General features: G+C 38.3%; 2 protein-coding genes and 1 pseudogene across 2 annotated transcripts; 1 reads left to right on the forward strand and 2 right to left on the reverse strand.

Moving 5' to 3' along the window:
- Positions 1 to 6,624: 6,624 nt before the first annotated feature.
- Positions 6,625 to 18,202, reverse strand: LOC149847925 (uncharacterized). The gene is made up of 6 exons (XM_090002749.1): positions 17,918 to 18,202; positions 16,254 to 16,374; positions 15,588 to 15,702; positions 10,541 to 10,657; positions 7,589 to 7,758; positions 6,625 to 6,841 (listed from the first exon to the last, which is right to left on the reverse strand). The coding sequence occupies exons 1-6, from the start codon at positions 18,069 to 18,071 to the stop codon at positions 6,625 to 6,627; spliced, it is 894 nt and encodes a 297-aa protein (XP_089858875.1). The 5' UTR covers positions 18,072 to 18,202.
- Positions 18,203 to 22,192: 3,990 nt separating this feature from the next.
- On the reverse strand, positions 22,193 to 28,864 carry LOC149847926 (plastid division protein PDV2-like). Its single transcript, XM_090009161.1, has 2 exons — positions 28,532 to 28,864; positions 22,193 to 23,170 (listed from the first exon to the last, which is right to left on the reverse strand). The coding sequence occupies exons 1-2, from the start codon at positions 28,793 to 28,795 to the stop codon at positions 22,499 to 22,501; spliced, it is 936 nt and encodes a 311-aa protein (XP_089865287.1). The 5' UTR covers positions 28,796 to 28,864; the 3' UTR covers positions 22,193 to 22,498.
- Positions 28,865 to 38,628: 9,764 nt separating this feature from the next.
- On the forward strand, positions 38,629 to 45,834 carry LOC149847927 (pentatricopeptide repeat-containing protein At1g56690, mitochondrial pseudogene; annotated as a pseudogene).
- Positions 45,835 to 65,126: the final 19,292 nt, after the last annotated feature.

The following is a 65,126-nucleotide window of genomic DNA, read 5'->3' on the forward strand; positions in this document are numbered from 1 at the left end:
CATACTCGAAAATCAGGTCCAAGTCTGGTTCCACCTGGTCCTAACCAAACCCCACCCGTTGACACCCCTAATCATATGGTGCATCCATGAGAGAAAGCCACCCAATCTAGCTAACGTCACCCTTCTGTGAATGACCAAACTACCCTTCTTCTTATAAGCTTGAGTTATCCCTGTTGAATGGATAAAAGAGTACCCTTGATGAGGCAAGACTTAAAACCCCACCCATACCAAGCAACATCATCATTTTTCTTTTTCTTTTTTTGATAACAGGAGGAAAAAGCCCTTCACTTGCTGAAGTAATTTATATATGTTGGCTCTGGGCTTGGGTGTCGGTGACTCCACTCGGGATTATTGCCCAAGAGAGTGGACCGATTAAGTTACTCGATACTTTTTTTTTTAAAGGTATGTTGGGGTTAGGCAGACCTCTACCAGTTACACAACACAGCATTGGGTTTTGAACTTGCAACGTCACAACACATGGTGACCTGCACTATCAGCTCCTACCAAACAAGCGAGTGCAAAGATCGGGTGCAATATGATTGCACAAATATTTGTGCATTAAGCACCTGATCACCCTCCATCTTGGGGACAGGGAGTGTCAAATGTGGGACCCAAGACCTGATGGATGGTGATGGTGTGATTAATGGACAAAATTTTGTGCAATCATATTGCACTCGATCCCGACTCAACAAGCGGAGCCCCACCCCCCTTCTGTTGGTAAGTAACTCGATTCTTGGTGAAGGTTTCTCATCATAAAAAGTAGTATTTAGTCAACACCACTATGGAATACCAACTGCACAAATTAAACCAACACCAAGGCTGGCATTCATTCTCCAATGTTTTTACACAATAAGGATGAGAGCCAGATTCATTCAGGTAGATTCAACATGTCTTGTTTAACTTTTTTTTCTTTTTTCTTTTGGAAAGAAGGCAAATTCTACATGTTCAAGACAGAAAATAGATACTCATGTCTAACCTTGTTTAAAAACTCACATACCCAACATTTTGATTTTTTGTTTTTAGAAAGGCAAGCTGGGGTTAGGCGGACCCCTACCAATTACACAACTATACCGTTGGGTTTTGAACCTGGAACGTCCCAACACAAGGTCACTAGCTGTTCCTACCAGACAAGCAGAGCCCCCGTTGGTCCAACATTTTGATTTCTATGGAAGAGAGAGTTAAGTTGGACGTGGAATGCTCGTTCTGCTTGATACCTCAAAGAATGTCTTGTTTAATTGTGGACTTTGTGGGCTAGGTTGTGGACGGAGGGTGAATCAGGTGCATTCATATTGCACATTAAATGTTTGCTGATGCACTTGAGTTCTCATGACTAGGGGTGGCAATCGGGTTGGGTTGGCGGGTCAGCATACCTCAACCCGAACCCGACCCGTTTATTAAACGGGTAACCCGACACAACCCGCCAACCCGCTTAATAAACTGCTTGGGTCGGGTAAACGGGTTGGCGGGTTAGCGAGTCAGGTTGGCCGGTCGGGTTGGCTTGTTGGTGGGTTGACCTGCCCGCCTAACCCGTTTATTAAACGGGTCAGCCGGGTTGGCATACCCCTAACATGAACCCGACCCGTTTAATAAACGGGTTAGGCGGGTCGACCCGTTTATTAAACGGGTTCATTTTTGCCCAACCCGAACCCGCCTAAGAGGCGGGTTGGCGGGTCGTGTCAGGTTTTGCCACCCCTACTCATGACTGTTGGGCCCCACTGCTATCAGACTCCAGCTCAGAGATGGCGGGCACTCAGGTTCAGTGGCACACTTTTAATGTGCAATGTAATTGCACCTGATCCACCCCCTTGTCCACTCGGAGCATACTGCCGAAAGGGGGAAGTCTTGATGGAGCTCAGTTCGGGTCCACTTGCGAGCATGCCCAGGCGAATCTTCCCAAGACCAATGTGACACCTTGGTAGGTTCGTTGTCTTTTAAAAAAATGTTCACAGTAACCATAAACTAGTTCAATAATCTTATTATCATTCATTCATGATTCTCTTGAATAACTTAAATCTTGCTAGCGCATGAGGGCTGCCATTGCTTCATCACGGTCGGGGTACTAAAGGTTGGGTGGTGGTGCCCTCAACCCAAAGTTTTACCTTGCAGGAAGGCGGGCTTATTAAGTGACCCGGTTCTCAGCGAGGGTTTTTCTTTGTTATATTTATAAAAAAAAATTATGTGTTAAATGATACAGTTGGATGTAGAGGTGTCAACGGGTCGGGTTTACCCCGAACCAAACCCTATAGGGTCCGGTATGGTGACAAATAAGAAGACCCGAGTCCGGACCCAAAGGTCCTATTAATACATGGACCTAGGTATAGTTTGTAAAATTTTATACAGACTTGGACCTGACCCGAGTTTCGATTAAGACCTGCATTTTTTCAATGTAAAAATGATAAAAAATATTACTTTATCAGGTCCACGTATGGTATCTCTTATAGTAGACCTGATTAGACCCAGGTCCGTACTCATACCATACCCAAAAATCTGATCCAAGTCTGATTTCACCTGGGTTCTAACCAAACCCTATTCCTATCCGTTGACACCCCTAGTTGGATGGCAAAGTCGTACTATAGTGAAAGGTCATCCCTGCTTGTCTATCTACGAAACTTATTTTTGTCTAATTTTGAAATTAACGAAACTTCAATACCACCTTCAACCACGTTTCTATTTTTTGTGCAAACACAACTTAGGAACAGTGGGTCCTTACCATATGGGGCTCGGCTTGTCTGGTAGGAGCAGCTAGTGCACGTTACCTTTTGTTGGGATGTTGCAAGTTCAAATCCCAATTGGTATCGTTGTATGATTGGTAGGGTAGGGGTCTGCCTAACCCCAGCTTGCCTTTAAAATAAAATAAAATAGTGGATCCTTTTTTGAGAGTTTATTCAAAATTTTGCTTGTAATTAATTAAGTTTTTAGAAGAAAAGAGTGCATTTAAAATTTAGAAAACAGGTGGGTCCTGCATGTAATCTTTTATCTCCTTTTTCTTTCAAAAGAGGGAACCTGCCTTCATTATATGAGAAAGAAAAAGGATGCACCAACAAACAGCACTAGTCTCTCTCTCTCTCTCTCTCATACTAAACCATGGTACCTTTGCATATAATACTAAATTTTCTGCCGTTTTGGATGCCTTTCCAAGTCTAGAGAAGCTTAATATTTTCATTTCTGAATATTAGTTCGGTAGTTAGGTTCATTCATGGCAAACAAGCTACCACATGAAATAATTGACTTTAAGCATCAAATGAATTTAAATTATTGTAATGTCCATAGGGCTACAACCCTAGTCCGGCCGAACATATTCCCTACATGCTAGGTTAATAGATGCCCATATGACTCCAATCCTAGTCCATTGAACATATTATCTACAGTCTAGGGCCATAGATTCGAGCCTAACTCAAACCGAATCAGGGGCTGCCCGGTGCAGATGCATCACATGATTCATGGGAGGCTTTGACCAAGACCAACAAACTACACATCGCATAAGATGTGATAATGAAAAGGGAGACATATGAATAATGATGTCAATGTGATAAATCAGCAGATCCGGATTCATGACGACCCACCAAAAAGAAGGGGAAGGAAATTTTAGTGGATTATTGATGATCCAAGATTCATTTGGATCTAATTTGTTAAGATTTTATTTATTTATTGGTTTGAAATTATTTTTTAATCATGAGATCTATTTAAGATCTAAAAGTAAGATTGGGGTTTTCTTTCGTAATTATAAATAATTGTTATGTGGTGAAATTTAGGGTAGTTGAATGAAACCCTTTTTTTTAACTAATATTTTTTATTATTCCTTGCTTTCTTTCTAGGAGCAGGAGTAACTTAGTATTGTTATCTTAAATCCGTTCTCGATTTTAAATCAAAGTGGTATTAGAGCAAGAATTCAATAGCGTGTTTGCTATATATGTCTAACAGTTCGAGAAACAAGTGGCTGGAAAGCATAGAATCCGCCATGTATGAGTTGAACATAAAGCTAGATCAGCGATTAGATGTGATGAACCAAGAGCTTGGCGATATGAGACAAGATATCGCTTCACTGTTGGAGTTGATTCCAGGGCAGCTTGTGCTGCGTGCGGTGCAACATGTAGGCGAAACGAGCTAAAATACGTAAAGTCAAGCAGTATCGATGGTAGTTGATATCAATAATATTTCCCTGCATACCATTCATTTGATCGCCACATCCGAGTGTTCTTCCACCCTAAATAACATACCATCTACTCATGCTGGTACAAACCCCGGAGGCGACAACCTTGCCGAGAAAACGTCCTCCGGCTATGGAATTATGCAGCCCCAAGTCAGCGAAGCACAAGCTGTGGAGAGCTTATCCGGTTCGTGGCGCAGATCAACCCCCCTTCCACTTGACATGATAGGTATGAACGACGTCGGAATAGCCTCTTGGCGGCCCCCATTGACCGCCGGAATCCTCCACGGTTCCGCCAGTTTCTTCTCTAACGTGGAACGGCCGGTACTGGTCCCAACCGTCGGGCAAGGGCACACAACCAGACGGATTCCAACCGGTGACAACCCGCTGGCTGGATGGGGCAGGGTGGGATATGCCTTGCCGGCGGGAGGCACCCCCTCTGTTCTGCCATGGCAGGCGGTGGGAGCCCCTCCCACCATGGACGTTTCCAACACGAGTGGTGGGAGACCACCCGATGCAACATAGAACCAGTTTCCTGCTTTTGCAAATCGGTTCGTGTCCTTACGGACTGAATCAACCCTTTGAAGGGCAGGTTCAACCTGGTCCTTGGGTTCAAAATCTTGTTCCATCAGTTCTGGATCCATGCCAACCCCAACCATGGTCAAGTCCAACACGAATTGACCCATTTTCTACCCCAAAACCATCGGGATGGATCCAAAATCAACATTTGTACATGGTTTCTTCAAATCTGATCCAAAATGAGCCTTATTGGACCTGAACGAAGCCCCAACATATATTTGAACTGAGTCAAAATCAGATCCAAAATCATTTTGGTTATGGATAAAGCCTAAACCAAACCTTTTATCCCCAAAACCCAATTCATAACCTGCCCAAAACCAAATCTGGGTACAATGATGCATGTAAATCCCAATCTGGCTATGATCCAACCGAATCCAACCCAAGTTTCTTACTCGAGAATCGTATAAACTTAAACCACACTCAATACCCAAATCTGAACCACAACCAAACCCACTGCAAAACCAGCCTCAACCCAACCTAGTACAACCTAAGCACCCACTTAGGCCCACTTTAGAGAACTCAAACCCTCCTTATGTACCTCTGAAACCTAGGGTCTAGATGCACGATTGGATCCATGTCTAGTTCCTGGTGAGATCCACATTGTGCAATCAGTTGATCGTGTTTCTATTAGGAATGATCATGCACATCTAGAGCATCCAACATGTGATCCAGAGTGGCTACAAACTTATAATATCAAGTTAGACTTACCTGAGTTCACAGGTGATGTTGATGTATCTGAGAATACGATCAATAGCCTTGACATGGCATGGCTTTGGATCATGCATATAGTGGCTAATAACGCTGACAGCATAGGCAAGATCTGGTCTTGTCATAGTAAGATATGTAAGTTTTCCTACTAACCTCTGAAATGGTTCAACATTTCCTTTTGAAAGACTTTCTTCATCAATATCGAACTTAGCATTAGTCTTAATAGGAGTATCGGCAGGCTTAGATCCAATTTTACCTTTTTCTTTGAGAACGTCTAAGGCATATTTTCTTTGAGATAGAAAGATTTCCTTTTTTGAATAGGCAACTTCTATTCCAAGAAAGTACCTTAATTTCCTAAGTCTTTAATATCAAAGGCTTTATGAAGGTACTTCTTGGTATTGAGAATTTCATCATCATCATTTCCTGTTATTATAATATTATCAACATATACCAATACAACTAAGAACAAAGAGAGAATTATCTGAAATGCACCTTTTGAAACCTTTTTTCTCAAGAGCAAGACTGAGTTTAAGATACCAAGCTCGCGGAGATTGTTTTAACCCATAGATAGCCTTTTTTAATCTGCAAGCAAGTTCTGAATTTCCTTCTTGGGGGTGTCCAGGAGGTAAGTGCATATGAACTTCCTTTAGGTCTCCTTGAAGAAAAGCATTTTTAACATCAAGCTGGGACATTTTTCAATTATAATTGCAAGCCACAGACAAAAGAATTTGAAGACTATTCATTTTGGCTACTGGAGCAAACATTTCTTCATAATCAACACCATAGGTTTGAGTAAATCCCTTAGCTACTAGGCGAGCCTTAAAGCGCTCTACAGTACCATCACTCTTATATTTTGTTTTATTGACCCATCGGCATCCTACAACCTTTTTATCTTTAGGTAGCTTGCAGATTTCCCAAGTTTCATTTTTATTTAAGGCATATAATTCTTTCATCATAGCTTTAACCCAAACATCCTGACTTTTTGCCTCATTAAAAGTGACAGGTTCTTGCATAATTGAACTAAGAATATCAACATACCTTTTTGAGAGATTGTTGTAGCCAATGCATTTTTCAATAGGATGCTCAGTTGTCATGTAAGTGACAAAATCTCTAAGATAGCTCGGTGGCCTAATAGTCCTCTCTGATCTTCTTATAGATTGCTCTTCCGGCTGATTTAATGAGTCACTTGGCTAGGTGGCTTGGATATCACTTGACTGAGTATGAGTTATAGCTTCAGTGTTGCTAGCTTCAACATGTATCACACCATCAACATGTATCACATCATCAAAAGGGCTAACATTAGGATGCACAATAGAATCAAATATATTTTTCTCCCCCTGATGAAGATTTTTGGATTCATCAAAGTTTTCTGAAAAAAAGGGAGCAACTTCATCAAAACTAACATCTCTAGAGATATATAAACAACTATGAGTAACATCATAGCATTTATATCCTTTCTTGGATGAAGAATATCCTAAAAAAAGGCACTTAATAACGCGAGGAGTCAATTTATCCTTTTCATATGGGCTGGTAGATACAAACACAGAACAACCAAAAGTCTTAAGATGACTAAGGCTCAATTTCCTTCCTTTGAGAATTTTCATCGGAGATTTTCCATTAAGACGTTTACTAGGGAGCCTGTTGATTTGATAGCAAGTAGTAAGAACAACATCCCTCCAGAAGTATTTAGGAACGTTCATTTGAAAAAGTAAGGCCTGGGTTTTTTCCAACAAATGCCTATTTTTTCGTTCAGCGACTACATTTTGTTGAGGTGTCCTAACACAAGAAAATTGATGGTCAATGCCATTTTCTTTTGCAAAAAACTCAAAGAACTGATTTTTAAATTCAGTTCCATTATCAGACCGAATAGCTTTAATTTTGGCTCCATATTGAGTCTCAACAAACTTGTAAAACTCCATGAATTTAGAAAGCACTTTATTTTTTGTTTTCAACAAGAAAATCCAAGTAAGTTTGGAGAAATCATCTATAAAAGCGACATATTATCAAAAACCAGAATATGAGTCAATAGGGGTTGGTCCCCACACGTCAGAATGAATCAATTCAAACATGCAAGAAGAAACAATCTCTGAAGTAGAAAAAGGATGATGTGATAATTTTGCAAGTCTACAAATATCATAATTATTGCAATCAAACTTATGACCAAAAAATAAGGTTTCAAGAGCATAATTGGATGGATGTCCAAGACGAAGATGCCATAATTTACTTTCTTCTCCATCTGACATGAACATTCTACAGTTTTGCTCGAGAATATGAAGCCCATGAACTTTTTTTCCTTCACCAATCGTCCTCCTCGTCTTGCGGTCCTGAAATAATACATTAGTTGAAGAAAAGATGACAGTACAGTCGAAGTCTTCAACTATTCTAGCAACAGACAACAAGTTTGATGTAAATTGAGGAATGTAAAAAAACTTTGGAAACAGACTGATTGTTAAAGAAGCGGATTTTTCCAATCCCTTCCACTTGAACGACTTTTCCATTGGCAACAGTAACAAGTCTCTTTCCATGATCATAACTGAAATCTTCAAGAAGAGAAACATTTTTTGCAATATGTTCTGAAGCTCCACTATCAATTATCCAGGAGACATAAAAGTTAGAAGGTATACCTTTATTTGTAGAGGATATGGTAGAATGGGAGAAAGCAGTTCTGGTTTGACCATCTTTTAGAGATTGGAGAATATCAAAGATCTTGTCTAAAGTCTGAGTGTTATCGGATCTTTGTTCTATAGCAGCATGCATGCACCTGTTTTTGCTTTTAAGTGCCAGGTCGACCATGTAGAACCCAACATCTCTCACGAGAATGTCTCTCTTTTTTGCAATGAGTGCAAAACCATTTCTTATTTTTAGCCTTTCCACTGTCATCAAGAGTTTTCAAGGCTTCTGTTTTAACACCGAAGGCAATATTATCAGGAGTTTCAATCCTGCTGACATGGTTCATAACTTTCCTTTTTTATTCTTCTCTCATAAGAGTAGCAAAGATAGAGTTTAATGAAGGTAGCTCAGAATTCATAAGGATCTGGCTTCTCATTTGTTCAAAATCATATCCAAGACAATGAGTAATTAGAAAATGCATTCTTTCTCTTTGGCTTTATGGAGAAGTCGAAGATCGATGATAGTGGGGGAATAGGAGTCCAATTCATGCCACATCATACACATTTCACTAAGAGGAAGATCACCCTTTTTTAAATCATGTATGTCTTGAGGCAAATGATACATTCGGGCAATATTATATTGTTCTCCATACAGTTCCCTAGCTGACCGTCAAACATTTTCAGCATTATTAAGAAACAAAAAACCTTCAACAATTTTTGCTTCCATAGAGTTAAGTAACCATGACGTAACTAGGTCATTATTGGATTTTCAATCATCATATTTTGGATCTAATGTACCAGGATTAGCGATTTTCTCGTTTATAAAGCCAAGTTTAGATTTGCCACTCAAATAGAGTGAAACGACTTTAGACCAAGCAATGTAGTTTGTCCCATTTAACAATATGAAAGTGATTTTAGAGCTAGGGCTGACCTGTTCATGCACAAAGACAGTTGTACTGGATGAGGACTGGGTAGAATTTTCATAATGTCGATCTACCATGATGATCCAAAAAAATGACAACCCCTATAACTTATCTGAAAAACTTCAGGCAATATGAACCCACTGTTCGGACAACACTTGTAGCAGCAAAAAATGCACAGGAGACTATTGACTAATGTCCTCCAGAATGAATCTCTATTCTTGGATGTGCAGCAGCAAACAACGAAGAAGAACAAGCAACAGAAGAAGCGTCGTTTGCTGGGATCAATATGGGTTGCACAAACAAAAGAACAACGACAGAGCCTGAAAGATCTGCAAACTGCCCCAGCGGCTGCAGACTTAAATCTGCAATACGATAATTTACGAGACTGTAGACACAAACAGGCAACAGTTGCAGATTTGATAAAAATGGCAATATTGATCTCCAATGGGACAACGTTTGAAATATGCAAACTGGGAACAATAGCGTCTGAAATCTGCAGACTGGGAACAACTCTGAGCTTTGATACCATGTGAAATAAAGAAACACAACAAAGAAGCAATGGAGAAGACTTTACGTGGTTAGGCCAGTGTGGCCTACATCCACGGTACAACCAGACTGATCCTTTTTTATTATGATAAACCATCAATACAACGAGCTTAATATAGCCCAGCCATAAGAGGCGATAAACATAAAGAAAATGGAAAGCAAATCTTTCCAAAAAGGAGAGAAGGAAACCAGCTCAGGTTGCACAAAAAGGAAAGACAAACTTAACACTTTCTAAAGCAGATCTTCAAGTTCTCTAACCATGTTGAATAATGTTTCTTTTAGGCCATAGTCCTAGGACATGCATAAGTTAAAGCATCAAGTTTTCTGTTAACTCAAGATGTGCAGTAAAAAGGAGAGGCATGTAAAAATCTGTCAAGCCTTAATTTGATGCTGCAACCAACAGAGCAAGTGATGAATGAGAAACGCCAAAATGAGAAGCACGTCATTCATGAGATGGCCTCAATACTAAGAATGGTGCTGTTGGACTAATCAATAAGAAGAGTAAGGAAATACATCTCATGGCCACAATGATGTATCTTTTCAATATTTCATCAAACTCATATTGACAAATCCAGATCGACAAGTGAACGAGGGATTGATGTGAAGCATAGTCCAAAGTTTTGGGGAAGCTGAACTCTGTTGTGAATTGAATAGAACCAATTATACCTCAATATGACTCAAAAATAGAACAAAAAGGTACCAAGATATCCATATAACTGCAAAACCTAATGTTATACCATAAAGCAAAACATCTGAATTATGCAAAATGCCTTTGTATTAACTACAACATCTAATTTTCAGCCCATCAGGTCATATAAAAGAAGGAAAAGAAAATAGAACCAATAGCAAAGAGGAACACAGAACCTCTACCTTCAGGCAGGCAAAATCTACCAAATGTAATGGATAAAAATTCTAAGATGGATTATATGTCCTGCTCTTTTAAGGGATGAAATGGTAAAGACTGTCACACAGAAACAAAGGTAATTTGTAAGAAATAACTAACAAAGAGAAAGAAGTCTGAGTCCTACATCAAAGTGTTCATCAACAACTCCATATTTGAAATGTGTAGTACCAAGTTCCTTAAGACTCGATTCTCGCACTGTTACTTTCCCTGCTTTCCGTAGTTGCACTGCTGATTCGCATGTCTGCAAAAATATCGCCCTATGATCATTGGAACATTGTGTTTTTGAAAGCGTGTGTTGTGTGTGTGTGTGTGCTACAAACTATAGTAGCATGCTATCTAGTATCTCCATTGATTTTCTAACATTGCAGTGGTTGTTCTGTGGATATGACCATATAGATGTGATCACCATAGTTAATTTTCTTTTTCTTTTCTAAGAACCTGAACTAAATTAAGAGATTTTGGTTGTAATTGAGGGAAGTAAGTTATCTCCCCTCAGTTATCGAAACTCCCCATGAGGGGAGCAGTTGCCAGATGATTAGGGAGGTGGGAGGTTATCCCTTCCTTCCCTGATCATCGGAGTTGTGGGAGGGTTCTATTGGCGTATTCTCAAAATCAAAACTGAAATACAAATACGTACCAGTAGGCGCCATGATGCAACGTGTGGGTGCTCGACGTTCTCCTTTGCCTATCGATGCCGATGATGAGCCCAAGCCTTCAAGTCGATGGTGAGCAAGACCCTGAACCCAAACTGAAACTTCTAGAATGTGGGCAATAGGCTGTTGGCTGCGCTCATCACACAACTTAACCTTCCTTTTATAATGAGAGATAGGGGTGGTTACTGAATGCAGTCTATCCACATTTATGTAACTTACACCTCCCTAATACCCATTAACTTCTCACTAAGAGCCAACTAACCATAGTGTCAATCAGGGTCACCCTATGGGTTGAACCTAGACCCGAAATGTTCAACATTCTCACACTTGACCCATTGACACTAAAAGTATACTAAATCAAGTTTTATATTGTTATCTCGACTTAATTCTTCAAGTGGGTTCACATGCTATCGTGTATCACAAGAATGAATCATAAGAGTCATGGAGATAACACCTCTTTATGAAATATCATATTTTTGCTCTGTTCTTATCACAAGGCCCCCATCACCCTCCCCTCTCATCCTAAGATTTCCACTGTCTTTCCGGCTTCAAACATCCATGGAGAACCATGAACAAGCGTTCTCTCTCTCTCTCATGTTCGTTGCTATGTGCTCACAATGCCGGCAAATTAAACACTGAAGGAATTGAATGCTGGTCGATCAGCTCCATTCAATCTAACATAGTAAAGCATAAATAATTGAACTTCTGTTTATGTAACTTTCATTTCGTTTCAAAATTTAAGGCGTTACTGCTAAAGTAGCTTACCATACAATGAATTTCATTTTCATAAAAGAATTAGAAGTGCCAGAGAAATTGGAGCAAGTTTCCCACGCATGTGAGTAGTAGTATTCTCGTGTTTCCAATCTTGCTCTAGCTCATTTTTAGACTCACACTCCTAAAATTTCCTTTCGTTCTCTAGCATCGATTGCTGCTTAAAACAGAAACAAGGCAGCCATGTTGCTTCCTTTGGAAGTTTTTTTTTTCTGCGACACCTTTTTTTAGGGTCATTTCTGGACAGCTATACTGAACCCATTCTTTTATGATATGGCCTATTAACCTGTTTGGGACTAGTATCCAAAGGGTTGAAATATCGCAGATGCTGGGTAATTCAATTCCATTGGTCTCTTTGGGTTATTAATTTGTCCTTTTTTTAGAGAAAGCTGAAAAGAGCATTCAGGAATTATAAGAAATTCCATTCACATACAGATGCATTATGTAGTATATTTCAAACTAAAAATGTTTATGTTTAGGCTATGGCAAAGAGAATCAACAGGCATTTGATCATTTGGTACTGTACCACCATACCATAGCTTACCGTGGTACAAGCTTGATTTACATATATCTAAGCTCCAAAAGAAAATTTTAACCATTGAATCATGCTTAGCATATTCTATTGTTATTTTAATGTGTTAAAGTTGACTCAATTAGGATGTTTTATATCATTTTTAAACCACTCTTATTTTCATGAATTGTGAGCCGCTGATTTTCACCATCTTAGAAATAGAATCTTACGGTGTATTAAACATGATAAAACCTTTGAATATACTAAATAAATCGTGCTAAACACATCAGTATAGTCAGATTTACCGTTGGGGTGGCTAGATCTATGCAAACACGAGTGTCTACCACCGTAAGCTATCATGCTACCAAACCACCATATATATATATATATATATATATATATATATATATATATATATATATATATATATATATATAGAGAGAGAGAGAGAGAGAGAGAGAGAGAGACGAAAGTAATTCAACATTACCACTCATGAAGATCAACAAAATGTTGAACCCATGAACCGAACAAGAACAAAAGTCAAAACAAATAAAGAGAGCACAAGATAAAAGAACATTAGACAGATAAAATGGGCTCACGCCATAGCCGCGTGCCCAGATTGAGACAAAGGATAGGTAGCATCAGCAGGAGGGAGTGGAAGATCACTAAGATGCATACGCAAGATCGCATAAACATCTACCAAAATTTTATGCACCAGGTTTTGAATGTTAACTCGAATATGACGAAAATGAGCATCGTTACGCGTCATCCAAACAAACCACCAAGAGGTAAGCAACCACGTCCGCCAGATGAACCTCCACCTCTTGCTGCGCCTAATACATACCGGCCCCAAGATCAGATCTAGCGCAAAAGACTCCTCCTTAACAAATACTTCCGGATGCCTCCAGGTCCTACTAAAGATTTCCATAAATATTGGGCAAGACCAGAACAAGTGAAACATAGATTCTTCTGCAGCTTGACAAAGCACGCACCAACTCGGGAGTTGAATGCCCCACTTCTTTAAATTACTGTGGGTCTGGATCCTATCGTGCAAAATTAACCAAGCCAGGACTCGCGAACGGGGGGAAGGACCCTTCGCCCAAAGCACATCCTCGGGCAACCAATCAGCCCCTGGCGATAGCAACGATCTATAGACTTTTTTGGTGAGAAACTCTCCGCTTGGTGCCAACGCCCACTGCAGCCACTGACCAAAATTTCCGAAGACCTCAAAATGGTCTCTAAAGCAGGCTAAAGCCCTCAACCACGATTTACGCAAGTGCGAGAGCGCCAAACCTCGGGTTTCCAGACGAACCGGAATAAGAGTTGGATCCCCATATTTAGCAAGAAGAAAACTAGCACAAGGGTTATCCGGTTGGTGGGCCAACCAACATTGCTTGGCGACAAGAACAATGCTTCGCAGTCTGGGCACCGAGATGCCTAAACCACCCATACGCCGAGGTAGAACCACCGAACGCCAACCAATCAAGTGACGCTTACCTGTGAGTTTACACCCAGACCAAAGAAAGCCTGCCAGCAAGCGCGTCAGCTGCTTCTCTACTCCCACAGGCATCACAAACAGAGACATGAAAAATTCTGGAATAGTTGAAAGAACATGTCTGACTAAGGTTAGACGTCCAGCGCTAGAGAGATAAGACGACTGCCATGAAAGCAATTTGCGCTTCACTTTTTGAAGCGTCGGAGCCCAAGCCGCTGAAGATAGAGGCTTCACTTGTAACGGCAAGCCAAGGTACATAATAGGCAAGTCAGAAGTAGTGCAATTAAAAATTCTCTTTCCAGCTGCAAGCATATTGGCATTAACATTGAACATGGTAATAGAGCATTTGGTCTCATTTAGAGAAAGCCCAGACATGGAGAGAAAGAACTGAATGATAAGCTTGAACCTGAGCATCTGTTGAACATTTGCACGACCAAAAATGATCATATCATCAGCATAAGTAAGAATATGACCCGGGAAGTCGGAAACCTGCAAAGGATCAATGAAACCCGATACAACAGCCCGCTTTAGCAAGACCACAAGACCCTCAGCAACTGCATTGAACAACAAAGGTGATAGGGGGCACCCTTGCCGCAGATCCCGCCCAAGCTTGAACCGGTCTCCTCTAATACCATTGATATTTAACATGGAATGGGCATTTGAGACCAGCTCTCTCACCCAACCAGAAAAATGACGACCAATACCGAAATTTGCTAACATTTGAAATAAGAATGGCCAATGCACAGAGTCAAAAGCTTTATGAAAGTCTAATTTAAGGACAAAGAAAGGTTGACCGCTATGCTGCAAGGAATGGACCACCTCGGACGCCATGATGAACGAGTGTTGGACCCTATTCTTACGGATAAAGGCGAACTGAGAGTCTGAAAAAATCTGGTTAGCCACCGATTTCAACCTATTCGCCAAAACTTTGGCAAACATCCGATAGAGAGCACTCATAACTGAGATAGGTCGGAATCGAGAAATATCATTGGCCTCATCATCTTTCGGAATGAGTGAAATAATAGCAACATGCAAATGATAAGGCAGTCTGGAGTTACGATGAAACTCATCGAACATACTCACCACGTCTGATTTGACACAGTCCCAAAAGATTCTAAAAAAGTCGACATGAAACCCGTCAATGCCAGGCGCTTTCCAACCCGACAGATCCTTAATGGCCGAAAAAATCTCATCTTGAGAGAACCTTCTTTGCATATATCTGGCTTGCTCAAGCTGAATTGAGCCAACTAGGAAATTACCAAAGACACCCTCCGCAGTTAACGAAGCAGAATATAAGTCCTTAAAGTATAGCGAGACTGCCGGATTAACGTGTTGATTGAGATAAGAAACACCCTCAATGGAGATAGAAGGAACAACCTTCCTCCTATGACGATGGGAAGCATATGAGTGAAAAAATTTAGTGTTGCCATCACCAGCCGCAAGCCATTGCACCCTAGACCTTTGCTTCCAACGAATTTCCTCTTTGATCCTCCAGTTTTTCAAGAGCATGGTTAATTCTAAGGACCTGGACTGAAGATTGAGAAGTTGCAAATCAGAAAGAGAGTCAGGAGAAGACATAGTCTGATACAACTCAGAAATCTCTTGATCCCATGCGGCTATTTGCTGAAATTTCTCCACCTTACGACTATGAAGCCAAGCTTTGATATCCTTAGCTAGACGAGAAAGCTTATTTTGAACACGTAGCGCGGCCCAATGCACATCAACAGTTAGAGAGATGTACCATTGCAAAGACAGTCAGAGCATGGAATTTGAGCTTAAAATTCTTCTCAAGTGGCACGTCCGAGTCACGAAGGAACGAAAACAACGGTTTTGCAGATGGAGCGATCTCAAATATCCTGCATTTCCCATATCCATACCCGTTTTAGTTCTGGCTTCAAGCAAAGCCAAGTAGAGCTGGAACCAGGTGGAGCCTTTGTCAGAAACTTATTAGTCCCGAGTCAGAGGTTGTTGCACCAGACTGAGTTAGCCTCAGTACAGACACGAGTGATCAAAAGCAAGCCGAGACCATGTGACATCCAATTAGTCAAAGCCGACCCAGCTCACACGGACCCAGCCTTCCTGAATCATGCATGGCAAGAACAATCGGCGTCTAGCTAGAGTTAGCAATATGCAGAGACAAGGTTGAGTCAATGACCCAGTTTGAGTTTGACCAATAAACCCTTGGCTCACCCCTTACCCAGCTTCGGCTGAGAAAGGGATAAGCAAGAGCTTACCTGTCAGACTCTTATCCCTTGCCGTCATTAATGCAATGCAAGGAGGTTTGACACTTATGAGAATGAAACCATGACCACCCATCTAATGGCCAAGGCCCTTCTACTGCACCAAACTCAAACCCAGATGATATTTTATTGACAGTAACAAAGAAGAGGCAGTAAAGATGACCCACTTTGCGAAGAACTTCATGCCCAACTGAGCAGCGTCCTTCCTCATGACCTCCCATGACTTGACTACCAAAGCCTCTTGCTCCTCAGAAAATGCCACGATAACTGTAGGGATCACACTCCTCCCTGCCACCCACAACCATATGGCACATATATGATTAGCATGCAGAGCTCGACCATCCATCTTAACATCTCCCCAGATGAGCACCCCACCCAGCTCATATCTCGAGAAATGCTCAGATGGATGGCTGTGGATTCTTAACAAATATTGATTTTAAAACTACTTGAAGAGGAAAATGACATCAAAAAAAGCACCACCATTTCTGTGACGGTGCCCAAAATGCGACTCGAATCGCATTCTGAGCTGCATGAACCGGTCAAAACCTGCATGACTCATAAGGCAAGGAAGGAGGCCAAGATGTATAGACGGACTCGGTCAATACCATTCCCGAGTCTCTCGAGCCTTGACCAAGTCTTCTCTTAGCTTAACAATGCTTGGTGAGCTCGTGAAAGGGTCTAGCGACTATGCCAGGGTTCTTGGGCTTGTGGGGCACCCAAAGTTAAGCCACGAAAGATGTAAACCAGATCGAGTAGACCGAGTCGGTGGCGTCCCAGCAGAATTTTGAGACCCGGGGGAGTCACCCAACTTCCGAGACAATTTACTAATTCCCCACTGTTCTTTCTTCTTCTCAAGACCTTAACAGTGAAAAAAAAATGTGCTCCAAAGGAACGATCAAAAGGACATCTTAAGGGTAATTTGTGTTGGATCATTTTTCGGATCACACAGTTTCACAGTCGTCATCATGATATAAAACATGATATAAATCAGGAAATACAACAAAGTATAAATCATGATCAATAGAAGACCGAAACAATGACAGGGTGCAGGCATGTCGGTTTCCGCAAGCAACCAAAATCCAGACCACAGCAAATAGACAAACAGTTGCATAAAACACAATGAAAACAACGAAAGCATGTTAATACTGTGCAAAAGGCTAAGGCGTACGAAAGTACTCTCCTTAGAGAAGATTCGCCCCCACATACTGTGCAGATCAGGGTTCGGCGTCCTTCCCCCAGAATACAATAGCCACGACAAACCTAACGGTGCACTCCAGCGGGTCGTCCTTCGAAAACAACCTCCACGAACCAAATGTTGCAGAACCACCCTTTCGGGAAAACTCAGGAAAGAGAGAGAGAGAGCAACAGAGGAGATGAGAAATCGCAGAGCCAGAAATTCGTCTGTCTCAGTCTGTGCGTAACCCCAGCCCTCACCACGCTTTTATAACTCACGAACGGTTATGAAACGTGGAAGGACCCGTTACGGATTCCAAATAACCGAAGAAACTTTGGGTAAAAAGATACTTTGACTTGATTGCTCGACACAGCACGGCGGGCGAGCGCACACATGTGTGTGTGGTGATCGTCCCACTCCCTTGTTCTCAGGAACAAGTGTATGAGTTCACTAGTTGCTTATAAAGCCCTCAGAAAACTCAAGCAAAAGCAATATGAGACTATTCCACCTCATCAAGACCACTATCTCTAAACAACCCATTTTCTTCTTTGAATTTTCTCTCCCTTCCTTCTTACACCTAACAATTTGGTCATAAAAAAAACAACGGCTTGGTTGAGAGGAAGCTAGGCAGCAAAACAACAGAGTGGCTCTCCATACTTGTTAGAGGCCTGCAGGCGATCGTTTGTTTGAAAGCTTCCAAATTTGCCCCCGAGAAGCTAGAAAAAGAGGAGCGCAGCTTCACACCAGAAGGTAACGACGTTGGTCTCCTTTGATCGCACGTTCGAATCCCAGCCTCCCCAAAAACCCACATCAAACTCGTCAAAATAATATGAAGAGAGAGAGAGAGAGCTATGATGCTTACCACAGGTGTGAGTAGCAGAGACGGCGGAGCTTCGAGTCGGTAGGTCCATGGCTGTTTTGCAGGAGAGAGACAGAAGGGAGAGGAAGATAGTAGACGCCCCTTGGAGCTTCTGAAGGGACACTCTTGATGATAGCGGTAGAGATACTTTGCTCTTGGGAAGGTCTGTCCGACTCTTTATGATTTAAATATACTGTAGGACTGACCTGTAGGATATTTCTTTCTTTTTACACTGTGTCACGGTTCTGCTGTTATCTGGCACAAGGGCTGAGCCACTTTATAACGAGGGTGGCCCAAGGGGACCGACCCCATTCTTTCACGGTCGAATTGCGTTTTTTTAGGGTCATTGGTTGATCGTTTTTTCTGTATGGATTTTTTAATTCCATTGGTTTCTTCTTATTTCACGTTTTCGTTGCAGGAACTGGGGTTTCGTTTTGGTTTTGATTGGAAGAAAGAGTTGATCTTTTATGAACTATGAACGCATGATTAGCTTTCTCTTGAGCTTTTTGTATTCTATTTTTTATAAGGTATGCTCCACAATACCCACAAGGCGCGTACCCTTCTTTTTAATGTGGTCATGGTTATTAGAGCTTTTTTGCTCATGCCAACATCGTGGCCGTCCGTTTTGTATTTTGAAAAGGTTAGAACGTCAACGGAACAGTAATAACTACGTGGCATTCATCCTTCTTTTAGAGTGATGGTGGGTGGTTTTACCAAATTTTGTTTCCCTTCATTTTTGCCCCTTAAAAAATCTATGTATATCAGTGGTCATTTTGCTTGTACGATTGAATGTATTGAGCTTAACATTTGGATTGATAGTTTTTGTCCTTGATGAGAATCATAATTAAGCTCTCATTGATTATTTTATCTTTTAATTGCTAAAATCTCTGTTCGTGCTTTCTGGTAATAGGATTGGGAGAGCAAATTGGATGGATTGAAACTAATTGAACTTTTAATAGCTATAGAATTTGAAAAGTGTATACTTTGGTAGTTTGCCTTATTTGAAAGATGTGTTGAGTTTTCATAATTATAATTATAAATTAGTAAAACAAAAATGATCTAATTTGACTTGTTTTTTTTTAACTTTATATATATATTTTTTTTTTATTTTTCTAAAGTTCAAAATCATAAATATCTATATTTAAAAAGACTTTTTTACCTTTCACATATGCAAACTTCTCCTATGTATATATATGAACTTTCTTTCAAACATGTAAATGTTTTTTTATAACAATGTATGTTATCATATCTGTATATCTCTTATTAGATATCAAAAACTTATAGTTTTAAAGTCATTGAAAAGATGACACGGGGGCTTATAATTTTCATGTTTTTATTCAGAACAGAAAACCCTTCTAGGGTTTTGTTTTTAATTTTCAAAATCAGAATAGAAACATGTTTTGCACCTTCTATGATTGCACATTTTTTATATGTTCTATATATATATTTTTTTGCTACCTACACCAAAAATTAAGAAAAAAGGAAAGAGATAGGTCGAGACATTAGCTTTTCATTGCCACCAAGATCACTTTGATCTGATGAGCGATTGAGAAAAAACGTCATCTGAAAAATAGATTGTTTCTCATAAATATGCAAACAATGAATATAGGTATGATTAAATTCACATAAAATATATGAAGACTTGAGAAAATTCACATATATTTTATGCAAACTTGAGAAATTCTACATATATTTTATGCGAATTTGAGAATGAACTCGAAGAAGTCTACATAAAATATATGCGAACTTGAAGAAGTCTACATAAAATATATGCGAACTTGAAGAAGTCCACATAAAATATATGAAGACTTGAGGAAGTCTACATAGAATATAGGTGGACTTCCTCATTTTGTTCAAGTTTAACAAGAAGTTTGCATATGATTTTATGCAAACTTTGTGAAGTTCGCAAAAAAAACATTCGGGCCTCATTTTAAGTGGGTGTATGTGGCACCCAAGGAATGGAGCAATATATCGCGTGAACTTCATCAATTTCATGCATGTGAAGGGTAAAAGGAACATTTCAATGTTAGTTATTTATGATTTTAGACATAAGAAGAATATTGTAAATTATAGGGTCATTTTTACCGTACAATAGAGTCATTTTTTTGTTAAAATCCATAAGTACTACCAAATTCTTTACTCATGAGAGTAGTTTTGATTTACCGTTCTAAGGTTAGAATTATTCTTGTTAGTTTTTCTGTTCATATTGTTCTTGTTATATACTATTGTTTTGTTATTATGTTTTATAGTATGTCTAATATTGTGTTTGCCTTTTATGCAAGATTGAAGTATCTGTTTGTCAAATGCATAGGTTTTTTATGCATTTTCTTTGATAGAATGTCATTTGAATTGCATGTTTAACATTCATGATTTTTTATCTAAAGATTACAAAGGATATGCATGCAAAACATCCATGTATGCACTTATAGGCATGAATACACAGGTAGACGTGCATATAGAGATGCATTATAAAATCAACTAAGGTGAAGCATGCATTCAAGTTTATCTGTTGCTATATTTTAATTACTAAAGGGAATTTGTCAAAACCTATAATAAAAGAGGAAAAAAAGACTATAAAATTTGAAAAATTTGTCAAAGTATTAAAGCAATATGAAGACTTAAAAATGGCCATGAATATGTGAATTGAGAACTGATTCTTATCAAAGTCGTGAGATTATTATTCAAGTGGGGTATTTTGGAAACATTGCAAAGCTTTTTGAGAGATAAGAAATGCATAACATTTTGTTGAACCAACATAGCAAATTTTCAATTGAATATCATAGATACTATGATGATGAGTGAATGCTATATGAATAAACATTATATCATGAAATTATTATCTTTTGTTATATATGGGATGAACTAATTCTCTCCCGGTTTTTTTGTTGCCAAGTTGTAGAAATATAGTTCATGTCATATTAGTTGTTAACATGCTTTAATTTTAATATAGAGAGGACTTTGTGTCGTCAAGTATCTTGAAATTCTCTCTATCCATGTGTGCCATTATGTTTTAACAATTGCTTACTTTTTTATTTTCATTAACCTAATCAGCACCTATGATGTCCCGTGAGAATCTAGTCATGTCACATGACTCATGAAGACGAGTATGCACTTACTGTGCATTTGTGCCTACCTTAGCTTAAATTCTTGGCTCTGCCCTTGTCTGGCACTCAACTCAAATTCAACCACAATTAGTTAGATTCCGTAAGGAAAATGGGTGGCCATGTTCACTCCCATCTCTCAAACTCAAGCTCCCAAACAACAGCAGGGGTCTCCATCCCCCCTCCTGTCCCCCTCTCAAATTTGTCTCCCAAAGACTTAGGTTTGTGCCGGACAGTTGATTCGACCCGAACCTAAATAATCAATTGTATGTGTAAAATTGCAGATCCAAATAGTATTTAGGTCAACATGAGCCCACTCCAGTAATAATCGATTGTATGTGTAAAAGACTTGCTAATTTTGTCAGGATGGGTTTGAGGAAGTCCTGAAAGATCACCCACCTGTAAAAATTTTATTTATTTATTCTAATAAACTAGCAAGGGTCTGCCTAACCCCAGCTTTCCTTTATATATATATATATATATATATATAGAGAGAGAGAGAGAGAGAGAGAGAGAGAGAGAGATCTGAAGTGACTCCATCCTAGCCCATGAGTTGGGCGTGGGCAACACCGCAAACCAGAAAGAACGACCTCATGAACACCATGCTCATGCAACGTGATCCCATGCTGTTGTCCATCCACCTAGAAGATCTGACGGTCCAGGTCTATCATGGTCCAAACCAATGTCAGAATCGGTCAGTTTTTATAATAATGATAACAGTTAGTGGCTATTTGATTGTTTAGGCATTCAATGCATGTTTTAGAATACGTTTCGACCCTATATAAGTCGTCCTTTATTTTATTACAGTATTTTCATAATTTTGATCATTTATTTTTATTTTTTAGTTTTTTAATTGCTTTTAAAACATAAAAAATTTAAAAAGGCACTCGGTTCAGAAATCAAACCGATTCTGACAAAATTGGTTCAAACAGGTGGCTCTGCTTTCCATTCAGACAACAGCAAGCTCAGAGAAACACAGAAGAAACAAAGATAAAGTAATCAACCAAAGCAAGAACATAGTATCACCATATACAAAAAAAAAAAAAGATAGCCAGAGAGGTGGCTAGTTCCCAAGCACTAACAAACCTGGTTCAATGGGTTAAGAAGGTCATCAATGGTTGACGCACGCACCAACAAACATGCACATAATGCATGTACAAAACTATCAATCAGGAGGAGCCTCTCCCATTACAAGATCACCAACTAGCTTACCCAACCCTAAAAAGACCTCATCAACCCATAACCAGAGAAGGATGCATGAATGCAACAGCAAGTGAATCAGCCAAACCCATAACTTACATCGGGCGCTTTTAGGACTGGTTCGAATGGAATCTCAACACGCGCTTTCACTACGCATCTCGGAACACCATCCTCCATCACCAAAACTTTGCCTGGTGGGCACTGAATGGGCATAATTTTCTCCTCTTCATGAGGCATTCTTGGAAGCAGATCTAGTGCCTTATACCGTGCACTTCTCCTTTGCAGTCTCGGCTCAAACCCAGCTAGGCTTAGAACGGATACAACACCGACAAGCGTAAGCACTGTTTTAGCTGCCAACCTGATTACAAATTTGATCATAGATTGAGGTTTCTTATCATCAACAGGATGCTCTGGCTGGATCAACTTCTTTTCCGATCCATTCATCATGGTTTCTGCCCCATGCTTACACCTGACCGCATGGCTGCTGCATGGAAGTTGCATGTTTGATGATAGACACCGTGGTTGGTACCTGCCTTCATAGAGCACAGATTCAGGCAGACGGCTTGGGTATGGAGGGAGAAATAGATCAGCCCCATTCTCAACAGTTCCACTAGCAAAGGCAGAGGCCTCTTGTATCACTTCCAGATTCTCCCCCTTGTACTCCTTCAGTTTCTTAAGCAAAATCTTGCGGCTCTGATCAATCTCAGAGAGGGTGGATTCTCTTTCATATCGTTGCTGCTGTTGAAGAGCCTGAACACAAGGGTAAAAATAGCAAAACCAGTAAACAAACTTGAAAAGCTCCATCAAATGACCGTCACTGATCCAGCAGGAAAAAAGGATGGTGTTTGTTTATAAATTACGCATCCAGCCATTGGTTGCAAATTTTGTAAAATACAAAAGACATGATAACAGCTAAACAGTGAGTAATGATCAGTTTCAATCTGACCACCGCCATCTTGGTTCATAGAGAAGACGGAGACAAATTATACAAGCTATCCAATACATCTAAACAGTTTCTGTAAGCAATCTAGATTTGACTAGAGACCAATCTGCTTGTGTAGAAGCCAACCCATTAGCATATGGCATTGAAAACATAAGTCATATGCAAATGGAGAAAGTGAAAAAACTGGGAGAAATGTTCCCCAGATTTAGTCTGGCACTGACAACTGATCAGCTGGATCAGTTAGTGACCTGACCAACTTGATCGACAGAGTGAACAAGAATTAGTCAAACACCAACAAAACCAAAAGTCATTTGTATCAGCTGCTAAGGAAGTCCAAATTAAGGGCAACAAACTAATTTGGATTTCAACAATCCAGACTCTTAGGAAAAGAAGGAAAAAATAAAGTTAAAAAGCTCACATTGGATACTCCCTGCGGATTTGTACCTTACAAGTCTACTTTTCGTAAAAAAATAAATAGGTAATCAGGTCTTGAAGCTTGAATAGCTCATTCCCATGTTTAACAAAACATGGCTCCAGGAAACAACAGTCAAGCAGATGGTAGTTTGCCCAATTGTTTTAACTTAGATTTTCCATGATAGCATCCAGAAGGTCTAATGAGGAAAAAGTGACAGATATCTGCATGTGCTTCAGGAATGGATATCAATATGATGGACAATTAAGTCAGTGGACAAGGAACAGTTTCTCTGTAGATGGCAGAAAGTGGAGGACGACAGAGATAAGCCAGAAGTGGGAAAGTGGACCAATGATCATAGATAGCACCTGCTTGAATTTGTTCCTGGAGCTAAACCATGTCAGTTGTGGCAGCAGAGACTTTATACTAATTGTTAATACTGGACCAAATTCGCATTCTTGTGTCCATCATAAACAGTTGCCATATAGCGGTACAGGCAATGTGTTTTACGCATAAGAAATAACTCAGAATACAGACCTCCTTTCCAACCTAACAGGAAGCTAGGAGAGTTTACAATCTTAATATGTCGATCTTTCCAACTTGTACCCATTTCAGTCTGTTAAATTAACCTGCAACTTCACAAGTCATCAGAAACCATCCCTCAAGTAGCAGTAACATTTTTAAGCAAATCATTGTTATGGTACTATCCTCCTCCTCCTCCTCATCATCATCATAAATGTCAACAACATGAATAACGTGTTATTTTGAACATTTAAGATTATCAAGTGTTAATGATATTTCCATGTCGAGAACCAAACTTACAAAAATATTTTTTTGTCAACAATGTGAACGGAATTCTACATATGAATGTGTTTCTAGCTAGAATACAGCACGCAATATTCCCAAAAATAAATTTCATTTATTAAATTAAAACAATTTCCAAATTGTAATTACTTTAAACTGGTCATACATGCATTTGATTTTTGAACTGCCAAGATATCTGTGGTACTAGATTCTTTAAACTAATAATAAAAACACCCAATGTAATAATAATAAACTAATTTTACTTAAGACTGACATACCATAAGACATATATCTCAATATTATTAACTAGTATATATTGCCAATTATATTAAGTATGATGCCAATAGGACCGGCATCACATTTTCTCCATCCCAGCTAATGTACCATGGATTAGAGAGTATAAGTCTGTCAGGTTCCCACTACAGATCAACTGAAAGTGCAGTATGAGAATTGAGTGAAAATTTTGATGCTTACACGAACAGAAAATGTTTTCATTGATTTTGAATAGAAAGATATACCTAGCCAAGGTCCATCTATCACTTTTTTGCTTTTTCTTTCACTTGTATCTGAAAGAAAAAGCACACAGACAGCTGGACGCTTTTGGTAGGAACCTCAAATGCACAATCTTCAGCTCACACGGTTCATCTCTAGAAAAATAGCTTCAAAGTTCTAAAGTTACTAATCAATATAAGGAAATTATATTTTGATGCCAAACCTTAATGAAAAAACAACCACAGTAGAAATAAATGTTAAAGCTACCATTTTTTAGGGTCCCTAGCCAACAGAATTCATTTCATTGATCTTTGACATCCTGAGAATGTCTACCCAGATACCACTCTCCAGATTAGCTAAGCTCAGGTCGATTATTTCAATGAATGCACCTGACAGACTTGAACAGAGGTGCCCAAGAAAAAGAGGAAAAGCAAAAGGTATCAGGTTTTCTCCATGTTGGTTATTTGTTCTGTCACATATTATAGATGAGATTTGGGCCAGGTAGCCCCAAAATCTAACCAGCCAAGGTAGGATGAGTTCACACCTCTTCATGAGACCCAAGCCTGAACTCTCCTTGGACCTAATCCATGAACCTTGTTGAGTAGGCCATATCCTAAAGGACACCTAAATGACCTGGATTTGGATAATTGCCTGATAGGCGTGGGCTGATTGCCTGGCCTAATAACTTAGCACAGTTTTTCCACAGGCCCACAGCCCAAATGGTTCCAAGACAAGCCAAGTGCAGCCTGGTCAGTACAGACCAATGCACAATTCGACTGACTGACCGCAACAGAGGCAGCTGAGGGACTTATTGATAGCAATTCGAATACACAACCCATCCCCACATATAGTCCATATAAAAGAATAAATCCTGATCTAGTAAATGTCTGATAACACAAACCAACAAAAACACTGTTAAAATGGAGACACCAGAAACAAATTTTAATGGCTGGCATTTTAAGGACATGTTTGGAGTTTGCTCCTCATGGAAACTCCAACACCTTAATGACATTCCAAATGTGTTTTAAGGCACAAACATTAGAGAAAAACAGTAATTAATGTTATTTAGCAGCTTCCCACCCACCAAGACAGACTGCCTAGATGTCACTACCATACATCATGAAGCAGTGAATACAGTCATGCTATGCAAGATGCAGTACACTGAAAATAACACAAAAAGAAGAGACAACTTGATATCCAAACCTTATTTTAGTAATCGACAAGTTCTGAACTTTACAACTGCAAATCTCGAATAGAATCTGATCAGATAATCCTCTTCATTAATCATAGTGAATCTAGACTTGCCATGATTACTATGAAAACCAAAGGCCATCTAAAAGTTTCCAACTTTGCATAAATGGGATTCAACCACCATTATGAAAATTAAAATATCGTCAGCATACTACAGAAGGAAATCTTTTACAATAATTAAAAACTCTCCAGATTATTTTAAATATAAACTCATGTAACTTGACTATGGATACAGAATACAGATTGTCTGAATGCAATGTAGAGTTCTTTGGTTCATAAGTAAAAGAATCTTGTCTTGAGTTATATCCCTTGTTTTCAATATTTTATACTTGAGTATTTGTTCTAGTTTTCCTTTGCATGAGCATGATAGGGTTGCCCCTCATATTTGCATCTCTCATTTCAGCCACAATCCAATTTACCTATATACCTACAAGTGGTACCTGAGTGCAGATGTTTTACTTTGAAGCTTAAAGAAGATAAAAAATATGACGCTGGTCTGAGTAGAAATGTTATTTCATCATTTTACCTTTTTCTACTAACCATTTGCAAATTCAAAAATGATGACAGCTTCATTAACAATAAGTGGACCTCCTCTCTGTTCTAGATTTAGGCAGATTGTCAAAATTGGATATGATAAACTAAGCTTAATTGAGGCACAATTTCTATGTAACGTGACTACTATATTATCCATCAACATCTATTTGATGCTTCACTCATTCTTTACCTAGGTCAAGTATAACATCGCTTACTCCCATTTTCCTTGATAACTGCAAACTTGCCTTTCACAGTTAAATGCCAACAACAATTTCCATCCATGTGATTAAACTTCATGTAATTAGGCAGGATAAAATGTGCCTCTCAAATATTGGATAAAGTTCAATGCGCCTCATTCCAAAGGGAATATTCAACCACAGGCACAAGTAAGATTTCCTCCATCAATTTATCATCTTCAAAAAAAAATTTTCCTCCAAAGGATTTCAGGTACAACTGAAGTACTTGCCAAATCAACTTCACACTTCATAATGAACATATGTTGAAGAGACCACAAATATCCTAGCAATAACTAATAATTAGTTCGTAAAGGTCTTCTTGTTCCCCTTTTCAGCCACAACATGGAAGAAGTCTTAGAATCTTCTCCACCAATTTTGGTCTATAGGCAGCATTTCACCATGCAGTTTACTTGAATTTAAGTACTTCAACTAATCTAGTGAACTCCTCGATTGGTCCTTTCCTATTAGTTCTTCACCATCTTTATAGCTCACTGTAACTTTTTCACATAAGACCCATTTTCATATGAAATTTGTAACCGCGTGAAAATTATTCATCAGAAAATGGAATTCTACATTGTTCTCTTACAACATGAAAATGGATGCGAAAACCAAGATTGCAATTCACTAACAATATTTTCCCCAATGCAATCGTTAAAGTTCCATGATAAAAGTGATTGAGAAACCAAACTCAAAGGGTGGCAGTGGGATTTATGTTTCCTACGATTTTGGCAGTCAGTAAGAAACTAATTTCTCCTTCACCAGAGGCCACAAAATCCAACTTTTGTTTCACGAGTGGGAACAGGCAATCTTGCTACAAAATACGACCCGAAATCCATGAAACAAACATGGACAATGAATGCTTGCACTAGCTTGCTTACAGAAATCGTGTACTTGCTTTATCTTAATCGTTCCTACAAGTTCTCAAGAAACTGAACTCGACAACCACTTCATGGAGAAAGAACGCAGCCCAGCCCTTTCTACGCTCGTTGAACTCGATATTTCTATTCATCAAGGGAATCCAGATGCCCATGATTCAAGCAATGAGACAAAAAAGAAAAAAAAACGCGATTCGTGCAGCACCAGCACATTAAACAGAGGAAGAAAACGGAAACAAAGCGAGGAAAAAAAAAGACTACAAATGTAAACCCTTTTTTATCTACAGACTCCATGTAGCCTAAATCAAATAAACCTCCAGCTTCTGCAAATCCCTAGAGAGAGAGAGATGGCGTATAAAAGATGGTGAGATGGAGTTGTATAAAAAAGATGGTGGTCACTACTAAATCCTGAGAAAGAGAAAGAGGGCTTTGGTTATTGTGTGCGTGTGTGTGTGTGTGTGTGAGAGAGAGAGAGAGATGTATAAAGATGGTGAGAGATTATGACTACCAAATCCTTAGAAAGAAAAAGAGGGCTTTGGTCATATTTAGAGATAAAGAGAGGACCTGCAAGCAGGCGAGCTGCTCCTCGAGGGAGTCGAGGGCATCCCTGATGCCGAAGAGGCTCTCCGCCTCGCCCTCCACTTCTCCAGAGCGCAGTCGCTCGAACCCTCGAGAACCTTCCACCTCTTCTTCTGCTGTTGCTTGATCTTCTTCTCCTTCATCTTCTTCATCGTCGAGGCCGGCGGTGGCCTTGTGGATGCAGCCAGTGATCTTGGAGCGGAGCTCCGACACCCTGCACAGAACCACCCCTATCTCGTCACCCTCCATCGCCTCACATCCACGGCTGCCGCCCCTTCCCCACACCCTTCACCCTTCAAGTTCAAAGAGACGCAACCAAACCCCCCTCTCTCTCTTCAGAGTTCACACAGGGTCGTCCTGCGGTGCCCTTCATCTGGCTGCACCCATCAATGCTTCCCACGGTTAACATTGTCAGAACAGAAAAATCTGCGAAACCAAAAGATTTCGCGAGATTTTCGTCGCGTAGCGATAGCGTGACCGACGATGGTACGGCGCAGTAGAACGCGACGGGCGTCGTGGAGGTAGCGGGATCCGATATCACGGAAAGTTGGTGATTTGGAAATGTGAACCACATACGTGTCCAGGCTGCTGATTGTCACATGATTGACGGGAAAATGATAACCCCAAAAAAATGAGGTCAGTGGCAGCTGCCTCCGACTGTATACCATCAGAGCTTCCCTTGGATGCCGTTCATCCATGTGATGAACGGCAACCAGAACACCATGAATAAATAACTTTTTCTGCTGCTTAGATGGATCCTACAATTTTTGTTTTAAGCCATTTTTGTTTTAAATGAGCAGCATCTACAGTGCAAAGGATGAACGGTTAAAAACAAATGCCTGTTAACCTACGCAAGGTATGTTGTAGCTCTCTTAAACGACCTTAACTAGATCCAATATGGTATAACTGAGAACGGATCATGACTTTGTGTACTCATAATGGATCTGGTAAAAGTAAGTATGAAACATGAGTTTTCATGAGTGCTGCATGTAATAATCACGAAATTGATCCGAATAAATATAGATCCAAAAACCTATCCAACAAAATACATTGACCCGAATCAGAATCCGAATAGGGAGAAAGTCCAATGATATAAGTTTAAATCCAACCTGAATACACATTGTGATCTTTTAGTTTTTTATGATAGCCATTGGTTTTTATTCATGGTGACGACGATGATTATCATGATAATAGGGAAAATTCTAACAGAGCACAGTCATTAGAAACCTTTGTTGTTGCGATTCTCATATTTAGGAGCAACTCTAACCTTGTTTCAATATCCTATTATTAAGCCAAGCATCACTGATGATTAGTAGTATTGTTTTCTAAGTGAAGCTTTCTATGTTGTATCTGGCCATTGTTACATTCAGCTGCCAGAATTGCAGTTCCAATAATTTCGTATAATACTTTATGTACTGCTGCTCAAATTACTACTTTATGTGCTACATTTCAATATCTTGGAATGAATCTCTAATAAGTTTTCCAAATGAAAAAATTTCGCTTAAAAAAGGGCTCAAAAGTATGAGAAAAAATTTCACTTGTTTGAATGTAATAAGAAAAATAAGGTTGGTGACTTTCTCTCTCCAGCAAAATCATCAACATGTTTTTATCGTAAATCTTTAAAAAAACATTTGTATTAGCAAAGAACCAAGATAACAAGCAAAACCAATACGATAAGTCCCTATCATAATGAACATTTCATCACAAGCACATCAATATGGCCATTTTTTTCAATAAGGGAATATCAATACAGTCAGAAGTTAGAACCATAATTACCAACGAGGGCTAGGCCTGTCTTGTAGGAGCAGCTAGTGCATGTCACCATGTGTTTAAACGTTGCAAGTTCAAATCCCAATGGAATCGTTGTATAACTGGTAGGGGTCTGCCTAACCTCAGCTTGTTTTGAGAGCAGACCTCACCTTAATCAAAACAATATAACATTTTTCCAACCCGATTTTTCTTTTTGTTTTTTATAGTTCCAACCCAATTTTTTAATGTCACACAAACAAGAGAAAATTTTTCATGAAGAAAAGTTCTCATATGGAAACTTCTCATAGGTAAAATTTCCTTTTCCTATGAGATGTTTTCTCGCTTCTAAACATAACCTAAGAAAATAAAAAAATAATAACTCAAGGAAAGAATGTGTTAAAGGGAGTCTCATTCTTTCTCAATATCTTAATAAGCTCTCATTCTGAAAACAGGTTTTTGAAAACAACCCATCTATTGAAATCGATATGGCACCAACTTTGTATGTGCCCTAGTATTTTTTTTTGGGTGCTAGGCCAAAGGAACACCCCTCCTCTAACTGCTCATTGAAAGGCCTCCCTGCCCACTGAAGAGCACCCAGCTTTGACCTTGTGTCAAGAGATGCCCTCCATGGGTTTTGAGCTCATGACATCCTGTAAACTTGGTGGCATTCATAGGTTAACCCTACCAGATAAGCAGAGCCCTTCTGGGCGCCTGGTGGAATGTTTTATGCAAAAACATTTGCTAGACTTTAAGAGCATCGGCTTGTAATTGGGCCTGGTAATTAGGTTGTCTGGGCTCATAAAATAAGCTGATATTCAGCCCATTATGCATACGTTATGTTAAATGAGGTGAACTGGAACAGGGGAAACTCACGTAATAGATAAATAAACTAGCTGTTAGGCAGGACATAGATATAAAAAATTAAGGGTTCATTTCCTTCAGTTTATCATCTTTTTAGATGATAAAAGAAAACATACAACCAAGTTTGACGGCTCTCTCTCTCTCTCTCTCTCTCTTTATATATATATATATATATATATATACACACTAGAATTGTACATATTAGGCCCCTTTTTTTATTAGGACTCATTAAGCTTCATAGTTTTAAGTGTTTTATGATAGATCTGAACTGTTAGATGTGTCTCGAATGCTCGATTTACTAGGAATCGACTCTTGGATCATGTTTTTTTAATGAAAATGTATTTTTTTGAGCCAGGGAAAATTGATGTCTTCATAGCCATTGATTTTTGGATCTAAAAGCCAGTTCCCACTAAACAAAACCTATAGATCACATCTATGGTATTAAATGTGAGAAAAAAAACTTAAAACTACAATTTTTTAAGGGCCCTAACGAGACCTAACGAAAAAAGGGGCCAAAGGACCGCATTACTCTCTCTCTCTCTCTATCTATCTATATATATATATATATATATATATATATATATATATATATATATATATATATATATATATGGTTTATTGAAATCGTTATTTTTTTTTTAAATAATGATACTTTTTAAAATGCATTATTACTTTTTCAAGTAAAAAAAGTAACTTTGATAAATACATAAAGTTACTTTTTTGGAAAAGGTAGTTGACTTCTTATTTCTCTTTAAGTTCAAAAGACCTATAATGCGAAGTAGTAACCATACATTTTTAAAAACACCATTCTTTTAAGGATATTTCAGTCATTTCAATATGGTTGAATGCTTCCATTTTTTAGAAAAATATAGCTAATGCTAAATAGAATTAATTTAAAGGTAAGAAACTAATGGGTAGAAATCACTCTTTTCTTCAAAAAAATCCATTTTTTTGTAGATCAAATGTTCTGAATGTATAATCTACATGGTTTGTTTAATAAAAAACTTGTTTTGAATCATGTGATTATGACAAGTAATTATGTTTTTAAAAGGGTTCAAAAATCAACGGACCATAATGAGCCAAAATTTCGTAACTCAAAAGATTACATTTTTACAAAAAGCATGATCCAAGGCTTGATCCTTAGCAAACAAACTATGTTGAATACATCTATGTGGTTAGATTGAGTCTATACAACTTGCACCTATGATTTATAGCTCATTAGTTCCTTACCTTTATTAGTAGCCTGTAAATATATTTATGATTCCAATTATTTTTACTTTCAATCTTGATAAACATATTAATATAGACCTTTTTTACCATTTGATTTTATAAGGCCTGGCTATATGGGTGGACCGATTATTTAGTAAATTATAAAGAGCAAACGTATAGGGTCCAATTGATAAAACATTCAAACATCAAAAAATGGGAGTCGACTGATCATCATTAGTTGTAGATTTTGGACCTTCCTTTTTCATGATTTCTTAAGCCATAAAATTTTAGTGTATTATGATCTGTTGATTTGACACCCTTAAAACAATGATATCAAAAAGATGTTTGTTTTTTACCACTTGATCAATGAGTAGTAAGTTTAGAGCACATTGGGGCCACAAGGGGGAACATCATCCAACTTCTCATGTGTGTGTGTGTGTGTTTAAAACGACCCAGTTCGAAACTGCTCTTGTTTGACTCAAGCTCATAATGGGGGTGAGCTCAAGCTCAACCTTGTAGATTGAACAAAACAAGTCAATCTTGAATAAGGCAAGCTCAGTCCATTTGCTTGTTTACCAACCCTAGATGATTGGATCCTACAAGGAACATCTCTGACCCAACCCAGCTCCATGGGTATGAACGAGCCATGAACTCCTTGCAGGATAGCGGCACCCACTTGCTCACTTGCTTGTCCACTTTCTGTTATATGAGGTGTAATAGCTGAAATTTTTTCCTAATATTTATAATAAATAAAAATAAAATTTTCATGTCTCAAAATTTGGTTGTTTTTCATTTGAATTAGAATCTAATGTGAATTTAGATATAGAATTGGAATTGGATTTGGGTTTATTCTGAATTTTAATTTAGATCTTTATTTGTGAATTAAGTAGATTTAATTTGAATCCAATATAAGTCCAAATTGGCACATTGGATTTGCACTTTAATTGAAGAGGATTTTATTGGACTCTTAATTAAGTTTATTGGGTTTTTAATTAAAAACAAATGGACCCTAGGGTGAGGTGCACCTTAAATGGGCCCTTCCTAGTGGTGGAAGTCCATATGAATTTGGACTTAAATCAATAGAAGATTCTCGGAGGGTGGAACGTCCCCACCTCGCTCTTTGGATAATTAATTAATTAAATACTTTAATAAAATAAGGAAAGAAAACAAATAAGAACTAGGCTTTTCAAAATGTGTGGGAGTCTTTTGGAATTTGGAGACTTAATAAGAAGCCTTTGAAAAGTTTAGAAAAAAAATAGACTCTCTCCTCCAAACTCAAGTTTGGGGATAGAGTCATCTCTCTATTGAGAATAGGTCAGAAGGAAGGAGAAGGAGGTTGAGGAGAGAGCTTATATTAAGACCCCCTCACATGAATCATGTAAGTCCTCTCTTTCTCCCTTTTTATCTCTCAATTTTCTTTAGTTTTTATTTTATTTCTCTTGTTTACCTTCTTTCTGCCTATTCACGCTCTCTAAGAGAGGTCTCTTTAGGTGGTATTGCAGCCATTGAAGGTGTTTGAGAAAGGTAAACAAGAAGGTGGTGAGGCTACACACCCACATCTGATGTTTTCTGTGTAATTTCCATCTTGACAATTTTTCAAGTAAGGAACCTTCGAATTTTGTGTATGCATAGCACCAAGGGTACATCTACATGCTGGAATAAAATTTTAGATGTGTATTTGATGTGATATGAGCTTTAACTTCATCCTTGGACTGATATCCAGTGGTTTTGGAGGTCTACGAGAATCCAAATAGATTTTTGTTAAAAACAATTTTTGGTAAATACATAAATCTTGTTGGTTGCTTGAAAAGAATCATGTTTGATATTTTAAATCTATGATGCATGTGTATTTATCATGATCAACATGTATAAACTCTATTGAAATCGATATTTAATTAAAATAATATTTAAAAAAATAAAACCCTAAATATTGAAAATCGATTTTGGGAATTCAGGTTTCTTTTTAGAAAATTGGTTCTTAAGAGTTTATGTTGTTATGTTTTGTGTTAAAAATCATATAAAGTGTGATTCGAATATTTTTTATGTTAGATCCTAATTTAATTTCATAAATAAATTCATGTAGGTCATACTCATTAGGGTTTATGAAAGCCTTTTTTGAAAAAAATGATTTGCATGATTTCATTTATGGTTTGTGTTAGATTAATTTATGATTAGCTTGTGTTTATTCATATTCATGTCAAATCTGATATATATGTGCATGATTGATATGTTATTTGTAAATTAATTCTAATTTTACGATACGTGTTTAAGTGTACATATGCTTATTTTGGAGAAAACGACTATATGTAATTCAGGACTTATTTTCATGCATTTCATTATGTGTATACAACATGAATTGATTATGTTTTGAATCTAAACTGATATTGATTGCGTTATGTTAAATCAATCTATGATTGATATGTTATTCATAAATTAATTTTAATTTTATGATATGTGTTTCAGTGTACGTATGCCTATTTTAGAGAAAATGATCATGTGTAATTCAGGACTTATCTTCATGCATTGAATTACGTATATACAACATAAATTTATTATGTTTTGCATCTAAACTAATAGTGATTGTGTTATGTTAAATTAATCCATGTAAAAATCATATTTATGTTGATTATTTTATGAAAAACATGAATTAAATGTGTTATTTGTGTGAAAAGCATATTGTCCTATTTTTATGGGCTCAAACATTTTTCAAGAACTTTATTCTACACCCAAATGACGAAGACAAAATTTTTTAAATTTTAGAGAGACGTTTCAGGCACGTCAAGGAAGTCCCAAAAGAAATTTTGGCTCCATTTGAGGTTTGGATTTGGAAATATGGCCTCGAAAAGTTGGAACAATTTTTTTGTTTTGATAGAAATTATGTAGACGATTACATTATTTTGTGAATTTTATTTTTCTTAATTTGTTTCATGGATATGGCCAAAATTTTTATGTGTAAGACTATATATTAAAGAACTTTCAATAAAAATTTGATGCATAGATTCATTATAGTACTTGAATTAAAAATTACAGAAGATGGTTTTGAAACCTTAAAATTTTTTGAATACTATCTGTCCAAGAACCTAAATAGGATGTGGTCCATAAATTTTAATTCATAGCTTGGATGGAGCTTAGATCTGATCTTTATAGGAGATCTTGTCAGACGTTTCCATCTATCTATAGTAAAATTTATAGAATTTTTATCTTTATATAGATTTGTTGTTTAATGCTTCTTCAAAAGGACTAAACCCGGCATGTCTGTTAAGAGAACAAAAAACAGTTTCAATAAATTATTTATTTCTCCCTTATCTTAACACCAATTGAGGCAAGGTTTGTGGTTGTGCTTATCTAACACACCGTGCATCTACTATAAAAAATTTAGTTTTTTACTCGTTGTAATTTGACCATGACACAATTTGTATTGATTAATAAAATTATGTTCCTGCAGTTCATAATTGAAACTCTTGTGATTTGTATATTCTGGCTTCAAAAGTGGGCCAGTTTAATATGTTTTGGTTGTAGAACCGAACCAAATGGACACACTATTTATTAGAGACTAGTGTGTGTTTTCAATTATATTTATGATATGTTATGTGATGATTATGCATGCTTTTATGTTATAATGTTTAGCATGTATTGATAATATACTAATATGTAATGTATGCAAATGATATGTTTAATGTATATAGTGCTATGACATGCAGTATAGGTGCATATGATACATATAGAGTTGTATATGTATATAGTATTGTGATATATATAACATATAGTCATGTCATGTTTATGGTGTGATGCTTGCATATAATGTGATGGTATTCATATGTTAATTATTAACATGATATGATTGTGCATAAAATGACAATAAAGTATGTTTTGTGCGTTTGTGCATAAGATTATAAAAATTATTGTGTATGCACATATTGCTTATAAGTTGCATATTGAGCATTGATTTTGAAAGAGGAACTGAGGACATACTAAGCGGGTTGTTTACCCAACTGCATTGACATATGGCCTTAATAAGATAACTTCACACTTGGAGATTTCTGAGCATTGGTTGCTGAATCCGTAAGATCATAGATCACACTTAGCAGTTTTGAGCGTTGGATGCCAAACTCGCATGATCGTAGATCTCATGTTTTTCTTGGAGATGATGGGTGATACAACTTGCGTGGACACTATTATTTTTTTTAGGTGGAAGGTTTTACTTGGTCTCCGGACCATGAAGTTAGGAGGCCAAACTACCAATTTTATCCTAGATGGCATGTCATTATCTTTGAAGGTTTCACATTTACAATTATATTTGTGTTATGAGCTTGCATTTGATGATGTTGATATTTAATTGTGACATGTTCTGATATCATGTTCCTTGAACTTAATTGTTATAGTTATTCATTTGAATGCTTAATGATTATTAAATTGGGTGATTATATATATATATATATATATATATATGATTGTTGATTTCATGCTCGTGTATGTTTAGTATTGTGTATGCATGTATTGTTGATGTATTTTCTACTAAGACTCATTAAAGTCTGATCCTTACTTTTTATAATAAATAGATACAAATAATTGAGCTAGAGCAGTTGTGGGATGCTGTGGTGGTGCCATGAGAACCAACTATTGATTCCTAAAATAGTTTTTATAGAATACTTGTTTATTTCATTTAATTTAGACTCATAAATAATTTATTTATGGAATAAATGATTTAAAATTGCTTATGGCTTGGTAGAGATGTTTTTACATACATGTAACTTGCCCAGAATGTTTAATCGATTTCAAAATAATTTTTTTGCTTTAGTTTCAAATTTATTTAATAAAAGAGTTTTATTAATTGAATATCGTTTCTCCGATTCTATTTTAGTGAGCTATTAGACGTTGATGTTTGCGTAGGCCGACTCCTTAGAGCTTAATTCAGTTAAAAAAATGTCATAGATGAAACTTCGTATAAAAAAATCCTACGTATTTTCGGGTTAAAATTTTAGAGCATTACATCAGGACCCTATGGAAGAACAATGATGCACAACCCCTCTTACACCATACCAATGATGCACCCACTTGTGATCTAAATGGTTTGGATTCGGGTTGGATCTAGGGATTATCAAGTCCAACTTAATTGGGTTTGGCCTAATTGGGTTCGAAGTTGGATTCAAATTTGGATGAAAAAGAATAAAACAAAACCCGGATCCGACTAGCTTAAAACTGGTATTTACCCATAATTAGGTTGGGGTTTTAGTTCGATTTGGGTTCAAGTTTGAATGCAAAACTTAATACCAAATTCAGATGCAATTATTAATCAGATCCAGATTTGGCTACCAAACCTGCTTAATGGATTCAAATTCGGGTATCAGGTTGCACCTGTACCGTCTACATCCCTAGTTTTGATTAAGGATGCAAACTTTTCTGATGCTGTTTGGATATCCGACTATTCAAATTTGGATGGAAAAAACGCTCCTACCATGTCCAAATTTTTACATGTAATAGGATAAAGATATTTGTCATTCAATCAGTAGCAAAACTCATAACCATATCTTAATATAATCATAATTGAATGCACTTTTAGTTTACTGAAACTGAATGGAGTCAAATTCGTTCAGATATAGGATAATCGTTCAGATATAGGATAAAATCTGATCCCTTGGCATCCCCAGTTTTGATGGGTCAGGCCCAAGTCTGTAGGACCTGATCCAGATTGTTGTGAGTCACTTATTGAGCACTATCATACACTTCGTTAAAACGCAGTGTACCTGTTCCTCTTTGCTACTCACTGGACCAATGTTGTCAGAATCTTAACGAACCCTGAATCGTTTTGAAAATGATTCAGGAGAATCCCCCGATTCCGATTCTGAACTCAATCCGCTAATCTTTAATCGGCAGATGACACGTGATACAAATTATTAAAATAATATTAAAAAATATTTTAAGCCATTTTTTAATATATCTAAAAATAAGCCAAATCATCTCGGTTTCATATCGAAATTCTGGCTGATACGACGTAACGATACTGAACATTGCGAGATTATTTGTGAAGCAACTAACATCCTAGCAATGCTAGCGCCAATGGCCTGTATGTATGAATATCACTCTCATTGAAACATATATGTGTAGGATTATCATTGACAAAATAAATCATGAGTAGATAACATTAATGTTGATCTATTAATCTCAAAACCTAATCATATATACAAGTGCAAATATTTAACAAATGTATCTTGTTGCAAACATTTAATGCTTTCCTTTTAAAAAATGTGCTTTCCCGAACAATTATGCTTTCGTGTTCTTCTCTGCAATTATCGTCGAGGATCGGTTACGTCAAGCCCACGGCGGGGAACTCCTTGCTCTCTTGCTACGCTAGACATGGCAAGATCGAGAGTGCGCGCAAAGTGTTTGATGAAATGCATGAGAGAAACACGATTTCATGGAATGCCACGATCAGTGGGTACTTTCAAAATGGGAAGGTTGAATAAGCCCGCCACCTCTTCGACAGTATGCCTCAGAGGAACACCACCTCTTGGAACGGAATGATTGCCGGTTACGTCTGTGAACAGGCGGCTTGGCGACGCCTGCAAAGTGTTCGATGAAATGCCCGAACGGAATATAGTTTCATGGGCCGCCATGATGAGGGGGTACGTGCAAGAGGGCATGGTTGGAGAATCGGAGATTCTCATTCGGGTGATGCCTGAGAGGAATATCGTCTCGTGGACGGTCTTAATTGGGGGGCCTTATTCAGGATGGGCGGATCGATGATTCCCGCCAACTGTTTGATCAAATGCCTGAGAAGGCTATCGTCGCTTGCACCAACCTTTTATGTGGGTATTGCCAATATGGAAGGGTAAGGGAAGCTCGAGAACTGTTTGACGAAATGTCAAAGCGCAATGTGGTGTCCTGGTCGAGCATGATCTCTGGTTATTGCCAGAATGGCATGGTTGATTTAGCTCGAAAGATGTTTGAGGTCATGCCGCAGAGAAATTAATGAGGTCTCTTGGACGGCTATGCTGACAGGTTATACACAATGTGGCCGGATAGAGGAAGCATCCGAACTGTTTAAGAGAATGCCGGATAAGTCACTTGTCGCCTGTAATGCCATGATCATGGGTTATGCACAGAACGGGAAGCTCCTTGAGGCACATAATTTGTTTAGTAAGATGGATGAGAAGGACGATGCATCATGGACGGCTATGATTACTGCCTTTGCTCAATGCGGGATGGTGGATTTGGCTAGGAGATTGCTTGAAAAGGTAGAGGAGACGCCTGCTGTGTGGGGTGCAATGATCAAAGGATGCAGTCGTAATGGATTTGAATTGGAGGCTGTTGATCTGTTTCGGAAAATGCTAGAATCAGGAAGCCGACCAAACCACTCAATCTTTGTTAGCATCTTAAGGGTGTGTGCTGGTCTTGCCATACTTGATCATGGTAGACAGGTCCATGCTGCAATATTGAAGTCTCTTACGGACTTGGATGTGATTATTGCGTCTGCATACACACACGTTGTGCATGAGATGTGAGTAAAAATTTTATCAAGTAGTTTACACAATAGCATCTTGTTACATTTGTGGTCAGAGTAAATCTTAGCCGTTACACGATATTAGGAAATAAGTTACATGGAAACCACAAGATTAGATTCAAACATTTGGCTAATAGTAGCCTGAATGCACGATTTTAGGAGATTGGGTAACAGTCTACATTTGCCAGATAATAACAGCCTCCATTTATCGATTTTTGAGGACTTGAATGATCGGCAATATCATGGTGGACAACGATCACTCGTTAACCATTGAGGGTAACTCTTGGGAGTTATGGGCTATCTTAACATGCTCCTGCAAGCTCAGCGGGGGTGCATGCACGTTGAGCTTGTCTTGAAAGCCTAGAAACTTGACTGCAGACAATGGCTTGGTGAGTCCATCAGCTTGTTGATCGTCAGAGAAAATAAATTGGATTTGGAGATTGCCAGTGCGGACGTGATCTCGAATAAAATGAAAATCAATCTCTACATGTTTCGTGCGAGTATGAAATACGAGATTGGCTGCTAAGAATAATGCCCCAATATTATCATACCATAAAACAGGCGGGGTGCGCAGGTGAACTTCAAGTTTCATGAGTAAGGACTTTAACCACAGCAAGTTAAAGGCGGTACAGGCAAGAGACTTATACTCGGCTTCGGTGCTAGACCGGGCAATAGTGTGTTGTTTGCGGGAGGACCAAGAGATAATATTGTTACCTAAAAAGACAACAAAACCTTTGTTGGATTTGCGATCATCTAGGCACCCTGCCCAATCTGCATCAGAGAATGCACTGAGGGCAAGAGAGGAAGATATATGATAAAATAAACCATATTCAATAGTATCCTTAAAGTATCAAAGAATACGCTTACGGTAGACCAATGAACCTCATGAGGCTGATGCATGTATTGACAAACTTTGTTGACTGCGAATGCAATATTTGGGTGAGCCAGGACAAGTATTGCATGCCTTCCACAATACTGCAAAACAATGTTGCATCCGAAAAGAGTGCAGTGCCGAGTTTGGTAAGCTTAAGAGACAAACTCATCAGAGTGGCCACAGGCTTGGCAGTAACCATAGTGGATTTCTTGAGAATATTGAGACGTTGATACAGATGCACAACCTGGTTAACATAGTGAACCTCGATACTTAGAAAATAACTTAAGCGCCCAAGATCTTTGTCTGAGAAGGTAGATCCGAGATTGGTGACGATGCGGGTGATGGCCTCTGGAGAATTACCTGTGATGATGAGATCATCTACATAGACCAGTAAAAAATGAGAAGATGATGATCTTTATAGAAAATCAAGGCATCAGACTAGGAGATAACAAATCTATGAGAAAGTAAGTATGTGCTCAAGTGTTGGTACCATGCTCGGGGGCTTGCTTGAGGCCATAAATAGCATGGTCTAGTTTGCAAACATAATTGGGAAACTTAACATCTTTGAAGCCTGGTGGCTGACTCATGTACACATCTTCATCTAGATAGCCATTGAGAAAGGCATTGTTGAAGTCGAGTTGACACATAACCCAGTTAAAGGGCACAACAAGTGAGAGAATAACCTGAATAATAGTTGGCTTAACGACGAGACTGAAAGTCTCAAAGAAATCGATGCCTTCCTTCTAATGAAACTCCTTTGCCACAAGACGAGCTTTGTAGCGAGCAATGGTGCCACCAGAGTGCCTTTTGATGTGATAAACCCATTTGTAGCCAACAACATTAAAGTGAGATTGTGGGGGAACCAAATGTCAAGTACAGTTGCACATAAGAGCATCATATTCAACGTCCATAGCTTTTTGCCATTGGGGTAGTTGAGACACCTATTTAAAGGTGGAAGGTTCAGGTTTCAGAAGGGAGGCATGAAGACTGGTAAGTACAAGAGGATAGAGAGAGGTTGTGAACGTTTTGGGTTTTAAGGAGCGAGTCATAGACCGTGTGATCATGAGATGAGAATGATCAAAGAGACGAAGAATACTTGGAGTAGATGAAGGAACAAAAGAACCACTAGGAAACTGAGATGGTGCTAGATTAGATGGGGATGAATCGGGAGATACCGAGGGATCGGGGGGTGAGGTAGGAAATGAGTGATGACAACAGATGGGAAACTGAGCGGAGAAGGTAGATCAAGCTCGGTGTTCACAACAATTACAAGAGACACATTAGGGTGGTCAGGGACAAACTCGAGTGACTAACATGCGGAAGGTGAAGACGGGGAAGGAGACAACACAAATAAGGAGGAGATGCTGGGTACAACTGACATGGAAATGCCCCATTGAGTTAAGTTTGAAGGTGACAGAGGAGGCAAGGTTGATGTGATCCGAGAACTGTGGGAAGATGACTCATCAAAATAGACATGTCAAGATATATATGTACGACCAGTTTGAGGATAAAAATGAAGGTAACCTTTGTGACATGATGCATAACCAAGAAAGAGACAAGATAAAGTTTTTGGCTAGAATTTTGACTTGTTATAGGGTGTGAGTAAGGAATAGCAAAGACAATAAAAAACTCGCAGGTGAGTATAGTCAGGTTTGCAGTGGAAGAGAAGCTCATATGGTGTGCGGCGTCTCAGTACTAGAGTAGGCATTCAATTGATGATATAAGTAGCCATTCAGAACACATCAACCCAATGATCAGAGGTTAAATTTGTGCCACTGAGCATGCTAAGACTGGTTTCAATAATGTGTTTGTGCTTGCATTCGACAAAACCGTTCTGTTCAGGTGTATGAGAACACGAGAAGCAATAAAAGATACCATGATTTCGAAGTTAACTTTTGAACTCGGAACTTGTAAATTCTCCATCATTGTCAAACTGAAAGGATTTAATAGTAAAGCCAACTTGATTTTCAACAATGCACTTAAAATTTTTAAAGCAATTAAACACTTGTGATTTATTTTTTATAGAAAATAACCAGCAAAACCTTGAGTAATCATCAATTAATAGAAAATAATATTTAAAACCTTCCCGAAAGTCCACAGACGCAGGGCCCCAGACATCTGCATGTAAGAGTTCTAAAGTCTGTGAACTGCTGGATTGGGAGTGACCAAAAGGTTGTTTATGAGCCTTTCCAATGAGAAAATCAACACAAGTTTTTATTTGCCTACTATTATCAAGAGAAATAACATTGCTAGATCTAAGAAAAGACACAATTGTCTTATTGGCATGTCCAAGCCACTGATGTCATATGTCAAAGAATTTGCATTTTCCTACATATGCTGCCATCAACGACGAGTCACTGCTTGCCTTGAATATATATAGGCCAACACTGATTTTCAGTCTTCGAAGCCGAATCTTGCCTATCTGACAATTATTAACAATAAAGTGAGATATAGTAAATTAAAAAATACAATCATTATCCGTAGTAAATTGACCAACAGATAATAAGTTCTTTATGATGGCAGAAACATGGAAGACATTCTTTAATGAAACTGTGATCCTCTAGATAAAAGAACCATGTCTCTTGTATGAGAAATAAGAAGAGTCTTTACCATTTACCATCATGATTGACTCACTCCCTTAATATAATGATTTATTTATAAAGTTTTTCTCATTCATCGCCAGATGATTAGTAGCACCCGTGTCAGGGTACCAATAATCATCCCCACTATGTTGCATGGACATAGCTGAAAATGCTTTTGGGATATCCCAACAGTCTTTTGTATTGTAATCATGCTTACCGCAGTATTGACAAGTTATAGGTACTCGTTGGTTTAAGTTACCTTGATTGAAGTTGTTGTTTGAAGAGAAATTGCACATGTGTCCCCTTCCTTGATTTCAGCGACCTTTGTAGGAACCAGTCCTCGGCCTCTACATCGAGTGGTAGAGAACTCAGTTTGGGTTGATTCTTGAGTTTCAGACGGTTTTAAGTGCAACAAGAAAACACACTTTTCTTGATTTATAAGAAAATCATATAGATCAATAAAGTCTTAAATAGTAGAGCCAATTGTAACAGATGTTACAGAGCTTTCATACTCAAGGGGCACCCATTAAGAGTTATCTGAATAAGATCTGTGCTATCAACAAGATGATGCAAGGCAGCCAATGAATCAGATAAAAATCTGATTTTGTCGAGGTATGCTAACATGTCCATTGATTCCTTCTTGATAAAAGTCAACTCTTTCTTCAACATCATGATTTACAACGATGACGACAAATCATAGGCTTTCTCCAGCGCTGTCCAGGCATTACGGGCAGACTTAAATCTCATTATTTGTCTAAGGACCACTTCAAAGACTATAGCTTTGATTCAGCTCAGAGCCAGCTGGTTGGCTTTTCGCCGGGTGTGATAGTTAGGATTAATTACCTGCCTTCTTTCCTTGTCAGTGACAAATTCAATGAGTTGAGAAGATGACCCATAGATAAAACCTAAGAGGTTTTGACTCATCATTACTGACTCCAGTTGCGAATGCTAGAGAAGATAGTTTTCTTGATTAAGTTTAATCGAGACTAGACTTGCTACCGTGGATATCATTGAGATGGACGAGTTGGATGAATTGGACGCCATTGATTTGCTCATTGGAGAAGAGAGCTATGATACCATGAAAGAGAGACGATAGGGTTTAGGAAATTCACACTCAGACGTTGTGCATGAGATGTGAGTAAAAAAATTATTAAGTAGTTTACACAATAGCATCTTGTTACATTTGTGGCCAGAGTAAATCTTAGCCGTTACACGGTATTAGGAAAGAAGTTACATGGAAACCAAAAGATAAGATACTAACAAACATTTGGCTAATAGTAGCAGTACCCAAATGGAAACCACAAGATAAGATACTAACAAACATTTGGCTAATAGTAGCAGTACCCGAATGCACTATTTTAGGAGATTGGGTAACAGTCTACATTAATTTGCTTGATGATTACAGCCTCCATTTGCCGATTTTTGAGGACTTGAATGATCGGCAATATCATGGTGGGTAACGATCACTCGTTAACCATTGAGGGTAACTCTTGGGAGTTACCGAATATCTTAACATTGGTCACCATGTATATCAAGTGTGGACAACTTGACAAGGCCCATCAAGTATTCTACAGAGTGGATCGTCGAGACATTGTTATGTGGAATTCGATGCACTGGTTATGCACAACATGGTCTTGGGGAGGAAGCACTGCAAGTTTATAATGAATTGTGTGCATTGGACATGCTTCCAGATGATATCACCCTTGTGGGGGTCCTGTCTGCGTGAAGCTACACAGGGAGTGTCACGGAAGGTTGGCGGTTGTTTGAATCAATGAGACATGGAATTGAGCCAAAGATGGAGCATTATGCGTGCATGGTCAACATGCTCAGCAGGGCTGGATGTTTAGATAGAGCAATGGAACTCACTAAAGAGATGCCCGTCGAGGCTGATGCCATAGTGTGGGGTGCTTTGCTTGGGGGATGTATAACACATTTTAACTTAGAAATACCCGAAATAGCTGCTAGAAAGCTAATGGAAATTGAACCCAAGAATGCAGGGCCATATGTATCGCTGTCTAACATGCTCGCATTCAAGGGAAGATGGGAAGATGTGGAACAACTGAGGAAGGTGATGAAGGAGAGGAATGTGCATAAGATGCCTGGATGTAGTTGGATTGAAGTTGACAAGCGAGTTTACGTATTTGCAGGTGGTGAAGGAGAAACGAAACACCCCGAGTATGCAATGATTGTCGAGCTGTTGGAGAAGTTGAGTGGGATGTTGAGGGAGGCAGGGTACTGTCCAGATGGGCGGTTTATCCTCCATGATGTGGATGATGAACAGAAAGAGCATAGCTTGGGTTATCACAGTGAGAAACTGGCTGTAGCTTTTGGGATCTTAAGGGTGCCTCATGGCATGCCAATTCGTGTCATGAAGAACCTCAGGGTCTGTGGGGATTGCCATTCTACAATCAAGTTGATTTCCAGGATCACCAAGCGAGAGACAGTATTGAGAGATGCCAACCGGTTTCATCATTTTAAGGATGGTGCATGTTCTTGTCGGGATTACTGGTGAAACTAGAAGACACATTTCTCTACTCATTCAAGACATCTGGAATCAGTTTCCAGTATAATGATTCAAAGTTGCAAGACACTGCCTGGGCCTATCAAAGTACGGAAAAGGAATCCCAGTCATGCAGTCATCTCTTGGAGAAGGAATCCCAGTGATACATTCTTCTCTTGGAAAAGAAATCCCAATGATACAATCTCCTCCGATAGAAGTTGGTGGGTGTAGAAATACAAATCGCCTCGTGCATGTCATAAAGCAGCACGGCCAGACCATACAGATTGATTTGACAATTTTGTTCATTGGAAACTGAGGATTTAGATGGTTGTTTATAAAGCAATTTCTCGATTGTACAGTTATTGGAGCTGCTACTCCCCTGAAAAATCATGCAACCTTTGCTTGGCTAAAGCAGTGACTGGATCCAGGATCCCTACCACAAGTTTATTAAATACAGGCTTTGGACCCTCGGTGATTAGCATACATCAGAAAGTCTGCAGCTCAATCATGTCTGTTGGTAATCAAAGTGCATCTGGAAGAAAATGTGCCTGTGAAGAGACACGGTTTTTAATGACCTTAAAAGATTCTATAGGCTTTAAAATACTAAAATCTATAAAGTTATATAGCTCATAGCTATTGTTAGCAAGTGTATTTGCATTGAAAGAAATTGCGATAAGAAAGGAAAAGATATGTAAGATGTGTATTTGATGGTTCGTGTTTCAGACATTTTATTTTTTAGATGTGCACATGAATAATTTGATGCATCCGTCCAAGCTAGGGCAAGGTAATTTAGCGAAGTCATTTATCGTTTAAGAGCTGCATTTTATTTCATCCATCCGATCATGGTGGAGAATGGCCGGATTTGTGCTGTGAATTGTCGGAATTTGGTGATGAACTTGGCAAATGGAGTAGCCGAGTGTGCGCACAAGAGTGGTCCAATCGGCCAAGTCTGCCAGCCAATTGGCTGTCTGATGGTCTAGATCTAGCCTCTAAGGTGTGGATTAGATGATCAACTCAGTAATTGGGAAGGCGATCACCTAATTCTAAGGTCTGCAACTAAGGCTGATTCGGTAGAAGAGAGAGAGAGAGAGAGAGAGAGAGAGAGAGAGAGAGAGAGAGAGAGAGTTCCAATTTTCCATCTTCAAAGTCATGCTAGGTGTGCTTTTATAGACACAACTAGGGCCTACAAACAAGTGAATCCCAAAATCCGAAGCAGGTTATATGTTCCCCTCCCCCGAACAGGGCATCTCATGCTCGGGGGTCCCAAAAAGCACCACGTATTTAAGTCTGTGCATCTTGTATCCCCATGTTTGTCAGCATTAATTAGCATTGGAGTTTGATGCGATTGCAAAGACTTAAGTACCCTCTCCTCCATTGGTGCAAAAAAAAATATTGATTCTAGAAAAGGAGTGATTGTAAAGACTTAAGTACCCCTAAGATGATTATTTAAGACCCGTCTCTGCATTGCAGGATTATCCAAGAAAGAAATCTCTCCTGGAGGAGGCCATGAACATCAACCCTCTCACTCTCTCTCTCTCCCTTCTCTTTCTGCTTCTGTGCACATCCAGCAGAAGATCCTACATTGCTCCATCAAGCATCAACTGACCTGCACATTGACTGTTGTGGAACCTGATTTAGAGTTTTTACCCTTACAGGAGGAGGGTTTGGGGGCTCCTCCCAGCGTGGGTAGCATCATTCAACTAAATGAGTTGTGGATCCTGATTCAGAGTTTTTACCCATACAGGAGAGGGGTCTGGGGGCTCCTCCCAGCGTGGGTAGCATCATTCAACCTGAAGAGTTGTGGAGCCTAATTCAGAGTTTTTACCCTTATAGAAGGGGGGTCTTAGAGTTCCTCCCAGTGTGGGTAGCATCATTCAACTTAATGAGTTGTGGAGCTTGATTCAGAGTTTTTGCCCTTATAGAAGGAGGGTTTGGGGGCTCTTCCGAGCGTGGATAGCATCATTCAACTTGATTCGTTGTGGAGCCTGATTCAGAGTTTTTACCCTTACAGGAGGGAGGTTTTGGGGCTCCTCCCAGCGTGGGTAGCATCGTTCAACTTGATTCATTGTGGAGCCTGATTTAGAGTTTTTGCCCTTACAAGAGGGAGGTCCGGAGGCTCCCCCCCGACGTCGGTCCCGTTGCGCGGTCAACGGGCGGCGGTCCAGGGGGGCCGCCTCTAGCGGCGGGCTCGGGGGAGCAACGCCCCCCGGACCAAAATTTTTTGGGGCCTTGTATAATTTTTTTTATTTTCTTTCCCTCTTTTAACTATCGAAAAAGAGCAATAGAGCGTTTTGTTTAATCGTGGAGCTCATGTTTCCTTCGGTTGTTTCTTGCTTGAGGTTTTTGTAACACCCCTTGTCACGATTTTTCTAATTTTCTTTTTCTGTTTCTTTCCCACGATTTTTTAATGACTCCCCTACAGTGATTTTTAGTGTTGTCGGGTCTTCAACGAGACCAACAATGATTTATAGTGTTGTTCGGTCTTTCAACAGCGATTTGTAGTATTGTCGGGTCTTCCTATAATGATTTATAGTGTTTTCGGGTCTCCAACGAGTCCCACAATGATTTATAGTGTTATTCGACCTTCCAACAATGATTTGTAGTATTGTCGGGCTTTCCTACAGTGACACCCTATGCATTTTTTGACCAAGAAAAACTTCTCACACTGAAGTCAACTTTTAAGGCATAATCATTGTAAAATTTATATGCAGCTTCCTCATTATTAAATTGCATTCCTTCTACCAGAACATAGTCAAGTGTACTTCCATATACATTCCCAGTGCCTACACTTTTGTAGTGTTGTGCAACTCAAATAACATAGAATAATAGGGGTATGGTTTTTAGTTAAAATTGAGAATGAAATGACAATAGAAATCGCTGAAAAAATTACAGGAATAAACTAGACTCAATAATGAAGACACCACTTTTTACGGATTTGGAATATGACCTCAGGTTAGAGAGATATGACCCTGACAAGTTGGTCCTAATTCGGGTAGCGATTTACAGCGATTTGCTTACTGAATAAGACTATAAATCGCTATAGTGATTTGCGGAAGACACTACAAATCACTATAGTGATTTGCGGAAGACACTACAAATCGCTATAGTGAGATTCAATAACACTATAAATCGTTGTGGGGCTCATTGGAGACCCAAAAACACTATAAATCACTATAGTGATTAGCGGAAGACACTATAAATCATTGTGGGGCTCGTTGGAGACCCGAAAATACTACAAATCGTTGTAGGAAAGCCCGACAATACTACAAATCGTTGTTGGAAGGCCGGATAACAATATAAATCGTTGTTGAAAGGCCGGATAACACTATAAATCATTGTGGGGCTCGTTGGAGACCCGAAAATACTACAAATCGCTGTAGGAAAGCCCGACAATACTACAAATTGTTGTTGGAAGGCCGGATAACAATATAAATCGTTGTGAGGCTCGTTGGAGACCTGAAAACACTATAAATTGTTGTAGGAAGGCTCGACAATACTACAAATCGTTGTTGGAAGATCAGACTACACTATAAATCGTTTGGGGGCTCGTTGGAGACCCGACAACACTAAAAATCACTGTAGAGAAGTCATTGAAAAAATTGTGGGAAAGAAACAGAAAAAAAAATTAGAAAAATCGTGGGAAGGAGTATTACAAAAACCTCAAGCAAGAAACAACCGAAGGAAACATGAGCCCCACGATTAAACAAAATGTTTTATTGCTCTTTTTCGATAGTTAAAAGAGGGAAAGAAAATAAAAAAATTATACAAGGCCCCAAAAAAATTGGTCCGGGGGGCGCTGCTCCCCCGAGCCCCCCGCCAAAGGCGGCCCCCCTGGATCCTCGCCCGCTGACCGTGCAGCGGGACCCGCATCGGGGGGGGAGCCCCCGGACCCCCTCCTGTAAGGGCAAAAACTCTAAATCAGGCTCCACAATGAATCAAGTTGAACGATGCTACCCACGCTGGGAGGAGCCTCCAAACCCCCCTCCTGTAAGGGCAAAAACTCTGAATCAGGCTCCACAACGAATCAAGTTAAACGATGCTATCCACACTGGGAGGAGCCCACAAACCCTCATCCTATAAAGGCAAAAACTCTGAATCAAGCTTCACAACTCATCAAGTTGAATGATGCTACCCACGCTGGGAGGAACCCTCAGACCCCCCTTCTGTAAGGGTAAAAACTCTGAATCAGGCTCCACAACTCTTCAAGTTGAATGATGCTACCCACACTGAGAGGAGCCCCCAGATCCCTCTCCTGTAAGGGTAAAAACTCTGAATCAAGATCCACAACTCATTTAGTTGAATGATGTTATTCACGCTAGGAGGAGCCCCCAAACCCTCCTCCTGTAAGGGTAAAAACTCTGAATCAGACTCCACAATAGTCAATGTGCAGGTCAGTCGGTGCTTGATGGAGCAATGTAGGATCTTCTGCTGGATGTGCACAAAAGCAGAAAGAGAAGATATCAGCGTTGGAGCAATGTAGGATCTTTCACGGGACCCTGTGAACACCCCAAATTTTCCAAAAAATCCAAAAATGACCTTTTTGCCCCTGACCTCCGTCCTCTGAATAATCGGGTAAATTTTTAACCAAAAAATTCATTCATCCCTTGGATTCGTTAGAATTCGGACCCAATGTCTTAGCTCTGACCCAATTTTGATCCAAATCGGATTTGATCCCCTCTTTGAGAAAAATTTCAAAAATAAAAACCCGAATTCTCAGAAAACTCTCTTTTGTAAATATTTTTGCAAAATTACAAAAAAACAGTTTTAAAATCTTTATTTCTCGTAAATCTTAGGATTTTTATACAAAAAAATAGAAAAATAAAACAAAAACCAAAAAAATGGAAAATTTCAAAGAAAAATGAATGAGTTTAAACTTTTAAAGTCGATTTTGCTAAAAAAATCATCCTTGAACCATTTTTTTATGAAAATTTTGTTAAGGGAGCCTCTTTTTGGAAAAACCAAAAAAAAGTTTTTACAAAATAAACCCTAATCGCCCCCCCCTCTCGTTCACGCTGGAAACCCTCATCGCCCGGCCGCCTTCTCCCTCTCTCAGCTCAGCCTTCACAGACCTTCTCCGGAACTTTCCATGGCCAGGTGCAATCTCCAACACCGAAACCCTTAACCGCAAGCAGCCATCTCCCGAACTCCTTCGCGAAGCTTCCGCCGAACACTCCCCTGTGCGAGCTCTCTCTCCTCCGTCCATCTGCAACAAACCTCCATCTCTTCATCTTCAGCCTCTCATCCCCCAACCGAAACCTCCCTCTTCCCCTTTGAAAGAGACACACCGGGAACCCTAAAACCCATCCGTCCTCACCCCTCCATAACTCGCTCCTTCTTCCTCTCCTTCTTCTAATTCCCTTTTTTTTCTCCCTTTTTCCTGTCAGCTGAATCAAAAGGTCGCCTGCAATCTCTGGAATTCCAGAGGAAGCGCACGCCATAGGATTTGCCTCCACCCCATCATCAAGGCTTCTTTGCGCAAGGCTACAGAGGCCGAGCATCCCGCAACGTCGAGGCTAAGCATCTCTCATTTTCGATTGAAAGGTCTTCAGCTCCGGCGGTACAAGCAAACCAGCAATACTCTGAAAAGGTGCTCCTCGCACACCTCCTCTTTTAGATTTCTTGCAAAACGAAGGTTAGGACCCCCTTTTTATTCCTGTTTCTTTTTTTTTTTACCTATCGCTCCAGTAAAAGCGCCTCTCAGCGACATTGATTTTCCTGTAGCAATATCGATCAGCCGACGCGCAAAATCAATGGAATGATCCTGCTCTGACACCTTGATTTCTCATTTGCATTGCTACTCTCTGTTTTATGCTGATTTTTAGTATCAATTCATTTTGAATCGTGATTCCGGCTCTCTTTGCTTAATCTTGATCCTTGTCCATATTTTGATTTCTTTGTATTTTTTTTTCTTTTTCCTTTTCGTGTGATCTCCGCTCTCATCTTTATTTTCGATTAACTTGACCCTTGTTTTATGCTTCTCTTCTCCTCCATTTGAGCATCATGTGCAATATCGGCCTGCCTGTAGCAGATACCGATTTACACTTTGCAATAAAAATTCAACCCTCTTATGGGTTACATCCTTTTCATTTGTTGGTTTATGACCCTTTTTTTTTTGTTTTGTTGTTTCACTGTATCTTCATTACGCATTTCCCTTTTTCTTTTTTTTCTTTTTTCTTTTTTTTTTTTTAAAATAAATCATTTTCTGGGTTCTTTTCATTTTATCAAAAGAGTCGAAGGTCTGACCTCTGGTGATATAGAGATGAAGAGAGTGTTGTGGTTCCTCGTCTGCTTACATTTTTTTTTTTTTTGAGTTCCCATGGGGATGAATTGGTACCTGAAGTAGCATGGAGGAGACTCAATATTATCCAGAATGCTCCTTTCTGTGGGCCCTTCTGGGAAAGATTTGACAGTGGGAATCTCTTTCCCTTGCAGCTTTAACTAGTTGTTGCTCAAACTAACACATAGATCGAATACATTGGTATGTTAATCTGCAAATTTTTATGCCTGTATGTTGGTTTGTACTAATACATTTTGATTTACATTTTTTCTCAACTAGCCCATTCCCCACATATTGTTTCTATATAAGTATCTGGTGCTCATCATAAATGAATTTGATCCTGATGGATCACTGAGGTAATATGCTCCAATCATCCTTTTGATCTGTTTGAGCATCATCGCCTTTGACCATTTCATGTCTTCGATTTTGTTGTGATCACACATGTCCCTCACCTCATGGCCACCCATTGATACTTTCCCCATCTCTGCTACACAGCAGCACCACCTATTGCTCCCAGCATGTCATCCACTCCCTCATTATGCTACTTCATGTATATACAACACTTATTACTACAACCTGCAGATCACCCACCGTGAGTAGTGAAGGGGAGCCTTCGAGTAAAACGAGAAAGTGCAAGTAGGTTGCGAAAATCTTCCGGAAAGTCTCTTGGTTCACCATCAAAAACCTCTGCAAAAAGGTTTTGTCCAACCTTGTTTTGCTGTTTTATGTGTTTGCTTAATTTTTGGTGCTTGTAAGCATATAGTACAGTTATAGGCTTCTTTTTCTTTATCATATGTATATGTCAGCTGCCAATAATATGTCTATTAGTTAAAATTTTGACTCATGATACCCTTTATGACAATACATTGTCCGTCCATCTCAACAACATAACTCCTGTCCCCAATTGGAATCTAAGAGCAGCCCAGTCGTGAAGGGATAACCAACCGAATTTTGCTGCCATTCAGATGCAGGATCACAAAATGCTGATCCTGCACCTTTCTTGCTGGTCATTGTACATACGTCCATCTTCCACTGTAATCTGTACCTTAGGGCTCAAAATTTTGGGCTTTTGAAATTTGAAATATCAATAGGACAATATGCTTTCAATGTTGGATTCTTTTTATAGCTTATAGTAGTCTAACTGTTACTTTGTAATGTCTCCTGTATTGGAATTAGTATGAGCTGTGATGATTGTTTCTTTCTCATCTATTACCTATACATGTATGTATTACTGATGGTTATCATTGTCGCACTAGCATCTCCATCACATGGTATCCATTTGCTGTACTGTGTCCACTTTTTCCCCTCTCATTCATTCACAGCAATGCTTAGCATTGCTGTGATGTTCCACTCACTTACAACAATGTCCAAACATTGCTGTAATCTCCATATACTTACAGTAGTGCTCACTACTGTAATTTCTCACTTATTCATAGTAATGCCTAAGCAATTGCTGTGATGTTCCATCCACCAATGCTTCTTCAGCAACATCTGGTTCATTGTCACATGATAACACCCTACATCCATGCACCATTCATCATCTTCACAACCTACCTCTTTAGAGATTTTCACCAACACTTGCTTCACTGCACATGTTATATCTGTTGTATGCTCTCCAACCACTCATATTTCAGCATATATCTCATTCTATCACTTTTTGCTTACCTCATTATATACCATATATACATATATATGTACATATATATATGTATACATATGTATATACGTATATATGCGCGTATAGATATATGTATATAGGTGCGTATATCATTTCCATCTTTCCATACTTAGATCTTAAATACCTTGGCCCGTGAGCATCTTTTTGATATCCATATGATATACACAATCTTCCTTCATTTTTCATACTAACCAAGTGTCTTTTTGCAGGGAATACATAAAGAATATCATTACTTGGAATTATAAATTCAATTTTATGTAATAGTTAGATCCTAATGAGAATTTACATTTCTTGTTTTAGATGGAATGAATGAGCATTGTAAATACCATGAATTACTTGTTTTCATGCTTTTGTCTTTATTTCTCAAAATCTCACAATGGTGAAACACGAATGGCACATGCACCTTTTCATAAGAGGTAAGTTAATTCTAAGTTGATGATTTACACCAACGGCCATAGTCGGGGTGTAGACAAAACTTGGTATTTTTATCTTTTATGAAATAACACTGGATCCACTTTCAAAATTCATCATATTTTCTCAAAATATTTTCTTTCTTTTATCAGAATTTAACTTAGGATTAACTCAAAATATATACCAATGGCCATAGTCAGGGTATATTGAGGGTTAATTTCATTTTAAATTCTATAAAAGCACAAAAAAATATATTTTATTCTTCACTTGAATTTAAATATGATTATTATATAATATATCCAATGACCATAGTCAGTGATACATTATATCTTCAACCCCATTCTTAATTCACTTAAAGAATGAAATAGCTTTTTAAATCCAATTTCAAAATTCTTCAAATTCATTCATCATTTAGGATAAAATTGCATCATGTCTTCAAAATTCCTTTTTCAAAAACTCCAAGTAAATGTAAATATCTTCCTCAATCTATCTTCAATCATTATCAAATCTGATTCATCCTTTCATTTGTCAAAATTCTATTTTTCTATCCCAAAGTTCAATTTAACTTTGAGATTTCATATTCAGATTCAAATCAGATCTCAAAAAAATCAAATTTGACTTTGACATTCCAAAATTCATTCAAAACTCCAATCCAATCTCCAAGTTCAATTTTAACTTTGAGATTCTTGATTCATCTTCTAAATTTCAAATCCAAGGTCTAATTTGACTTTGAAATTCATTTGTATATTCAAAGATTCAATTTCTAAAAATCCATTTTCCAAATTCAAATTAAACTTGGAAGTTCTTGATTCATCTTCTGATCCAGGATTCAAACACTCATATTGGATCTCAGACTTCAGATCCGATTCCTCTTTAGGATCTAGGATTCAAACACTCATATTGAATCTCAGACTTCAGATCCAATTCCTCTTTAGGAACTAGGATTCAACACTCATATTGGATCTCAGACTTCAGATCCAATTCTCCTTTAGGATCCAAACTCCAATTTCACTTTGGATCTCAGAACACAGATCCAAATCCATGTTAGGATAAAGAATTCAACTCTACATTGGATCTCAGACTTTAGATCCAATTTCCTTGTAGGATCCAGAATCAATTTCACCTTGGATCTCAGACTTCAGATCCAAATCCATCTTAGGATCCGGAACCCAATTCTACCTCGGATCTTAGACTTCAGATCCAACTCCTTTTTAGGATCCGGAATCCAATTCCAAATTCTAGATTTCAATTCCATTTTCGGATCTAATTGGAATCCATTTCTATTCTTAAATACCATTTGATTTTTTCAGTCCATTCCAAATTCAAACTTCAAAATTTAAATTCAATTCCATCTCAAGTATTCATTTCCTTTCCTAAATTCAAGTTCAAAATTCAAAGTCCATTTCCGACTTTGAAACTTCATTTCCTTTCATGTCAAAACTTCGAATCATTCTTTCTCAAAATCAAGATTTATTCTTCCAAACCTGATTTACTTCAAAGACTTAGAACTTCTCTGATCTATCTCAAGTTCTAAATTCAACCATTTCTTCACTCCCTTGCCAAGTTCATCTTAGGACACTTGGAAAATTTTAAAACATCTTTCAAAGGGAGCATACATCCTTGCATTGCACAAGTATGATTCTTTGTGCATTTAGAGTTAGGATAAATTCTTAGATCATATTTAGGCAAAGCAAAAGGCATAGATTCGATCCTTGGTTCGATTACCCCTGGTAAAGGCGCCAGGAACGGTCGAACCTCGTACCGACGAGCGAATCCCGTCTCCTAATTTTCCCGCAAATATTTCAAAAACGGAGGCGAGTAATCTTTTAAATCTTCTTTTCTTAAGGTCAAGTGAGACCTTCGCAAAAGAGTTCCTCTCTCTCTTCTTTTCTTTTCTCTTCTCTCTTCCTTTTCTGTCTTTTATTTTTCTCCCCTCAAAAAGGAGGAAAATAGAGGTTAGAAAAGGAAAAGAGAAGGAAGAGAGAGAATATTACGAGAGGAAAATTTTTGCGATGATCACAGACCCACGCCAGGGGGGAGCCCCCAGACTCCCCTTCTATAAGGGCAAAAACTCTAAATCAGGCTCCACAATGAATCAAGTTGAATGATGCTACCCATGTTGGGAGGAGCCCCCAAACCCCCCCCCCCCTGTAAGGGAAAAAACTCTGAATCAGGCTCCACAACGAATCAAGTTGAACGATGCTACAGTTAGTGTGCAGGTCAGTTGATGTTTGATGAAGCAATGTTGGATCGTCTGTTGGATGTGCACAAAAGTAGAAAGAGAAGGGAGAGAGAGTGAGAGAGTTGATGTTTATGGCCTTCTCTAGGAGAAACTCTTTGCATCCCTTGATTTCTTCTCTAGAGAGAGAGATAGAGGGTTTTACAGTGTTTTACGGAGAAGGAAGAAGAAGAAGCTGACGATGAAAAGTTCAAACAAACATTTTTTATGGCTTAGGTTCGTTTCGCCGGATGACCATCGGATCGTCGGCTCACCATCGTTTCGCCGAATCACCATCGGATCGTCGCCTAAAATTCGTTTCGCTGTGTAGACTTTGAAGAGTCAACATCATCCTCGACTTTCTGGATGAAGGACATGTTTGTCCTTTGTTTGAACCATTTGTTTTCCTTTTTTGAATGAAGAACATTTTTGTCATTTTCTCAAACTGACATTTTATGGCAAGAATAGCAAGAAAGGGTACTTAAGTTTTTGCAACCGAACCAGACTCCAATGCTTAGTGATGTCAACATACACGGGAATATGAGCCCCATGTGCTTATATACGTGGTGCTTTTTGGGACCCCCAAATACAAACATGGGATTCAGTGAATCATCGGGGGTGAACTTACACCACCCTCTCTAAGTCTGAAAAGCCAAACTTGTGGACCCCATACACCCTCCAAAATGAAAATTCAAAAAGTACAATGGTAAATTGGTCTAAGTACTAAACCAAGATCCTCACCGAGCTCACACTCATCATGGCTGAACTCAAGGTAAGTGAGGCCTACTGGTGGGGGGTCATAACAAACTACCGTGCTCCGCTCACCTTGTCCTCAAGGTATTAAGTGCATAAACTCCTTATCAGTCCTTCCATACATCAATCCATGGTGGTTTCCAAATCTCGTATCCTTCCCATTCTTTCATGTATATATATTATCCACCTTATGCTTATTTTATTGCTTTGTTATTGCCAACAAAAAAATGATCGTACTGTAGGGCAAAATTGATGTATTTTAAAAAATGCCTTACAATTTATCAAATTCCTCAAATGAACAATTTTGCAGGTTCTCAATTTTTTAATGCTTTTACCCTCACAAATGTGAATTTCTGATTTTCGCAGGTCATGACGCTAAAATAATACATCCACAAAACTCGTCAACAAAATCGCATCTCAGGTTGTGATTTTAAATTTTTTTTTTATAAAATTCCAAACAATTTGCCAAACTCATGACAAGTTTCATGCGATCACCTACAAAAATCATAAATTTTGCAAAAGTCTAATAATTGTGAAATTCTGGACAAGTATCACATGAAGTATTGTGAAATTTCAAAAAATTGTGAAAGTCCGATATTGTAAAATTTCTTATTTTCATCACATATGCATTGCGAAATTCTGTCACATATAAATGCATGTTTATTTTTCTTTTTCTTTTTCGCGTTTGTATTTGGAAAGATCAGTAACCCCAATGCTCTTACTACCTCTATAACCCCCACCCTTCGAGCGATTCCCGTGAAAGTTATTCACTCCACCTCATGCAAGTTTGCGGTGAGTTCTACACAATATATTTATTGTTTTGTTGTTTTTTTTACAACGCAGTTTCCTCCTTTTTGTTTGGTTGTTGTTGCGGACTTCTTAGTTATTTAGTGAGACATAAAAGAGAAGAAATAAATATGATATAAATGTTTATTGAGAATTTAAGGCATTCAATTCCCAGTAAAGGAATGCACACGTCCCATACAATTGAGTGTGCCTCAGTCATTTGCTTGATTGTAGTTCTGTTAAGCAATTACAATTTAATCTGCCAATCAATTTTAGTGAACCTCTTATACTTGCAATGTGTCAAGTCTTCATAGTAGCTGCATTATATTCTAACTTAGCAACTATATGTTGGTTGAGATCTTTTGAGTCCTTTTTATGGGGGGCACCTTTTCAGTCTTCTAAAATTTAGCTGCTTTGGAGAGGTGAGTTTTGGGGCATGAACATTGCCTGACAAGAAATGGATATATATAGTACTGTAATCTGGTTAGAAATCATCGGTCCAAGCTTGACGATTCTGACCCCATAGATGTGTTTAGCATAGTTTGTTTGTTAGGAATTGCATTTTGGATTGTGTTATTTTGACATAAAAACATGTCCTCTTGAATTGTGAAATTTTGTTGCATTATGAGTCGTCGATATTTTAAGGCCCTGAAATGCCTCCTTATAGGGAACAACTTCGTGATCCAGAATATGTTTTTCACTGAACAAACTAAGTAGATTACATCTGTAAGGTTAGATCCACACGAGAAAAAGCCAAGAAGCATGTCCTGACCTTATTTATGGAACTCCCACAGCTACCGAATAATAAAGAATTGGTTGCTAGACTGTTTAAAAAGTGAACAGAGTTTTCTTGCACCAAGTACAAGCCAAGCCTAATGATCAAGTCTAACCAAGTTTCCCTTGTGTCTGTTCTCGTCAATTGATGACCTTGACTGTCTAATAAGTGGTTATTTTTGGCCGTGGAATTTGACCTGTACATGGTATTAGCTTTGAAATAAGACACCAATGCAATGTTGGTGGTTGTTTATTGTTAATAATCTGTCCATATGTAGTGCAGATAGGACCAAGTCTATATCGGTGGTAACCCATTAAAAGCATGTTTAACAGGTTGCTTGGAGTTTGCTAAGATCCAAAGTGAACTTGACACGATTCCAGGATTCGATCTTTGCTGGTTAGTTCTCATTTTTAGTCTTAGGAGTCATGCACTCAAGTTTCTTAACTTGAGTTCAAGTGCAAAGGTGATTCTTTGATTGAAAGAATTGTGGGGTGGAACTCTTATCTTAAAAGTTTTGCTACTCCATTGAGATTTGGTCTCAATTGATTCATATCTTAGCAAGATCAAACTGGAAATGCTATGTTTGTTTTGAAAAGATGGTTAATGTTCACAAGATTTCAACTACATCTACACATACATATGAGGGTTTGTGACCGTCTTAGTGCACAACTGCATAAGCTGATGAAAATGTGAGTCTTTATCCAAATCACCAAAAAAACAATTGAAACACAATGCTTGCTCCTAAACTGCAAGCCTGCAACCCATATTATTACAAAATTTCTTGTAGTTTTGAAGACTGTATTCGACTGCTTGCAAGTTTTAACTCAGAGAGGCTAATGATTTACTCAGCTTGATAACAAAACCAAGTGTACATGTTCTTCACAGGCGTGCTTTTGACAAAACTCTTTTTGGACACATTTGGAAAACATTTACACATCAGAAATCTATGTGAAAATGAATCATATTATGTAGAATCCTATGTATCAGTTTCTTATGTTTGTTTTGAACTTCATAAATTGAGATTTAACTCAATTTTATAATGTTTATTTTGTGTTGTAATAAATCGCAGATCCAAAATTGAAGATAAAATTCAAAAGCAATGAATGAGAAGCAAGATGAAATGCATTTGAATAAATAGATATTTAATTCAATATCAAATCATTGGCTTCATTTCATATATAGGTTGAATCAGATAACTTTCATATTTTGAGAGAGAGAGAGAGAGATTATAGGCACAGATTATGGGTGGTAAAGACTTTCATGGGAATCAAAATCATATGGATGAAGGTTTGACTTCAAATCCCATGATAAGTCTCTTTGACCAGGATCTAATTTCAGACTCTTGAGATAATAGATCCCAAGTTTGATTGGGAGTCATGAATCAGAATCACACGAGTGTAAAAGATTGTAGTGAGATACGATCCATGGAAAGCAGATCTATTCCAAAGGAAAGTCAATCTCCTTAAGGGTCGGGTCTATCCTCATCTTTTGTTAAGTGATTAAGATTGATTCCTAACTGTAATTTGTTTCTCCTTTTTTTTTGCCTCCTACGTTTGGCTTTCTTGCTTATTGCATATATGCAAAGGCATTATATATTTGGTTGTAACCTCCTCTCAAAATGAGGTATGAGACATCAATAGGAGCAAGCTTCTCGTGGATGTAGGCATCGATTGGCCGAACCACGTAAAAGGGTGTTGTGTGCATGTGATTTTCTTTGTATTTTTTATGCTGAACATGGTATCAGAGCCAATGAACTTGTAATAGACATATTTGGTGTATCCCTTCTGCTGCAGCAATGGCTAGTGATGGTAGTACACCCATTGATTCATCCAACTCATCCAAGATGTCGGTCCAAGAGCCAAATCCTAGTATGAAGATCACCACAACTTTGCTCAACGACAATAGCTATCTACCGTGGTCTAAGGCGGCTACGCTATTTTTGAGTGACAAAGGAAAGCTAAGACATATTACATATAAAACTCCCAAACCAAATGCATCTGACACTACTTATGATGATTGACAATCTTGAAACCATCTAGTAATGGCTTGGCTTCTGAATTCTATGGAAGCCAACATCGTAGAAAGTTATTTATTCATTGAAACTACTATGGATTTATGAAATGCTTTGAAAGAACTTTATAGGCAACAAAATAATATTGTTAGAATTTATCAACTTCAACAACAAATTGCCTAACTCTAAAAGGGTGATAAACCCTTCCATAGTTGTTTAACTACCTTAAGAGGTACGTGGGATAAGCACAACCATTATCGTCCTATTATTAATAACGTTAATGTGTTGAAATAAAGATAAGACGGAGATAAGGTGTTTAAAGTTCTTGATAGATTGAGTCAAGAATATAAGAGCATACGAAGTCAAATCTTAATGACTAGTACCTCTCTTTCATTAAATATTATTTGTTCTATAATTTAAAGGAAAGAAACTCGTTAGACTGTTATGGAAACTCAATAAAAAACTGAGAAAACTCATGATAAAGTTGCTTACATTGTTGCTAATCCTGTTGGTTTTAAGTTTGAAATCAACAGTGATCAGAATAGGAACATACCAAAATTTAAGTGCAGTCATTATAAAAAACTGGTCACACTAAGGACCGGTGTTGGGAGATTCATGAAAAACCCGATAAAGGTAAAAGCAGTGGAAAGAATGAAGGTCGATCAGTCACCAATATAGATGATCTTGCCAAGCTGCTCTAGCAACTTACGCATTCGAATTTGGCTATATTGACTGCCATTGACCAACCAACTGACAAAGAAGAAACTTCAGGTACTTTTATGACTTATAATGTTATTTCTTATTCAAATAAATGGGTGCTTGATTTGGGAGCCAGTAACCATATGACTGGTCATGATAAGTGGCTTAACGATATTCATTATGCTTCTAAGAGTCCTGTCAGCATTGCTAATGGTGCTCTTATGCTGATTCAAGGGATCGATCATGCCTCATTTCTTGAAGGAAAATCTAAGGAAGAAGTTCTACTGCTATATGATTTTCCAGCTAACTTAATCTCTATTAGTAAAATAACTAAGTCTTGTAATTGTTTGGCGATTTTCTCGACTGATCAAGTTGTGCTTCAAGACATATAGAGCAAGAGGGTGTGATAGAGGTCAAGAGCAGAATGAGTTATATATTCTTGAAAGTAACCCTATGAGTTTCACTGTGTAGGAAATAGGTAATTCCCACAGGTCATGGCATCAGAGATTAGGTCATCCGTCTGACAAGGTTTTAAATTTTTTTTTCATCATTACCTATTGATAGTAGCTCATGCGATGCATGTCAATATGCAAAGCAAACAAGAGTTTATTTCGGTACCTCTGAAAATCGGTGCAATAAGGAATTTGAACTTGTTCACTCAGATGTCTGGGGACCAGCCTCAAACTCTTCTTATTTGGGATTTAGATATTTTACTACCTTTATAGATGACTATTCTCGTGGATTTATTTTTTGAAAAATAAGAATGAAGTTTTAAGTGCTTTCAAGAACTTTTGTGCCATGGTTCATACTCAATTCAATGTCAAAGTAAAAAAGTTGAGGTCTGATAATGGCAGGGAGTATGTTAATAAGGCCTTTAGGGAATATATGGCTCAAGAATGTATTTTACCTCAAAATACATACTCAGGCACGTTGCAATAGAATAGAGTTGCCGAAAGGAAAAATCGATAACTACTTAATGTTTCACGTGCCCTCATGTTTCAAAGCAATATACCATAATATTTTTGGAATGAGGCCATTTCCATTACTGCATATATTATAAACCGAATACCTAGATCAAGTATTGAAAATCAAACTCCCATGAAGTTGATTTTGGAAAAAGAAATGTCCTTAACTCATCTTAGAGTATTCGGTTGTAAGTGTTATGTTCATATACAAGAAGGCCATCGAAGCAAATTAGACAAATTTGCTATCAAATGCATTTTTTGGGGTTATTCCACTGTTAAGAAAGGTTTCAAATGTTATGATTCAAAAAGTAAAAAACTCTACACGTCCAAAGATGTAGAATTTTTTGAAAATGAGACTTATTTTCAAGCTCAAGAAAATGCAATAAGGGATGAGATTCAAGGGGAGCATGTGTTGAGAGATAATATTGTTCTTCCTATAGTTGATAGTCTCGAAGTAAACAATCCAAAAAATGCTAATGAAGGTCAATCTCTTGAAGGCAATAACAATGTTGATAGTGACCAAATTGTCGAGCAACCTCGTAGATCATCTAGAGTTACAAGAGCTCCTGTGCATCTAAGAGATTTTTATACATATCTTGCAAGAAGTCCTAACACTCATTCTATTGAAACTTGCATTGATTTCTCAAAAAATTTAGACAACCATTTTGCCTTTCTTTGCAAAATATATTTACAAAGTGAGTCACAAAATTATCTGGAGGCTAAAAAGACTCAAGTTGGAAGAATGCAATGAAGGAAAAATTAAAAGCTAGCTCTTTAAAAAAAAATACATGAGATATTGTGCCTCTGCCTTCCGGAAAAACCTGTAGGGTATAGATGGATTTACAAGATTAAGTATAACAATGATGATTCAATTGAAAGGTACAAAGTCAGATTAATTGCTAAAGATTACACCCAAGTTGAGGGTGTCGACTATATTGAGACTTTTGCTCCCATGGCAAAGATGAGTTCTATACGAAATTTACTCTCTATCACTGCAAATAAAAGGTGAAAAACATATCAACTTGATATCAAAAACGCTTTTCTTCATAGCGATCTCCTAGAGGAAGTGTATATAGAAATTCCTCAGGGTCTTCAGTACTCGGGTAAAAATTTGGTTTGTAAACTCAAAAAGTCCTTGTGTGGACTAAAGCAATCTCCTTAGGTATGGTTCGCTAAGCTTAGTGAAGCTCTTGTTTCTTTTTGGCTTTGTTAAAAGTGAAGTCGATCACTCTATGTTTGTTACAAAATGGCACAACAAGACCACTATTGCCTTAGTTTATGTCGACGACATGATCCTCACAGGTGATGATGAAGTTTTGATTGTCAATCTCAAAAAGTTTCTTCACAAAAAAATTGAAATTAAAGATTTGGGAAGTTTAAGATACTTTTTGGGAATTTAAGTTGCTCCGAAAAAGAGATTTTCATATGTCAACGAAAGAATACTTTAGATCTCTTAAAAGAAAATGGTATTTTGGGATGTAAGCCTTCCGAGACTCCTATTGAGGTCAATCACAAATTAAAAAAGGATGCTGGAGAACTCAGTAATGATGTTCCAAGTTTTCAAAGGTTGATAGGCAAACTTATTTATTTGACCGTCACACGGCCGGGCATAACATATGTCGTCAATGTTATTAGTCAATATATGCATTCTTCTTGAACCTCACATTGTAAAGGAATTCTTCTGGGTCAAAATAACAATCTTTGTATTGTTAGATATAGTAATGCAGATTGGGCCGGAGATCAAAGTGATAGAAGATCTACTACTGGCTATTGTACCATGGTTAAAAAAAACCTTGTTACATGGAGAAGTAAAAAACAATGTGTGGTAGCTCGTTCAAGTGCTGAGGCAGAGTACAGAGCCATGACTTTGACCACTTGTGAGTTAGTTTGGGTAAAACAACTTCTTCAAGATATGGGGATCAGAGTTTCAGAGCTAATGAAAATGAGGTGTGATAATCAAACAACCATACATATCGGGGCAAATCTGGTATTTCATGAAAGGACCAAACATAGTGATGTGGAATATCATATAGTAAGAGAAAATGTTCAAAGCAAATTTATATCAACACCATTTATTAAAAGTGATGACCAGCTCACAGGCATATTCACCAAAGCTCTTGCCAAAGGCAAATTCAAAAGAATATGTGACAAGTTGGGGCTGATTGATATCAGCTCACCAACTTGAGGGGGAGCGTAAAAGATTGTAGTAGGATACGATCCATGGGAAGCATATCTATCCCAAAAGAAAGTCGATCTTCTCAAGGGTCGGGTCTATCCTCATCTTTTGTCAAGTGGTTAGGATTGATTCTTAATTGTTATTTGTTTCTCCTTTTTTTTTTTTCCTCCTATATTTGGCTCTCTTGCCTATTGCATATATGCAAAGGCATTATATATTTGGCTGTAACCTTATCTCAAAATGAGGTATGAGACATCAATAGGAGCAAGCTCCTCATGGATGTAGGCATCTATTGGCCGAACCACGTAAAAGAGTGTTGTGTGCGTGTGATTTTTTTTGTGTTTTTTTATGCTGAACAAAGCGGCCCCTTGCAATTATAATTTTAGTTTCTCGTCGCTCATTTTCTGATGTTTGTTTAGCTGTGCTAAGGAGATCTATTCTTTTACTTGCATGAGAGTCCGAATCTCACCAAAAGTTAGCAAACATGCCTGCACGTGAGAGTGTGTTCATTTTCATATGAAAATGAACCACTTTCCCATCTTCCAAACGTTTTGT

Source organism: Nuphar pumila, chromosome 1 (genome assembly GCF_984573655.1).
Source record: "Nuphar pumila chromosome 1, dmNupPumi1.hap1.1, whole genome shotgun sequence".
Lineage (NCBI taxonomy): Eukaryota > Viridiplantae > Streptophyta > Magnoliopsida > Nymphaeales > Nymphaeaceae > Nuphar > Nuphar pumila.

Bases quoted from the DNA above. Each gene is read 5' to 3' on its own strand.
- LOC149847925 (XM_090002749.1), bottom strand. From the start codon at position 18,071: ATGTGGGTTTTTGGGGAGGCTGGGATTCGAACGTGCGATCAAAGGAGA. The intron at 16,375-17,917 runs GTATGGAGAGCC...TGTGGGTGGCAG, and splicing joins CGCCTGCAGGCCTCTAACAA to GGAGGAGTGTGATCCCTACA. The intron at 10,658-15,587 runs GTACATCTCTCT...ATATTTTTGCAG, and splicing joins CTCTGACTGTCTTTGCAATG to ACATGCGAATCAGCAGTGCA.
- LOC149847926 (XM_090009161.1), bottom strand. From the start codon at position 28,795: ATGGAGGGTGACGAGATAGGGGTGGTTCTGTGCAGGGTGTCGGAGCTC. The intron at 23,171-28,531 runs GTCCTCTCTTTA...CCTTGTGTTCAG, and splicing joins AGCAGCTCGCCTGCTTGCAG to GCTCTTCAACAGCAGCAACG.